Raw genomic sequence first — 72,089 nt, forward strand, 5'->3', positions numbered from 1 at the left:
AGTGGAGGAGAGTAATGACTTGCTCCCCAAGTCAGATTGAGCAGGGACGGTAATACTTTGTGTCCCGAATAGGTTGTGAGAACCGGACCGGTCATTGAATCGGTTAAATAATCGGTTCAATGGTTTAATCGGAATTCAATCGGTTTAATTAAATATATAATAAATTTTTTAAAAAATTAACTTTCCCATATGTGAATCTCTGTAAGTCACTCAAGTCACTCTCCATAACATCCAAAACATGTACCCAACTTAAGAATCATACTCAACCAAATCAAGCCATATAGTAATTTCAATACAGAATTGTGACAATATTTTTATTTTGAAACAATAACAGTAAAACAACAATTCACCAAAACAAATATAACATTTTGGATTTAAAAATCAATCTCAGTAGAATTAATAAATTAATAAATTATACAATTGAATTTATAACTCCATCTCAGCAGAATTAATTCAAGATCAACGGACTGAATTTAAATAAAAATTCAAAACATTAATATCTCAATTCAGCAGAATTATCAATAATACATATGCATATTTAGAATAAAATTCAAATTTCAAAGTTATAGAGTCAAGGAGATAGAATCAGGGAGAGTTAGAGACTGAGACTTGAGACCTGAGAGGGTTGAAGGCTTAAAACAGAGAAGAAGAGACTTGAACAGCATTATCTTGTGGCTGTGGGTTACTTTGTGATTGTTTCATCTGTAACAATCAGAAAATCAAAAACAAAAAAAAAAAACTAAATAGTATTTTTAAGCACTTAAAACTGATCCTTTGGGTAATTTTTAAAGTAATGGCAGTACTTACAAAGTAGAGTGTTACAGCAGATACATAATGGAGATTTTAAGCAATTATTGAACTTGAAAGTAAACAATGTGAGAGATTGCTATATCATTGTTTGTGTCTTTATCTCATTATTTTTGTCTTTTCTAGTTCAGATAAGAAGTTATTTCTCAAATCAAATTCTACTCTAGTAACGGTCTTGGTATCAGACTCTTGAGTGTTATCATTATACTAACAAAGTGCCTTAGCTTAATTGGATGCAATATCTATAGTGAAAAAATAGCCTCAAAAAACCATGAACAAATAAATAACTCGGCAACCAAAATCATGAAGCAGCAAACAAATAAATCATGAACAAATAACCTCAGAAAATAAAAAATCAAAACCATGAAGTAGCAAACAAATAAATCATGAACAGAAAATCAGAAGGCAGCGAGGAGGAATAAGTGAATAACAGAGTATTACTTATCGGCGGCGAGTAACGGCGACGAAGGAGAAAGCGAGCTCGGCGACGAAGGAGGAGGCAAGCTCAGCAACAAAAGAGGATGCAGTGGTGGTGGCTATGCGACTGCGAAGAGAGGAGGGATGAGTTGCTGTGGGTACTGATTCGGTGATTCCTCTTCTGGGTGATAAGGTGATTAGGGTTCAACAGTTCAGCTTCGCTTACTTTAGCCCTTTTTTTAAGAGACAAAACGACGCCGTTTAGGGGTTTTACTTTCAAACCAAAAATTCGCTAAAAAATCGGACAGTTCTGTCGGTTCACTGATTAATTGTCGGTTCGACCCATTTTTTACCGATTTTTTATCAAGTAATTTTTAGTCTTATCCAAACCGACTAGGTGACCGATTCTTAGTTAATTCGGTTGAACCGATTGATCCAGTTCGATTTTTAGAACCATATTAAAAATAGAATAGACACACATGTATCTCTTGAATTGATTTGTTATATCAAAGGTCTTAATTATTTGCATCTTTATGAATAATATTAAATTATTTACATTATCATTATTGTCTCTCTTTTAACTTATAATCAAAATTTTAGTCACTATTCAAATGGGCACTCAAAATTTTTTATATAAAATACTATAAATTTTAATTTAAAGACATAAAAAATATATAACTTTCAACAATAATTTAATTTTATTTTCCTTTAAAATTTGGTCTATATAATGTGTTTTCGCCATAAAGGCATAAAGTACCGTTATCACAATTTAAATATTTACGTGACAGACTAAAACATATTAGGTCGAACAAAAATTGAATAAAACAACAGAATCTCATAAAAAAAAATATTTACTTGATAAAAAAAAGGAAAAAAAAAGGAGCAAATTATAAGAAGAAAACGGAAAAGGAAAACATATAGATAGCGAGTTTTGCGGGGAATGAAAGGGTGGGCGTTTCAAAAGTGGTGTATCGTCCGTTAATTCAGTTATTATTGGGAGTGGTTCCAATGTTAATGTGCGTCTTTTCTTTTCTATCTCTGTCTCTTCTTCCCTGTTCTTCACTCGTCTCCGATCTGCAGGGAAAAATAAAATAACGCTTCCGCAAACTTGGAATCTCTAAGCCATTCCACTTTGGCAATTGTTCTGTTGGCGTAATAATAATAATAGATATTAGATGGCGTACAAAGTGGACCATGAATACGACTACCTCTTCAAGGTTGTGTTGATTGGGGACTCCGGGGTTGGAAAATCCAATATCCTTTCCAGGTTTACGCGCAACGAGTTTTGCTTGGAGTCCAAGTCTACCATTGGTGTTGAATTCGCCACCAGAACATTGCAGGTTTTTTCCTCCTTCTCTTTCTGTTTTCTTTCCTTCTGTTCTTTTCAATCGGTTTTGGTTTAATTTGGTTTGGTTCAATTCGATTCGATGATATGACATGAAAATTCAGTACGATTACATGAATTTATCAATTAGGTAGGGTCCCGTGTATCAATTTATCTGTGTAGAACATTAAATATATATATATATATATATATAGTGCATGCTATGGTATTTATATACATTTGCCTAACTTACTAAAAAAAAATAAAAATAAATATTTAAATTAAAAAATATAAAAATAAATAAATTTTTAATTTTTAAAACTTACCATAAAAGGTAAGTTCGTCAATTTCGGCACCAAAGTTATAGGCACCACAGAATTTGCCTATATATATATATATTCTGAATAAAATATTTTACATAAGGTGTACTGCGTACTGCATACACGTTTCTCGGTTTCTGTACTGGAAAAATGTTACTATGTGATGGTGAGTGGATCGAAAAATGTTTTTGCATTCCTGTTGAATCTTATATTGAAATGTTTTTAATGTAAAATTTTGGAAAACTGACTACGGAAGCAATTTTAAGTGAATAACACAATTCTAAAAATGTAAAAATATTTCACGAAACACGTCCCTTTCTTATTTGAATTTTTGTTAATGTTTTAACTAAATTGTTTGGATCCATACATTATAGAGTTTAGAATAATCAAATGTGTTAATCATTGAAGATTTAATTGCTGATGTTAAAAACAATATAATGCAGGTGGAAGGGAAGACTGTAAAGGCACAAATATGGGACACTGCAGGGCAAGAGAGGTATAGAGCCATCACAAGTGCATACTACAGAGGAGCAGTTGGTGCCCTCTTGGTGTATGACATTACCAAGAGGCAAACATTCGACAATGTCCAGCGATGGCTTCGCGAGCTAAGGGACCACGCCGACTCCAACATTGTTATCATGATGGCCGGAAACAAATCCGACCTTAATCATCTGAGAGCAGTGTCTACTGAAGATGCTGAAAGTTTGGCTGAAAAAGAAGGACTATCTTTTCTTGAGACTTCAGCATTGGAAGCCTATAATGTTGAGAAGGCATTCCAAACCATATTGTTTGATATATATCACATTATAAGTAAAAAGGCGCTCGCGGCGCAGGAAGCCACTTCTGCCGGTGTTCCTCAGGGAACCACCATAAATGTCGCGAACACGGCCAATAATGCAGAGAGTAGATCTTGTTGCTCTAATTAACAGTTTGTAGAAAAAGAGGTGACACAGAAAAAATGTTTGTTGTTTTGTTGGAAATTTGAATACACGTGATGAGTAGTTGCTAGTTGTTGTTGTTACCATTTGCTAGTTGTTGTTACATTCTTTAATTTCTGTAAGATGGGAGAGGCAGATATTCTAGTCTTCAACAATTTACAGCTTTGGCATTAACTGATTCTGAAATGCTTGCAATTCAGAATTTGATGAATCTTAGTTCTCTCTAAGTCAGAGTTTTAGTCACAGATATTGTAACTTTAGTTTTTCAGTGAAATTGTTAATGCAGCTTTCTTCTGTAACTTTCATCATAATAAATTCTTTGCATTTGTTCTTTGTAAAACACTTTCTGTAATTGCTGAAAAGAAGGTGCTTGAAATTGTTTGTACTGATTTCATCAGTGTGGTGTTCATCATGTGGGAAATTTGATTCTCCAATGAATCATATTTTTTCAGCTACTAACTAGAAAATGGTCCAAAAACCAGTGTTTAGTATAGTTCATACTTCAAACCGTAGGTTCAAGGTGGAACTACACGTCTCTTACCATAAAAAGGTTTGGATAAACACAAAAATTGACTCATATAAGTCTTATCACTTAAATGATTTAGAAACTCAGATTTTAATATATAATTATATGTGCAAGTGTAAATAGTTTTTCAGAGACATTTAATCATACTGCATTAATAAAAACATTTTGAGTTAATTTTTTGCTAACTTAAAAGTCCAACAATTTTCAAGTGGGAAATTGTCTACAAATATGTAATGTAAACAACATTGCTTTTTTAAGCTCAGCAGTGCAAGAAATTGGAAAAGTTCAAAACTGTTCAAAGTCCCTTCAACTGTTTCTTCTGCCAAAAACTGTTCATAAATAGTGACTCTACTAATTAACCTCACACCAAAGTTCTCTAAGTTTCATCTCCTTCACCATTCATCACTACTTCACTCACCTTCCTCTTTTATCACCTTCTCCTTCATCTTCACCACAAAGCAAAATTCATTGATGGAGGAAAATTTTGAGTCCTCTCATGTCCCACAACAAAGCAGAAGGAACAAGCTCAGAGAAATGGTCCAAACCCAAAAACAACAACCACCACCACAACCATTTCCTCCTTCATTTCAAACCAGCATAGCTCAACCCTTTGAGACAAATCCAATTTCATCTACATTTATTAGCACCAAACCACCCTATCATAACTCCTTTCTAGCAAAGAGTTCTTCACAACTAGAACATTACCCTGCAAGCTTTCACAATCTTCTTCTTCCACCCTATTTGGTGGATCAAAATCATCATGTGCCCCAAGAACCATGCAGTGATGTTAGAAACATTGGTCCTGTGGTTGTTCCTTTTACAGGGTATGCTTCCATATTGAAGAGATCAAGGTTTCTGAAGCCAGCTCAGCAGATTCTTGAAGACATGTGTGGCAGTGTTTTGGATCCTCCACCAAGATTGAATGAAAGTGGTGATGATCATGAAGAAGATCCTATCATTGGAACTAATGGTAGGGATGGAGTTCAGCATCATTGTAGGGATTCTGTACTTGGTTGCATGTTAGATGAGGTATGTGAAATGTCTTTGCTGCCCCCATTTTTTTCTTCTTTTCTTTTAATTAATGGAAAATCTTAGTCAGACTTTCAACATTTAATTACAAATCTGACTATAAATATCACTATCCCTAATAGTAATCTTATCTAAAGCATGTTTGGAAACAGTACATTTTTCTGTTTTTCAAAAATTGTGATCCTAGCAAACTTCTTTTGTATAAACTAATTTGAACCCAAAATATGTTTCTTTCTAAATTCTAAAGTCTAGTACTTGAGATATCAATTGAAATTCAGTTTTCTATCATTCAAGCATAAAATATATAGCAGACTACACCCAGAAGGTGTAATGTGCGCGACTTAATCTGATAATTAATGGTCACACGGAAATATATCAATCGTTGCTCTAAGGCTCCCTTTCTAATTTGCAAATAAATGGGTTTAAAAAAATTCATAACTTAGCTAAAATTAAAAGGGGACATTCTACTATACAGATTGAAGTTGTATAGAGAGAGAATTAAATTCTTTTTATAGTTATTTTTTATTATTTTATTAATGTTCAAAATGTGGGTTCTAGTATTTTCAATTTCTCTTTTATCACATCAAAAGAAAGATATGTAAACTCACATCTTTACCATATACTTCACCAATTGAAAGATATGTAGTAAATTTGTTTTTTTTTTTAATTCTTTTAAGGTATACAAGAAGTATATACTATACTGCCAACAAATGCAATCAGTGGTGTCATCATTTCAGAAAGTAGCTGGGCTTGGAAATGCCACTCCTTACATATCCTTTGGAATCAAATCCATTTCCAAGCATTTTGGATGTTTGAAACATGCTATCTATGATCAACTTCGGTTCACAATGAAGAACACTACTCCTGCATCTAACAATGTTGTTGAAAAGGGTCTTCAATCAGTGCGAAGCTTACACTCAGTTCAACCTGTTTTGAGATCCCAAAGAGGGCTTCCGGATCATGCTGTAGCTTTGTTGAGGAGATGGCTCTTTGAACACTTCTTACACCCGTCAGTGATTCTAGTTTTGAAGCTTATTTTTGTAGGGTTGTTAATGTTTTCGGCTTTTCGCAGACTCACTCTTGTTTTGTGGCAATTAAGCTAACGCGATCGGACTAAACTCCATTTTGGTACCTGAGATTCATGCGATTACCTATTTTGGTCTTCGAAATTTAAAATTACCAATATTGGTTCTCCAGATTTAAGTCCAGACATTAACGTGGTCCCTTGACTTTTTCCAGCGATAACTAGACAAATGAAATGCTGAGATGGCACTCTCCCTACCACACTGGATGATGAGTAAACGACATGGTTTACCCTTGGCACCCAAACAAATCATAAATGTCATCGCTTTGTATATGAAGGGAGAAGAAACAATAGAGACCCAAAATAAAGTATTATTCTTCTTCTCTACCTCCACTATTCTTCATTTCTGACTTATTTGGACGCTAAGGGTAAACGACGTCGTTTATTCATCATCCAGTGTAGTAGGAAGGGTGTCATCTCAGTATTCTGTTTACCTAATCATCGCCGGAAAGAATTGAAAGACCATTTTAGTGCCCGAACTTAAATCTGGAGGACCAATATAGATAATTTTAAATATAGAGGACCAAAATGGATAATTACGTGAATCTCAGATACCAAAATGGAGATTTAGTCTAACGCGATCCCTTTTTGCTATTAGATGATATGTGAAACTTATTCTATTTGAGTTTTACATCTCATCTAATAATAAAAAAGATGTGTTAGCTCGATGCACGACAAAAAAATGAGTATACAAAACATTTCTCTTTGCTATAAATGATTATTTTGTTTACTTTTATTAGGCTATGGAAACTATTTATTTTGGTTTATGTGCTAATGATGTTTATAATATAATGATTGTTACTTAAACCTGTTCATGCAGTTATCCTACTGATTCTGAAAAGGATACATTGGTTCAACAGACTGGCCTTTCAAGATGTCAGGTGATTCTTCATTCCTTCCAAAATTGTGTTACAACTTATGAGCTTACAATTTGAGATTTATAATTCAATATGAGAACATGCCCTAAACAAACTAAAGCTCTAAAAAGTTGAACGAGTGAATGCATAAGTTGGTAGTAAAAAAAAAATACATGAAACAAGAGTTTAGTCATTTATTTAATTTTTGCATTGATTTGGTTCTTTAGAGTGTAAAATACTAAAATAGCCATCAACTCAATATACATTTAAAAGACTAAATTGATGTCTCTTTTAAATACTAACAGGCAAATTGGTGTGCAAGCTCTTAAGAATATAGAGTAAGATTAACGATCGAAAAAAAAATTATTTTTTAAATTCGTCTCTAAAAGATTTTATCAATTAAATTAATTCTTTAAAATTACAAATTAATTATTTTTGATCTTTTATCACTCCATTAATTTTTATCAACAATTGATGATGTAAAATGTTAATTAATAACATACATGATTTCTAACATGTCCAATTAAATACTAACCTAATATGTTTATGAAATTTTATCAGTCTATTTTTTCAATTACATAAACCCTAATCTCAATATAACATAGCGACTAACTTGATATATTTTCATAAACATGTTTATTCAACATCTAATTAAACATATTGAATATCATGTATGCTGTCAATTAATATTTCATTATCAATAGTTGACAGAAACTGTTAACAGAGTGAATGAGTGATAAAAAGACAAAAATAATTAATTTTTAATATTTAAAAGATTAATTTAATTGATAAATTTTTTTAAAAATAAATTTTAAAAATTTTTCATTTTTCAAGAACTAATTTGCCTAATAACCCATGTAACATCTCACATCAGTGTTGCATCACTAAATTGTAATTTTAACAGGTTTCAAATTGGTTCATCAATGCAAGAGTAAGAATCTGGAAGCCCATGGTGGAAGAGATGCACATGAATGGGGAACAGAAGGCTCAAGAATCAGAAGTGATCCATCACGCAAGGAAGCCCACTATTGGCCCTTAAACCACAGTTATTAAGCCCATGTAAAAAGCCTGCTCCAATAACCAAGAAGAAGAAAATATTACTAAATCCCAAACTCCCCAAGCAATGGTTCAAATTCAAAACATATGTGACGTATCAAATGTTGCTTGCATTATATTAGTTCTTGTTAAATCAAATCCAAAAAGACAAAAATTATAACATGTGAATTGGGAAAGCAATGGATTATCTTTATAGCACTAAACTAATCACCTGAAAAATTTGGGCAATTATTTTCATTTGGGTTCCGTTTCAATTCAGAAAAACCATAATGAAACTGTAAATGGATGGTATAACAACATGCGTGCATTCACGTGTGGTATATATGCGTGTGTGTGACAAGTGACAACACTACTTTTGCCAATTGAATTCTTCCAACATTAACAACCTTAGTTTTTATCTAATTAATCCGTAAAGGTTTCTAACTAAATAAAGAGTGATATATTCTTGTTAATTAAACAAACTAGTATATATACCTGTTCATTAAAGTCCAATTAATAAACATTATTCGGATCAACATCTACCTGAGTTCATGAAGGTCGGACATAATAACATTGAACTAGTTATACTTTTTTAAATAAGTAACTAATTCTTACAATCACTCTAATTCATATAAAAAAGGAGATTTTAATAACTAACAACCCACCATTAAAGTGGGACGAATCAAAAAGTAGTTATTAACTCTATATTTATACTTATAAATATCTTTATGTTCTCAGAGATTGTTTGAATTTCAATTTATTAAAAATCTGCCTAAAATCCTTACTAACTTAAGTATCGGAGTTCCTTGCAGGTACTACCCCCACCTTTACTTACAGAGAACACAACTTCACCTTGACGGAGAAGACATCGAATCAATCCCTCTTAGGAGTCTGAACCTCAAGTTCAAGCCCAAATCCATCAGTTTTAGTTAACCCTCATAACATTGGCATCGTTGTTGGTAACCTAGTAATCGACATCGTATGATGGCAGGCGACATTCCAAAAAACAAACACACTGCTTTTGATTCTGAAACCCAGAAAGAAGAGCAGTACAATGACGACCACACACTAGTCATACCTCCCCAACCTAATAAAGGGAAAGGTATCGCTGGGAAGACACATCCCGTAAATCGAAGAGGACGGAGAATAAGTTCAGAAGTCCATCAATAAGGAGAATTAGTTGAAAGAGATCCTACAGAGTTCATGAAACTGATTCATGGACATCAAGGTTGACTAGAGCAGTTCAAGAATGAATTTGAATGACAACGTGATCAGAAAGAACTCTGCGAAGGGAGGTATGACGACGAAGAAAATTGGAAGAAAAAAATCAAGAAGCTAGAATCCGATCTAAAAGATCAGAAATCCCGAGCTGACGGAGCAGAAATGCCTTGGGAGGTGAAGATCCATTTACAGAAGAGATGATGCGACCGAAAGTTTCCAAAAACTTAAGTCCCGACATGGATCTCTATGACAAAACCACTTATCTAAGACACCACTTAAGTAATTTCAAGAGTCGCATGTACTTGGCTAACGCGTCGGACACAACTCGTGCAAAGCTTTTCCGACTACGCTAACCAGGACGGCAATGAAGTGGTTTGATAGCTTGCCACATAGGTCAATCACTTGCTTCAACGACTTAACAATGAGTTTCTTACCTCATTTTCCATTCAGAAAGACAAGACCAAGCATGTCTTGAGTCTCTTGGGAGTAAAACAAGAGGTTGAAAAATCTTTACGAGCCTATATGAAAATGTTCAACAAAGTGTGTTTGGAGATCCAAAACCTATCTACACCTACGAAAGCGGTCATTACGGGGCTAATTAACAGTCTCAAAAAAGGCATGTTCTCTCAATCCATATCAAAGAGACATCCAATATCTTTGTATGAGGTTCAAGAGCAGGTCGAGAAATATATCAACATAGAGGAGACAACAAGATTAATAGAACCCACCTTAGGACAAAAGCAATCAATATCATATTCGAAGCAAGGAAAGAGAGTAAAAAAAAAGGAATACAGCTCAGAAAAAATTCGAAGGTATTACAATTATACCCTATTATAGATTTTTTTTGTCGACATTTACAGAAAGATCAGCCACACAGAAAAGATTTCACCTCTTAGACTAATTAAAAACAAAAAAAGCGAAAGTCGGTCAGAATACTGCAAATATCACAAAATTTATGGCCATTCTACGAATGATTGCTATGATTTAAAGTTAAATAAAAACATATATAGTTATTTTTGTTATACAAATTTTATAAAGTTAATTAAATTTAAAGTTTAATTATTTTAATATTAAAAATAATAAAATCAATGAAATAATTATTTTAAAGTATAATAATTACTTATTAATAGTAATATATAGTTTATGATTAAATTAAAATATTTATATTAGAATTTTATTTTTTTAAAGATTTTTATTTAAATAATATTAGTGGTTGAATTTGTATATATTTTCTCATGATTCATGAATAAAATTTTTAAATCCTCTTACTCTTATATTAAAATCGATTTGAACAAGTACAATCTAACAGAAATAAAATTTGTCTTTAAATTATTTTATTTATATTTTAATATTATATTCATTCTTATAATCAAAGTAATATGATTAACATTGTTATCTCTTAAAATTTATCAACATATTTAATCTATTCTTAAGTTAAAGTAGTTGTATTTGTATTTAGAAACAGTTTTATATTTATACTTAGAAAACATATTTTTTCTTAGATGCGTTATAAATGCTAATGTAGTTGAAGTAATTATTTGTTTTAATTCATCCATCTCCAACTTTAATACTCTTAATAGCTATTCTGTTGGCTAACAAAAAAAAATGAAGTTGCTAATAAAGACATAAGAAGATAATCTTCTAGAATTTTGTTATAAGATTGTAAAATTTCATCTAAATTAAATAAATAGGATTGCTTAATTTAATTATTTCACATGATTAATTTTACACATAATACATATAATATTAAAATTCAATCAACTTAAAATGATCAATAATAAAAAATTATAATAATATTATAGTTAATAAAACTCATCCTTCATGTTTAGTATTATTTTTTGTTGATATAAAATATCATTGAGAACTCATGGCAATAGTTTTTCTATACATATTTTGGTTTTGAGATATTATTAGAAGATAGTCAAATGATAAATAATCTCCTAACATATGATATTGCATTACAACAGACGTGGCGGATGCCAGCACCGAATTTCCTGCGATTTTACAAGACACAGCAAGTAAGGGTGGATTGCTGCGATTCATCTCCAAATTAGCCTTCCGACACGGAATCGATCTGATTTTGGGTCGAATGATAAACCCCAATTTAACGGTTTATCTTGTATTGAATTTAGGGTATTTTGATAACCTTTTCTCGCATTTAACCTATGAATTGGCATAGTTTTGTAATCTCTCCCGTATTTGTGCCTAAGTGTAAAAACATACTTTTTAAGCCTTATTTTGATGAATTCTAGTTCTTCTATGATTCCATAAGATGCCTTGATGTGTTTGCTAGTAATCTCAGGATGAAATAGGTTAGGCATGGATCAAGGGAGCAAGGAAGAAAGCATGCAAGTGGAGAGAAGCACAAAAAAAGCCAAAGAATTGAACTAGGCCATGCACGCGCACGCGCACAAGGCGCTCGCGCGCACATTGCGAAGCAAGCCAGGGACGCGCACGCGTACCGTGCGCGCACGCGTCGATGACGGCACATGACCTCACTAATGCAACACGTGCCTGGCGATTTGAGAGGGTTTCTGAACCCATTTTTTGCGCCAATTGCTAAGGAAAAGGAATAAAAGGATGAAGGATTAAGGGGAAGGCATGAATCAATCACAATTAGTTAGTTACCATTAGTTTAGGATTAGCTTAGAGTTTTAGAGAGAGAAGCTTCACCTCTCTCTAGAATTAGGATTAGGATTAGGTTTAGTTCTTAGATCTAGGTTTTAATCTTTGCTTTCTTCTACTTCTACATCTCAATTCCTTGTAGTTACATTCATTCTTCTTCCATTCTTTTGTTATAATCTCTCTTATGTTGTTCTTGTATTTTGTTATAGATCTAGTATTGTTCCCTCTACTCTCTTTCAATTCAATAAAGGTAATTCATAATAAATGTGTTTCTTTTGATTGTTATTGTTGATTTCTTTCAATAATTGTTGTTAGATTTCATTCTTGTTGTTGATTTACTATGTTTCCCTTTTATGCCTTCCAAGTGTTTGATGAAATGCTTGGTTGGATTTTAGTGTAGATTTTGTTCCTCTTGGCCTAGGTAGAGTAATTAGTGACTCTTGAGTTATCTAATTCTTTTGTTGATTGATAATTAGAAGTTGCTAATTGATTTGAATGCCTCTAAAGCTAGTCATTCCTTTAGGAGTTGATTAGGACTTGAGGAATCAAATTGATTCATCCACTTGACTTACCTCCATGTTTAGAGGTTAACTAAGTGGTAGCAATGAACAATTCTCATCACAATTGAGAAAGGTAACTAGGATAGGATTTCTAGTTCTCACATCTTGCCAAGAGCTTTGTTAGTTGTTAGTTTATTTTCATTACCATTTACTTTTCATGCTTCTTATCCAAAACCCCAAAATAACTCACAACCAATAACAAGACACTTTATTGTAAATCCTAGGGAGAACGACCCGAGGTTTAAATACTTCGGTTTATAAATTTTAGGGGTTTGTACTAGTGACAAACAACTTTTTGTATGAAAGGATTATTGTTTGGTTTAGAAACTATACTTTACAACGAGATTTCATTAGTGAAATTCTAAACCGTCAAAAATCTAATCATCAAAATGGCGCCGTTGCCGGGGATTTGCAATGGTGTTATGTTATTGGTTATTGTACATATGTGAATAGTGTAAATAGCTTGTCTTTTGCTTGTTTACTAGATTTTGTTAGTTTTATTTTTGCTTTTCCACCATGAATTCTCACTTTGGCTATGAGTTTGGTTCCAACTATGTTGTAGGAAATGAGAGCTACAATGAGGATGTGTATCAAGGATGGGACAACCAAAGGTGGGAGGAGCCATATGCATATGATCAATCTTCATGGCAACAACCTCCAACCATGCACTATGAAGAAGAGCCACTCTATGATGCATATCAACCCAATGGCTATGGTGAATCACCTTGTGACTTTCAAGAACCACCACCATATGCCTATGAATCTCATCCTCAACATGAACCTCAACCATTCTCACAAGCCTCTCCATACCAAGCACCTTCCTATGATCCATATCCATTATATGACCATTATGAGCTAGAACCCTTAGAACTACCACAACCCTATCAAGATTACTACCAAGAACCACCTCAATACACACAATCTCCACAATTTCACCAAGAAGAACCACCTTCCTATTATGAACCCTCTCTCCAAAATGATGAACCTTCCTACCCACCACAAGCCCCAATAGACGATCCTCTCACTTTGTTACTTCAAGGACAAGAAGCCATGAAGCGGGATACACTTGAGTTTGTGACCAATTTGACCAAGGTGGTGCATACCCTAGCCCACCAATGTTTGAAGACTCAAGGCAATTCCGTAACCACATGTGAAAGGTCAAAAGAAGAGCAAAGCATGAAGGAGAAATTAGAAAATTCGGTGGAAAAGGAGGAATCAAGTTTTGTGTTGGAACAATTGGAGGAGCCTATGATCGTTGAAGAAAAGGAAGAGATGGTTGAAGATTTAGGAGATGTTGCAAGTCCAAGGGAATGTAGCATCATGGAGCGCTCTTCCAAGAAGCTTGATATCGATGTTGAGGAGGATGCGCAACCTCCAAGGCATACCATCGTTGGAGATTTGGAAGAAGCTTATCAAGAGATGGATTTCATCATGAATGAATTTCTCTCTACAATGGAATCCTCTCCCATTGGACATGTAGCCACAATTATAAAAGAGTGTGCACAACCTCCCAAGGAAGACGGAAATGGCATGGTGTATATTGAAATTGAAGAATATGAAGAGGTTGATCAAGAGATGAATTCACTCATCCGTGAATTTCTGTCCAAACTTGAATCACCTCACATTGGGCAAGATGAAGTTCTTGAAGACAACACCAAGCCAAGTGGAAAAAGGGAAAAGGTTGAAATTGAAGAAGCTTACGAAGAGGTGGAAGCAACTAAAGAAGAGCCTAAAGAAGTAGACCTTGCATTGTCTAAGTGTGGGGAGGTCTCCCTTCCCAAAGCACCATCCATTACAACATTCAAGTGGGTACAACTCTTATCCCTAAGCTTCACCTTCTCATTTGAATATGGTTTAATTGAAAATGATGGTCAACTTAGAGCTCTTTGTGGAGTTAGGAATAAGAGAGAGTTGTGTAGTGGTTGGAAATTCGGTATAAAAATCATAAAGGCCAAGACTCTAAGGTATAGGAATGAGGATGGAACGGAAATCACCGCATATGGGTCTAGAAGGAAGCATTGGTGGAATAAAGAGAATTCTATGTGTCAATCGCCCTTATGTCAACCACCCGTACGGAAATATCATGAAACTCAACTAACGGACGGGTGTGAAGATAAGATATGGGATCTCGGCTCGTTTTGTGAAGACCAACTATGGGAACTCTTATCTTGGGTAGAACTTTGCCCAAGCTTGATAAAGACGATTGGAAATTCTGTCAACCAATTGAGAAGCATGGATCCTTGGAGATTCAGGGATGAGCACAAGCATAAACCACCATGACAACAAGCATCTCAAAATGTCCAACTTAAGGACTTAAACTAAAAGTGCTAGGTGGGAGACACCCCACCATGGTAAACTCTTTTCACTCTCTTTTAAATTTGCTTAATAAGTGATTTGAGTTGCCATTGTAGGTAGATGTTTCATACAAATTTGTTTGTACAACTTAATTGTTAGCTTAGTCACGTGTATGTTGTGTTTAGTAGTAGATGAATAATATCAACTTGCATTTTTGTGAATTGTATGATGGTTGAGTGAATAAAGCGTTGTGAACAGTATGGGGAGCACCCAGCAAAAATTTTTCTGAAAAAAAAAAGAAGAAAAAAAAGGGGGATGGACGCGCGCGCACCATGTACGCGCACGCGTCCCTTAGCTGATACCTCATCGCCCACGTACCCGAGAGTTGGGCCTCTCTTGGGCAAACATCATGCCCTGAGCCCAACGCGACCCACGCAGACGCGCATTACGTGCGTGCGCGCCGATTATGAGAACAAGGACATGTACGCGGACGCGCACCTGTCGCGCCCGCGTCGATCTGCTGCTGCAAATTTTTGAGTCAAGCCACAGAGAGTTGAGCCGGATCTGGGCCATCCTCAAGCCCCTGGCCCAACTCAACTCGCGCGGACGCGCACTTGCCGCGTGCGCACCCCTATGCCCAAGGAGGAACAGACGCGAGCGCACGCATTGCGCTAACGCGCCTTTTCCCGTATTACCAAAGTACGCGGACGCGCGCTTGCCGCGCGCGCGTCCCTTTCATGCTGCCACCATTCTAGGCTCCTGACCCGAGAGTTGGGCGTGCCTCAAGCCCATTCTAAGCCTCAGGCGCAACCTCATGTACGCGTGCGCGCATTGTACGCGCACGCGCCGTTGCATAATCTGCCAACCCACGCTAGAGCGCATTGCACGCTCACGCGTGGATCTCCATTTTCCTCAAAGCACGCGGACGCGCAAGGTGCGCGTGCGCGTCGATTCAAAAAAGGGGTAACCCTAAGACGCGGAGAGCGTTGCGCCGCAGCGCACTCACTCCTCTCCCCCTCACCATTGTCATCTTCTTCCTCTCACCCCCATAACCACCTCCGTTTAGCCATTGCTCCACCGTCAACCACCACCGCGCGGCCAGCTTCTCTTCTCTTCTTTCTCTCTTTCTCTCACCCTCACTTGCCCACTCTGACTCAGTCTCTCCTCCTCTTCCTTCCGCCGCTGACAGCCACCACCGTCGTTGCTCCACCATCACTGCCGGCAACAATACTCGGCGGCCCCCTCCCTCTCTTTCTTTATTACACATTCTCGCCGGCCTTCTTTCACTCAGCCCCTCATTCTTCCGAACGCCACCGCAGCCACCCATCCTCCCGGCCACCGTCTGCGACGGTGCAGACTTCTGCCTCCCCCATCACTTCCGGTCAATCCTAGTCCACCCTCCTATTCCTCCTAGCTCCCAGGTTCCTGCTCCATTTCTGTTTGTTTTTCTGTTTTTCTTCTTTTAATTGTTCATTTCTGTAGTTACTGTAATTGTCTGTTAGTTAGTTTAAATTTAAATTTTGCATGATAGGTTAGATAGAAATATTTGCTGTTAGGTAGCTAGGACTGGATAGAGGATTCTAGGCCTGATAAGTGCTCCGTACGTGCATCTTTGCTGTGTGTTTTCTTGGGTGTGTATGCTACTTTTTAGGGCTACTATTTTGTGTAGTTTGTGTTGCCTGCTTACTATTTTCCTGCTGCTATGTTTATTTGATGTTGCCTTCTTGCTATTTGTGCTCTTTTGCTATCCGGGAATGTCCAGTTTTAAGCCGGAATGCTGCCCAATTTTCAAGAAAATTAGTTTCATTTTGGTCTTTATTTCAATTTTGAGCTAACTTCCGTTTCCTTTCAACTTCCCGGATTTGCATCATTTATTGTGAACATGAACCGCAACTTCTCTTTTCTTTGAGCTTAAATATCATCATAGCACTAATCCACCTTTCTAACTCACTAACTTCTTTAACCATTTAACTTCCACCCACCTTTAACCCTCTTTAACAATTCTTTCAAAAATATGATGATATTATTGCCTTTTGAATATGAGTTGTTGACTTTAATGAAGCATTGCATCCTTGGTTTACTTGTTCACTTTTGCATATTCACTGCAACATCATTATTGGTGTTAGCTAATTGTATCCTGAACATGCCTTCTTTATTCCATGCTAAGTTTTTTATATATTCTATCATATTTTTCAGGATGTCGGATAAAGGAAAGGCCATAGCCACTGCTTCCAAGAAAAGAAAACTCTCTGCACCTTCCATTCCCTCCATCTACAAGCATTATGCTAAGAATCCACTAAATGACGAAGAAAAAGAAAATCAGCAGTTACCTTCTACCGATCCGACTAAGTTTCCCAATCTCTATTGTGAGCTTCGATTTTCCAAATATCGAACAACAAAGCTGAATACTGAGAAGAAATTGCTCCTTCCCAATGATGTGAGACGGTCCATTACTAGTCGCATCCTAGAGTTGGGATTGGATTTTGTTGACCGAGATTTGGGGGATATCAATATATCTTGGGTGAAGGAATTCTACTGCAACTTCTTCCGTCCGACTTTGGATTCGGTTCAGGTGCGGGGTAGAGAAATTATGATCATTGAGACTGCCATTGGGGAGGCACTACAGTGTCGGCACATTCCTGATGACATGTGTGCCCATCAACAGGCAGAGATGGCTATCCATACCATGACCTTTGATTATGAGGCGCTTAGGCGCGCGATTGGGTTACCAGATGCTAGTTGGGTCATGGATGCGACCAACACCAAGCCCAAGGGGATGTTATTCGCTCACTTGACTAGAGAGGCCAAGACTTGGCAGATGATCTTTGCCCACTACGTCTTGCCTACCACTCACTTCTCTGAGATCCCCATGGAGATGCTTCTGCTGATTGGGTGTGTTATGGAGGGGAAGGATGTCTCTTTTCCTCGACTTATCCGACAGTGCATGTGGCGGGCACATATTCGTGGCCTACTTCCATTTCCCACTTTGGTCACGAGTATGACGGCCCTAGCTGAGGTCCCATGGTTAGATGATGATGTGCGACCACCACCCCCTGATGCAGATGACAGGGAGGTTACTATTCCTTGGGGTGGTTGGGTGCACGAGAGGCCCCCTGCTAGACGCCGTTCTAGGGCCAGAGCAGTAGTAGGGACACCTTCACCATCAGCCCCTACAGCAGCCCCCTCCTCTTCTACTACAGCAGCTCCATCTTCATCTACAGTTCCTCCTGCAGCACTTGAGCCTACTTATCTCCTAGTCCAGTGTCTATTCCGGTTCTTAGAGCGAGAGAGACTCCATGTCAGGCGCCGTTTAGATCAGATAGACCAGGCGCTTATTTCTTTGGGTGCTGAGCTACCTCCACTTCCCGATTCTCCAGCCTCTGATGAGCAGGATCATCAGGAGGAGAATGCGGAGGCCCCGATTCAGCAGGATGTCCCTCCAGTAGCTCCGGAGACCACAGAGGCAGATCAGACTCATGCAGAGCCAGTCCCATAGCCGGTCCCACAGCCAGAGCCAGAGCCAGAGCCTATCGTTGTACCTCCCACTGATCCTCTGGTTTAGCATCGAGGACGATGCTTGATCTTAAGTGTGGGGAGGGCACCGGTAGCATTATTTCGGGACATATTTGGGGACCGGTGAACTTTTCGGCTACTCTCCTAGTTATCTTATTCTGCACATCTTTTGTATATATTTTGATGCATTTTTAGTTTACTTTGGATACTTTTATTGCTTACCTTGGATTTTAGATATTTTGATGCTTTTTGATGCTTATGGATATCTTTAGAGGTTTTAGATGATAGCTTTCATACTTTTAGTGTTGGATTTTTCTTTATACATTTTTGCATATCTTTCTTTTTAGTTTGTGGTTGTGAGTAGAAATCATACTTTGAATTGCAAATACTTAGTCACCCTTTTTGCATAAGAAATTGGTTTTAAGTGAAAAAGGAAAGGGTGAACTAAGGAAATTTTTGGATTTTTCAATCACAACAATGCTTAGTCAAACATTGAGATTTTTCAAGAAGTTTAATTGTAGGGCATTAACCCAATTGATTGAAAGAAAATTTTTGGTGAAACTTGCTTAAATTTCATACTTTGTGAACCATGTATTGAATTGAGAACACAAGCTTGTGAGACTTGAGCCTATTGATGTGGTTACATTTTATGACCACTTATTTTCCATTCTTGTGTGAAATTGTTCTCTTTCTATAATTGTGATCCTTGATTTGCTTAATTCTATATATCCACTTATTTCTTGTATTCATGCATTTGTATGATTGAGGCCATCACTTCATTAGCTCACTTACCCAAATGGCCAACCCTTTTATATTCCTTTGTTAGCCAATTTGAACCTACAATTAACCAACTTATTCTCATTTTAGCACATTACAAGCCCAAGGCGAAAAACCAATGAAAGTCCTTGTTTGGATCTTTGATTAGCCTAGGTTAGTGAGAGTGTTTATTATTCAAGGTTGATGAGGCTTGGGAACATTGGATGGGATAAAAAGGGTAGTACACTTTCATGTTTAGAAATTGGGAACATACTCATGTATTGATCAATTGTAAAACCTTATGTATTGATGTTCTTGTGTATAGTTTGAAAAAAAATGAAAAGAAAAAAGAAATAAAAGTAAAAAAGAAAAGAAAAGAATGTATATAGGAAAAGAAAGAAAAAAAAAAAGAAGAGCAATAAAAGGGACAAAATGCCCCAAAGTGAAGCTCAATAAGAATCAATGCATAAGTGTAGTGAAATAAAAAGAAAATGCATGAGTATGTGAAAAAGTGAAGAATGGGTAGTTAGAATAGTTTGAATTTGTATAGGTCATTATATAGTTAAGTGGGAAAGTCTATACTAATCAAAGATTCAAATCATAGCTCACTTAACCATAAATGATCCTACCTTGACCCTAACCCCATTACAACCTAAATGAAAGACCTCATGATGAATGTATGCATGCATTGAATAAGTGTTGATCGTTAGAAGAAAATCAAATTTTGAAAAACATGACTAGAAGAGAATTGAGTGGATTAACCCTTAAACACTTAAGTGAATAGAGCGGATACACATCCGGTGAGGGTTCAAAAATTCAATCACACGTGCTCACCCATATTATCTATATTCTTGCAAGTTTGAACTCTTTATGATAATTCAATACAATTGTGGTTTGGACTTAATTCCTATTGCCTAGCTCTTGTGCTTACACATGCTCTCTTGGGAATTGATTTGTTTGAACTAAGCATTTCCATTTGCTTAGAGAATTGCATTTAGATAGGATTCATATAGTTTAGTTGCATTCAATAAATGTCATAACCCTTAGTTCCTTCTTATTTTAGCATGAGGACATGCTAAGGTTTAAGTGTGGGGAAGTTGATAAACCCCAATTTGACGGTTTATCTTGTATTGAATTTAGGGTATTTTGATAACCTTTTCTCGCATTTAACCTATGAATTGGCATAGTTTTGTAATCTCTCCCGTATTTGTGCCTAAGTGTAAAAACATGCTTTTTAAGCCTTATTTTGATGAATTCTAGTTCTTCTTTGATTCCATAAGATGCCTTGATGTGTTTGCTAGTAATCTCAGGATGAAATAGGTTAGGCATGGATCAAGGGAGCAGGGAAGAAAGCATGCAAGTGGAGAGAAGCACAAAAAAAAGCCAAAGAATTGATCTAGGCCATGCACGCGCACGCGCACAAGGCGCTCGCGCGCACATTGCGAAGCAAGCCAGGGACGCGCACGCGTACCGTGCGCGCACGCGTCGATGACGGCACATGACCTCACTAATGCAACACGTGCCTGGCGATTTGAGAGGGTTTCTGAACCCATTTTTGGCGCCAATTGCTAAGGAAAAGGAATAAAAGGATGAAGAATTAAGGGGAAGGCATGAATCAATCACAATTAGTTAGTTACCATTAGTTTAGGATTAGCTTAGAGTTTTAGAGAGAGAAGCTCTCACCTCTCTCTAGAATTAGGATTAGGATTAAGTTTAGTTCTTAGATCTAGGTTTTAATCTTTGCTTTCTTCTACTTCTACATCTCAATTCCTTGTAGTTACATTCATTCTTCTTCCATTCTTTTGTTATAATCTCTCTTATGTTGTTCTTGTATTTTGTTATAGATCTAGTATTGTTCCCTCTACTCTCTTTCAATTCAATAAAGGTAATTCATAATAAATGTGTTTCTTTTGATTGTTATTGTTGATTTCTTTCAATAATTGTTGTTAGATTTCATTCTTGTTGTTGATTTACTATGTTTCCCTTTTATGCCTTCCAAGTGTTTGATGAAATGCTTGGTTGGATTTTAGTGTAGATTTTGTTCCTCTTGGCCTAGGTAGAGTAATTAGTGACTCTTGAGTTATCTAATTCTTTTGTTGATTGATAATTAGAAGTTGCTAATTGATTTGAATGCCTCTAAAGCTAGTCATTCCTTTAGGAGTTGATTAGGACTTGAGGAATCAAATTGATTCATCCACTTGACTTACCTCCATGGTTAGAGGTTAACTAAGTGGTAGCAATGAACAATTCTCATCACAATTGAGAAAGGTAACTAGGATAGGATTTCTAGTTCTCACATCTTGCCAAGAGCTTTGTTAGTTGTTAGTTTATTTTCATTACCATTTACTTTTCATGCTTCTTATCCAAAACCCCAAAATAACTCACAACCAATAACAAGACACTTTATTGTAAATCCTAGGGAGAACGACCCGAGGTTTAAATACTTCGGTTTATAAATTTTAGGGGTTTGTACTAGTGACAAACAACTTTTTGTATGAAAGAATTATTGTTTGGTTTAGAAACTATACTTTACAACGAGATTTCATTAGTGAAATTCTAAACCGTCAAAAATCTAATCATCATCGAACCCACCAAGCCTGCCGCTAATTCGAAAACATCAACCAATATTATAACCCAACTTCGCCTCAGAATACCCTAAATCAATTATCTAAGCAACCCGCCAAAGGAGAGTGCAGAGCGCGCGAATCTCTTCCCTGCTTTACCGTTTCCCAATCTGTGACCGTGGAGACTCGTCGCTGTCGATCAATCCTTCTCCCTCCTGCCGTCGACCCTTTCCAGAATCAGATCCGTAGTTCAGAGTCTTCATCGCATGAACCATAAGGGGAAGAGGCACGAAACACATCTCCCCGCGTGCATCCTTGCCGCCGTTCTCCTCCGGGCACCACTAACAGCTGCCCAGCGCTTCCCGTTGCAGGTGGTTCCATCGTCGACCAGATTCGTGGGTTACAATAAAGGTATGTACAAAACCCCTCTTTTTAAGTAAGGTTCTAGCTTGTTCTTCGTATGTTAGCTCTGTCTCACATATGAATTTTTTCTTTTATTTTTTCACTAAATTTAACTGGTATCTGAAAGGGTAAATCAAAGGTTTGTGGCGTAGTTTTTCAACAATGTCGCCCGAAACGAGAAGCCATAGAAATAAATTGGGAGTGATAACTCTTTTTTTCATATAGCAGAACCTACCATCCAAAATTTGAAGTGTGTAAGTTAATGAATTTGATGAGTCCTCAAACTAGAAACAGATAATTCGTATCAATTATATCTAAAATTATAGTCTAAAATAATGAATCCTATTATCAAATATCAATGAAACAAAAGACTTGTTTGAATTTGAATACTATATTTATCCGAAGCTCTCGGTTTTTTCAATACACTCATAAGAGATGTGATAAGAACTTAGATTATTGATGAATAACAAACCAGTACAAAGTTGAGATGTAAGGGTTGGTCTCATGGTGGTGGTGGCTAATACTGGCGAGGTTAGATTTCATGAACGTTGAGACTGGAATGGCTGGATGAGCATCAGCTGCATATGTAAAGTTTGAGTTCCAAAGTTGATATGTGTAAAAATGTTATCTTTGCAAAGAATTCAAGTATTCTATCATCTATAGCATAGTACACTCTTTAGATTATTACTCTTGTTTTTCAGTTCCTGTTATTTCATTACTACTTATTTCTCATCCAAATACACTTACCAATTACTCATATATCTACAAACAACACAGCTCCTGCTACTATTCACAATCGAAAGGCCTAAGCTACCAAATGAAGTCAATGTTAAGAGTAAAGAAAAATGTTGAAAGGACTAAGTTGCAACATTGGCCTAGTTAAAAATATTTCCTTTATCCCCTTGCCCTTTATCCCTTAAATATTTCATGCTATCCCCTAACTTTGTATAAATATTGTCATGCTAAGAAATAATGTTATAACCCCCATATTTTTTGTTTTAGAATTCTTAGTTACTAAGGTTAGCTTTTGTATTTTGTTAATCATATTTTTGTTTCCTCTTGCTCTGTTTAAGACTTTAGCACAAAAATCAGTGCTCTGTTCAAGACCTTGCTGAGTTTCTCTTTTCTGTTATTTTATTGACCGAGTTTGTTCCCTAAGATTGTGTTGGGGTTCTAGCACTTATTATATTTTAAATTGGTTCATGATTACTTTGATTTGTACTATTTTGTTCGCTTTAGTATTAATCTTTGATTTGGTAATATAATATGACTAGTGGAGCTATTTATGTAGCCTTATATTAAGTTGAAAGTGAGGAACTTTTGTCTAGTTGGTCTAAACATAACAGAGCGAGGTGTATATAATATGACTAGTGGAGCTATTTTGGGGTATACTAATCAAATTGTGTTCACTTTTTATGACCAAGTATTGTCGGTTTTCCAATGGTTTAGTTGAGGATAGTTTAGCGGTATGCTACTTACAAATGAAATATTTTACATCAACTTTGGTTGATATTAATATATGAACGATGATATAATAAAATCGTCGATTAGACTTGTAACTAGTTTTTTCTTCACCTGATATGCTTCTTTATATTGTGATAGGACCTGAATTAATTCTTGTTGAACTGCATTTTGAGTTGTGTATTTACATCTTAGTTCTTAGCCAGTTATCATGGTCATTGATTTTCTTTATTCAGCTGATAAATGATAAATTTAAGGTGGAGTATTAGTTATACTCTTTTGGTAATAATATCAATAGTTAAGTGTTGAAAAGACAATCTTCATTTTAGTGGACAATGTACTTCTTCCTATAGGAGCAATTATGTCTACCATATATGAAGAGAAGGATGAAGATGGCTTTCTTTATGTAACATATAGTGGCTACAACATCTTTGGGGATCTCACTTCCCACATGCATTAGCCATTTCCTTATATTTTTTACTATGATTATTGATTTGTATGATGAAATCGTTACAGTTCTAATATCAGGAACCTTGATTTATCTCAATGACATGTACAGTTAGTATATATATAAATGATCATAAATGATAGATATAAATTTCTGAAAACCAAATTAAGCTTCAAAATCCTCTTATTCAGTTTTTCGACCCTCCTCTTGATTGTTCTTCATGATTATCTGTGGATTCTGAATGAGATTTTATCTTTTTGACGAGGGTAAATAGTAATTTCATTATTTGTTACATGATTTATAATATTTGCATACAAGCACATGCACCAAATATGTACACCAACCGATACCAGCTGATGTGAACAAATCTTATAAGCAATGTAAAGAGAGTATTTTAGTTTCTTCTTTCCACCCTTAGACTATAGGAAACAACATAAAAAGCACATAATTTTAGGTTGTCATAACTGCTTTTATTCGAATGATTCCGTAACATACAGCTAGCTTAGTGGTTTATATTTAGATTTAGTTAGTTATAATCAAGTCCTGTTAGTTGAGTTCAGGAGAGATCCATGATAAACCAGAATATGTTGTGAACTTAATTAACTATATATTAGTTAATATTCCGTAATAGAGAAGTTTGATTAGCTAGGGTGTATCACTGAAAATCTAATAAATAAGGATACCGCAAAATGAAAAAGCAATTTGGAAGACGGGAAATAAGGGCTGGAGGTGTTGGAAAAGATGCTCACCAAAACATTTTTCGATTTATTCCACTCACGACATGAATAGATTCAGAGGCTTTGTTGTTTTTTGTGCTATGTGATCTATTATTCATATTTTTGTGTTTTATATTTTTACACGCTAACTTCTGTTCCTTCCCTTTTTTTTAAAGGAAGCTCTTTTTTTCCATTTCACTTTTTGGCTTCGGAACCAGAAATTCTTTCTTCCAGTAATTTTTTAAAAGTGCAGAATTAGACCATGAGTAAGCAACCTTCCTAATACCATCTATATTATATCTATTATCCTGAATGCAAGTACCTTTATCTCTGTTTCATTTCCGGTTTATTCTCCCGTTATCTCTTTGAGATTACTTATTGAATTAATATAGAATATTACTCTCCCGCTACATAATTGTGATAAATTTAATATATCCCGTTGGACAGTTTGTCCGATTTTTTTTAATATTTTCTATTTCTACTTCCTTATTAAAGTTTTATTCATTCGTTTATATGAAATCATAAAAGTAGATATAGATAAGAGTTGGATCTCAAGGCCACGAGGTAGTATCGAATACAAGGCCGACTTGAACAAATTTTTGGACTTCGCATTTGCGAATGCATCATCCGATGGGATGATACATTGTCCATGTCCTTCGTGTGGGTTCCGGCTATTTCAAACTAGAGAGGATGCTTACGATCATTTGCTGTTAAAACCGTTTCCTGCTAAGTATACTTTTTGGTTACATTACAGGGAGAGACGCGTAGGAGAGAGTTCTACTGAGACACAAGAAGCTGACTCTGGTAGCGTCTACCGATATCCAATGCGCAACATGGTTCATGAGGCATTCAACTTTCCAGGTTTTGTTGCCGATGAAGATGACTCGAGCAACAAAGATTTTGAGGGGGATGTCGAAGAGTTGCCATATTTGTACAGCGAACCTAGTCACGCGGCCCGTAATTTTGAGGAGCTGCTTGAGGATGGAGAGCAGAAATTGCATCCGGGATGCGCAAAATTCTCGAAACTAACTTTCTTGGTGAGGCTATACCATATAAAATGCATGTGCGACGTAAGCGACAAGGCCTTTGGAATGATACTAGAGCTATTGTGTGATGCTTGAGCATGCAAAGATTCTGGCTTCACTGCACGATGCCAAGAGGATCATACGAAAGCTCGGAGTGAAACATGCATCCGTATAAGTAGCATGGAGCACTTCTCTTATAAATATATTATGTAAAAATTATAACACTTTTAAAATTATTAATCAAAATACACGAGACAACAAAATTAATACAAATTAAAACAAAATCAATTCATTTATTCCAATCAAATCAAATAATTAATATGATGGATTAGTTTTTGTTAATGTAATAAAAAATATTAAATAATTTGATATTTATTTCAATTAAATTAAATAAATAATTAATTATAAATTTTTTAAAATTATTAATTAAAATATATAAGAAAAAAATAATGTAAATTAAAATAAAATCATTTTTTGTTTCCAATCAAATTGAATAATTAATGTAATTGATTAATAATAATTAATTAATATATTTAAATGAATCAAATAAAATAAATCAAAAATATTTTTAATAATATATTACGTCAAGTATGTTATTAATTGGAATAATTTGATTTTCATAATATATATAATAGATAATAGATTTTAATTATCTATTTGTTATATTTTGTATGTTTAAGTTTAAAAAAATAATTTTTTAAATCAGATTAATTTGTTTTTAATAATATTACAAAATAATAATAATAATTGTAAACATGCTAATTTATTGTTATATATTATTTTTAAGAATGATACACACTATAACTTTTTCAAAAAAAAAATGTAAATAGCATAGAAAAGTGCAACTATACTTTCTCTCTTTTTCATAAATAAAAGGAATTAAAATGAATTGACTGAACATATCTTGGCTAAAAACTTAGTCACCAACGCTTTTTTCTTTTCCTATTTTATATAACAACTTGATTTTTTGTTTTTTCTTTCAACTTGGAAATGAATATGAAATTCTTCTTGGGGCACAAATGGTCAATAAAAGCTGCTTACCAGTTAGCTTGATAAGAGTGCAAAGACAACGAAATGCATAATATATTAGAATATTCAAGCTAAATGCATTGGGTACATTTTTGTATATAATATAAATAATAACCGTATGATTGGGTTTTAAGTTGAGTTTAATGAATCTGTGAGTGTCACATTGTCCCCGTCTCAATGAAAATAAGAATCTGTTTAACAGTTCAAGCCTTCACGTTCATGTGTTACGCTATACGCGTGGTAGATGACCCAATTAAGTTGAATCCCCCTTCAATTCTCTAAGAACAATAACTTACATATTTCAGGAGTGTTCAAATGTTAGTTTTGAATCTTTGATCGAGTCAGAACCAAAGTGAAAAGTGAAAATACATTCGCAGAATCATATTTGTCATTATTACAATGAATTAATAAATTAAATAATTAATAAAAAATTATTGTTATATAGAGGTGACAAATGGACTAGTCCGTCTTATTCCACTAAAAATCTGTTCTGTCTAGTGAGACAATCCTAAAATTTTATCCCGTCTCACTTAGCAGGTTGGCGGACTTCTTTTTTTTTTATTATTAAATCATTAAATATTAAATAATATATATATTTATAATTATTTCAATCAATTTATAATTTTTTTTAAAAAATATAATTTTAAAATTCACAAACATTAAAGTATTTATAATTCTAAATATCGAATAAACATAATTATCAACTAAGTTTTTTAAAACAAAATAATAAAATCAATATTATTCGAAATATATAATTAAACATCTTCAAGTCTTCTTTAATTAATTAAAGGTTAAATTACATAAATGATCCCTATACTTTCAGTGAAATTGTAAATTAGTTTCTACACTTTAAAAGTTTGTAATTAGGTCTATAAAGAGAATTAAAATTTGCAATTTAGTCCCCATCGTTCAAAAAGTGTTTAATTTAACAAAATATTCTTAGCATATTCTCTATTTTAACAGAATATCCTCAGTATATTTTGAGAATATTCTGTTAAATCAACACTTTTTGACCGATAAAGATTAAATTGCAAATTTTAATTCTCTTTAAAGACTTAATTGCAAAATTTTAAAGTGTAGGGACCAATTTATAATTTCACTGAAAATGTAGGGACCAAGTGTGTAATTTAACCTTAATTAAACATAAAACATAATCTAAATTATAACTTAAATAAAAAAATAATGGGCCTGTTAGGCATGCTCGCCCCGTCCTGCCGAAACTTGCCAAAATCCACAAATTAGACGAACTTTTTTATTATAGCGGTCTCACAACTTTAGCCCGATCTATCTTTTTTTGGCAAGTTACGCGAGTCAGAGCTATCCCTATTATTGTACAAACTACTTAATTTAGAATAGCAGTCTCACATATGACATCTCTATGACCAGCATCCCAAATAAGAACAAAAACTCTCTAAATGACAAATACTTTTTCATAAAAAACACTACTACTAGTTAAAATTCCTATGCAGCCTCGTTGCCAATTACCATTCCAATCTCTACTTACACAAATAAAGTCAATTTTGTCTCTACTACTACAAATATTGGCATCACAATTAATCTCACACGTATCATGAGAAGACAATATCCAACTATTACTAATAGAAAGAGGCAAAGAAACACGATTTATCTAAAAAAAACAGGGACCTAAGTTCCTACGTTGAAACTAGAGCCAAATCTGTGATTTTATTCGGTGACCACGGTTTGGCTGAATTGAAAATATTATTATTCCTTAATCGTCAAATCCACCAAAGACCCACAAAAACTTTAAAAGCTTATCCCTTACTATTTTTCAAAAACCAAAAATACATATTTTAAGGTTGAAAATTAATTTGTAGATTTTGTCAAACAATCTAAACTTTCACACAATTTCTAGCACAATATAAGATAATTTCTAAAAAAATAAGACACCTAATTGATTATAAAATGTAAATATAAATCATTAAATTTTGGATACTATTTAAATTTAATTAATTCGGTCATTGTATTAAATATGAAATTTACATGTTAAAAAGTGCCATAAATTTGAATATTCTAACTACTTAAACTAATTCAACCCAAATTTATTGATTCCGTTTGAATGTTTTTATTGATGTAGTTAAGCTCTTTCGATAAACATTCCTATTTTACATAAATTTAAAATTTATATTTTAAAATTGGGTTAATAGTCAAAATCGTCCTTAGAGGATTATCTAATCTTCATTTTGATCCCCAAAAGATAAACAATCAAAGTAATCTCCGAAAGATAACTGCATTGGTCAAGTTCATTCTTCCGTCATCTAAATAGCTGACATGGCTAATATTTACTAACTTGGAACGTTAACTGACAGCGTAGCAATCCCAAAAATGACATAGCTTTGTTTTTTTCCCCACAAGTTGTGATACAACGTCATTTAATCTCCATAATGGATATTCAAACGTTTCTCCCCATCACTACTCCTCGATTTCTTCCTTTAAAAGTGCGATCTAGAACCTCCTCGAGCATTGTACCTCCTTCGCCATTCGCCACTTCCACTCCTTCACTATTCCTGCTCATTGACGTTCCACCCGTAATTGCCGGCACTGTCTGCTTCCTCGGCCTCAGGCTCCACGGCTTCTGCACTGCCTCTTCCGCCCCGGCTACTTTAGCTATCTTGGCGTCATTCTGCTTTTCCTTTTCCTCTTCGTCCTCATGCTCGTTATTGGTGTTGGTGATGCGGTTATGAAGTGAAGGAGTGTGATTTTTGTTTTGGTTGTGGCTGTTGCTGTGGTGGTTGGAAGGGAAAACAGCATAGCGGTTGATTCTCGGTGGTTAAGATCTGACACATGGTAGGCGGTTATCGGAGTGAGAGTCATGCTCGTGATCAAAGACAAGATGGCCGAAGCGGCGGTGGTGGTGGTTGTTGTTGGAGATGGTTATATGGTGGCTCTTGACAATACCGGTACCTCCCTATTTCAAAAACAGTAAAGTGAAGTTGTGAAGAGGCTGAGACTTCAACGGTGCTGTAGCCATTCACACACGTTTTCTCTTCTTTGTTTTGCCAGTGAAGAAGAAGAACAACAATAAAAGTTGGTTGAAACTCGAAACGTTGTCGTATAGAAGGTGAAAAAGTGAAAAATTTTAGCGTAAGGAAATAAAATTGAATGAGGGATGATTTTAGAAGATGGTGATGAATTTAAAATTAGATTTCTAATATTAGAATTGATTTAATTTAACAAACTTATCTACTCAATATCAACGTGACTAAAATTTAGAGTGTGCTACTGAAATTACGGAAGAATGAATTTGACCAATGCAATGATCTTTTAAAAATTATGTTGATTAATTTTATTTTTTGAAAATCAAAATAAAGATTAGATGATTTTTCGGAGACAATTTTTTTTAGTATCTAATTTAATTATATTTTATCTTTGCTTTAAAGCTTAACCTTCTAAACTTTAAAATTTTAAATAAACAATAGCAATGGCTTTTCTTTTACAATTTCGGCCACCAATCCCCAACAGATTCCAAGATGTAAGAAAGAAAAGCACCAGCAAAAGACAAAAGCAAATTAGGTCGATAGTAACATTTACTTTAATTTCTTAATTAGTTATTTAACATTTTTTCTTATAATAAATAAATACTAGTAACTTATGATACATACATTCTCTTTGTTAAACACTAGTATCTCCTTATCAAAATTTTCTAATATAATAAAATTATTAAATTAATTTTATTCATTTGAAATTATAATATTCAACAATTTAAAGGATTAAATCAAAATATTAACTATTTTATCTTTAATATTAAAGTAAATCTTTTAAGAATTTAACTCATTAATCCAACTATATTTTAAAAAATTGTTATTAAAATTTTTGATGATAAACTAAACAAAGAAAAACAAAACAAGAAACTACCATTTAAAATTATTCTTAAACTCTTCTCAAGATAAAAAAAAAAAAGTTGTTATTAAAATGATTAATTAGCAAACTTTTTATCTTTTAAAATTTGATATATGATAAAAATCAAGGACACGTGTCTACTTCTGATAGGACACTGGTTAAACCGACGTTACCCTAACCTTAACCATAAATGGTTAAATACTGATAGCTGGCCACAATTTCTGAGTTTCTCATTTCTCAAAATCACAATTGGCAGCAACTCGCATATTCCCCACAAAAGCCCACATATTCTCCCAAACAGTAACATTCTCCTACACTTGTTACCACGGTAGACTCTTTCCTTCAAACCAAAGTAAAATCAATTCTCACCGTCGATCTTTTATTTCAAAATCTATTCTACCATCTTACTGACGCGGAACACCAAACTACTGTGCAACCCTCGATAGTGAACAACCACCATTTTGCTCTAATTTTCCTCGTGAAACCAACCTAGGCTAATACGGCATCGTTTCACACAAGCCACGTCACAAAAACGACGTCGCAAGTAAGTGAAGGCGAGAGAGGGGAAAAAAGGAAAAAGAAAAAAAAAAGAAAAAGAAAGGGAAAACCTTGTTTTGAAATTTCCCATAGCTAAGTCGACGAAGTAAAGAAGAGAACAAATAGAGTGTGGAATGGGGGAAAGGAAATGCTTGATACTCAGTTTTGGTTCAATCTTCTGATAGTTGAAGTTTGATTCTTTTTAAAGCGATACGTTGCGTTTTGGAGTTTTGGTGTTAGTGTGGATTCGGTTTAGTGAGGGAAGGGTTTGTGAAATTTTTTGAGCGATAAGGAAAAAAAAATACAAAATTGGAGATGCAAACGGAGGCTAGGGTTGGCGTGGCGGTGGAGGGAGGTGTGAGGAAGCTGGTTCAGCCGCCGCAGCAGAAGCCACAGCAGCTTGGGACGGTGTCGCAGCTTCTTGCAGGAGGAGTCGCCGGCGCCCTCGCCAAGACCTGTACGGCGCCGCTTGCGAGACTCACCATCCTCTTTCAGGTTCCAAATTTACGGTCAAGTGTTTTTTTTTTCATTAATTACTACTTTTTAAGAAAAAAAAAATGAACTTTTTGGTGCTTATACTGAAATTTTGCCACAATTTTTCTGAATGTTTTTTTCTGTATTATTATTGTCATGAAATAAATTTTCAGTTGGGAACTAGCGAACTAGTTGTGGTCCAAAATTCAGTGTTTTTTTTTTTATTAAATTGGAAGAAAAAGGGAATGGTGGATTAATGATAAGCTGGGAAGCGAAAAGAATGAACTTCGAACTTCTTTTGAGTATAGTTTGAGTTATGTTTTGTTTAGCTTCACATTGATTTTGGGGGGTTGGGTGTTTGAATATAATTCCCTTCCTTATTTAGTTTTATTCTTTTGCCAGAAATTTTGCCACGTTACATTGCGGCACCCGTTTTAGAGGATGCATATATTTTCAATGACTTCAATCTTGTTCATTTTCTATTGTATTATCTGATCTATGTCTAGCGTACCATACTTTTCTAATTTTTGCCATCTTTTAGGTTCAAGGCATGCATTCTAATGTTGCAACTTTGAGAAAACTCAGCATATGGAGTGAGGCATCAAGAATTATTCATGAAGAGGGATTTCGAGCTTTCTGGAAAGGAAATTTGGTTACAATTGCTCACCGCCTACCCTATTCGTCTGTTAACTTTTATGCATATGAGCACTACAAGAAGGTTATTCCTATTCTGATGCATATATTTATTTTCATTGGACTATCTTACAGAGAAATTTTTTATTTATAAGTTTTTATTGTTCTAAGATTGGTTATTTGTGCAGTTATTGAAGACAATTCCTGTATTGCAAAGTCATACAGATAATGTCAGCGCAGATCTTTGCATACAGTTTGTAGGTGGTGGTCTGGCAGGAATAACTGCTTCTGCATCTACTTATCCGTTGGATCTTGTAAGAACACGGCTTGCTGCTCAGGTGAGATTTAAATATTTAGCGTTTTTGTCTTATTTAACATTCACTCCTTTAGTCTGCCTGGCCTTATGAATTTTGCCAATATGTATGGTTTAAGTTCTAGATTTTCATCCAACATTTTGTGCCTGAGTTGTCATCCCAGTCAATTTAATTTTGTCCCTTATAATCAGAATCAATTGCATAAGTAGTCTGTGTTGCACCTTAGTCACTTGTATGCAACAAGCTTTGTGCAAATCTGAGCGCCTATTGCCTTATCTTGAAGTCAGATTATATACCTTTGATGTTAATTTAGTCTTGGTGAATTTTGATGTGTAATGTGCTTAATATCAATTGCTGATACTAAAATAATGCAGACAAACACCTCATACTATAGTGGTATATTTAATGCTTTACAAACTATTAGCAAGGAAGAGGGAATATTTGGCCTTTACAAGGGACTTGGAACTACACTCTTGGTATGCCGTTATTAACAACTTAGCACTTTAATATATTACTTGTAAAAGTGTGTTTCTTTCTGTTAGTAAGATGCATCTCCTGGTGTTAATGCAGACTGTAGGACCAAGTATAGCAATAAGCTTCACTGTATATGAAAGCATGAGATCTTATTGGCAATCAAATAGGTAATCAGTCCAAAAATTAATATAGTGTTAACATGACCTCTACCTCTGCCTTATTTGATATATTCTATAGCCAGCATGATATTGATGTTCATTATCTATCTGTCCCACATCAGACCCAATGATTCAGCTGCTGTTGTCAGTCTGGCTTGTGGCAGTCTTTCAGGCATTGCATCATCAACAGGTGAGTTATCTAAAGGCAAATTGACTAGTTGAACTAAGGTGATCCTTGTCACAAATATTCTTGATATCTTGAACCTTTGTTGTGCCTTGTTACACTAATATTTTGACAATTTGCAGTTTTGATTTTCTTGCAACTTGGTATTTTACCTTTTTCCTATGTCTAGTAGTATGCCATTGGAGCATTTAATATAGTTCTGTTTTATCTCATTATTAGATTTGCAATTACAGTTAAGAATCCTTCACTCAAACTATTGAATTGCTAAACCCTAGAATATTAAAGGAGTTAATGTCTGTAGTACTTTACTATGCTTTTGATGCAGACAAAGAGAGTTTGGTGCAGGAAGTGCACCAAGTATCTAACCAGATTGACCCCTAGAACCAGAGACCAGGTTGGAATTGTTATTTTATCTCTGGCATATGAGAAGTTAGTAAGGAAGACAACAAACCAAACCTTTTCCTGTCTCTCTATTAACTTTATTATTATATAAGCTCAAGTAATCATCTTTCCAAGTTTTATTACTTGACATGTCTCCCCAAGCTAACCTATGCAGTGAATTCTATCATGGGGTGGCATTACTGATGAAAATTTCCTGAGTTATCAAATGTGAGAGGCGTCCTCTTTGAGGTATGCTTCTCACTTAGGCTTACCTATCACCTGATGCTTGGTTTGGTATCAGAATCCTTCAAGCATTGTTGATATGTTTCTGAGGAATCTGTTCTTGCTGCTTTTATAGTGTTCCTTTCAGCATAGTCCAAAATGAAGGAGATTTTGGTCAAAGGAAACATAGTATAATCGAGTTCCTTCTGATGAAAGTAAATGAATTAAAGGAAATCTCACTACAGTTCTTTGTGGGGGAGTAATCTAAATCTTATATATTTCTTGTCTTTGTATAACTAAGGCTGTGTTTTGTTTTGCATCTTTTATGTTCTGGATTTGTTGAATGCATATTTTCTTTACAATTGTTTTATGATTTTATCAAATTTGATGACTAATATGAACAAGTTATGATCTCATCTACAATACAATCCTGTGCTAAATTGAATTTCTTACAAGAATGGATATGGTTCAATTCATCTGTTATGTGATATGCAGCAACATTTCCCTTGGATCTTGTGAGGCGCCGGAAGCAACTGGAAGGGGCTGGTGGGCGAGCCCGTGTGTATACAATGGGCCTCTTTGGTATGTTCAGACACATTATTCGGACTGAAGGTCTGCGAGGTCTATACAGAGGAATTTTGCCTGAATACTACAAGGTGGTGCCTGGTGTAGGCATTTGCTTTATGACCTACGATACACTGAAGAAGCTTTTAGCCGACATTTCTGCATAATCGCACAATTATGCTTTGGAGTTCTGAGATACAATTAAGTCGATAAAGTTATATGCCGACATTTCTGCATAATCGCACAATTCTGCTTTGGAGTTCCGAGATACAATTAAGTCGATAAAGTTATATACTGATTTAAGTTCGTAAGTTATACTGATTTAAGTTCATTATATTTCATGGGTTCGCATGGTGGCAATTTTGTGATGCTGCTGTGGGGATTGCATTTTTTCCCTGTACAGATCATCAAGAACATTTAATATTTACCCGTTAGCAGTCTTGTATTCTCATGTGGTCTTCTCTGTCTTGCGCTTGCGCTCTCTGGAAGACAGAGTACTGGAATGAACTATAATATCAGCAACTGAATGCCTTAAGGAGACAGTTTTTGCACATGGAATCTATATACTGTCTTTGTTCACCAGATGAAGTTGAAGATATCCATGTGATTGTAGGCTTTCAGTGTTGTGCAGCATTGCTGTTTTTCCCCTCAAGAAGGATCGTTATTTCAGAAGTGACCTATTCTTACTAATAGAGTAGTTATAGTTAGTAGTTACATGTCATTTTAGTTAGAGTACATTGTCTTACATTCATATTATGAGTAGTTTCAAGAGTTGTCATTTAGAGGAAATCTTTTTCTTACAAATAACAATTAATCTCAAGTGGAATCTTAGTTGGGAACAAATTTGTTGTGAATTAGAAATTTTATGCAGAATATATTTATAAGAGAAATGTTGATCAACATTGTCAACATAGATGAAGAAACATTTTTGTTTCTCTTTTGCTCAATGGAAGTAAAACTTGTTGAATACAAGCCTACAAGGTTGTGTCTTGAGTTTTAAACCATACAAGACCAATCACTTGTTAAATCAAAATAAAAAAGAAAGTTCTCCAACCCATAATAAGTGATGAACTTGTGTTCTCACTTTTCAGTTTGACTTTTAACTACTCTGGTAGAAGACCAGTGTAACGAATATGGTCAAGAATGGCACGTAAACCATATTTATTAACAGCTTCATTTGCAGCTCTAAAGCCACCACCATAAGCAGGGGAAGAATCATTTGCAATCTGATTCAAGAAAAACTCTCCCAACTTGTTTTCAACATGAGACTTTGCTCCTTTCTTTGAGGAAGAGGAGGATGAAGAAGGATAAGATGATGATGCTGCTGCTGCAGATGTTGATGGCATTACTTCTGACTCAAGCCACATGTATGAGAGAACCTGACATATACCTTCCTCTACTTCAGGATTAAGGTTGCGGTAACCTGCTTTGTTCAACATAAATATGATGTTATTACCGATACTACGAGTATAATACAAAGATAATGATGAAAATGTCTGTCACCTTTAAGTCTTAACCATGCATGCATTAACTCATGTGCAAGGATGGCACCTGTGAGTAGCCTGCATCAGATACAAATATCAAATACTCCTAGCATGTACATGATAAAAACATGGTTTCGAGAATCGGACCAAACTGACCGGTTCGACTTAGTTAACTGGAAAAATCGACTATCAAATCGGTTAGGTTTAAGGTAAATAGTTTCACAAAAAATTGATAAAAAAATCGATTAAAAAATTGGTTAATTAGTTAAATCGGTACTGTTTTTCAAAATCAATTTTATTTAAAATCACTTTTTTAATTATATATGGTATTTGTATTTGAGTGAGAATGAGCATTTACTCTTTTAAGTTACCTTGGAAGACCATATAGGACAAGAATTGCTGTAACTTCACATCTTCTAACCAGCATTTGATTTTGAGTTCTGGTCATTCGTCGATGGCCTCCATGTCTTGGCTTTCTATGTATCTGACACATGAAATCGCAAGATACTGTAATTCCCAGACAAATGTTCAATGTATTTTTAAAGAAAAATGTTTCTAATTTCATACACTGGTGATAGTCTGCTCTTCTGAAAGGCATATGCCCCTTGTTTCTGGCATGTGATGAACAGCCTGCAAGAAGCCATACATAGTAAATGATGACATCATTGACCGAATTATTTCACGTCAAATTTTGGTAAAAAGTTAGACAAATTAGTCCTGTCGTTATTTAATAGATATAACAGCAATAAGAATTTTTAAAATTCTCAAACTAGTCCTTTCATGTATACGAAGTTACCAACAATCTAATGTGAGGACTAAATTGTCTAACAAAATAAAAGTTTGGAGATTAATTTAGGAATTAAATTTGTTGAGAATCAAAATGTCTGACTAAATTTTTTAGGGACTGATTTGGTGCATCATATGCAGTGAGACTTGGAAAGGTATATATAAAAAAACATTGGATGGAATTTCTCTTACATTTTTCTCCCCAACAATAGCTTCATTGAGTGCTTCTCTGGCCACAAGAAGCATGGGAATTTGTTGACCTATTTTCATATTCATCCCTTCATAGTAATCTCTGATAGAATGATAAAGAGGCTGGCAATCACCAGTGTCTATTATAGCAGATTCCATGCACTCCATGCACAAACTTCTTCCATCTTCAAGCCTATAGTATTTTACATTCCGAGGCTTCAAAGAAAACACAGATTCAGAAAAAAGAAATTATTGAACATATAAAGAATAATATAGTTATAGCTGTGTTGTACCTCCAATCTTTCGCAACTGCAGCAGCGAGATGTATGATCATATTCATGAGATGGACAGTATTTTTGGGACCAAAAGGGGTGGCACCTATACTCAATCAATCCAGCAGCATTTATAGGAATCTGAAATCATAAAACATGAATGCATATTTTCAATAATTTTAAGAGTCCTGTTTCATGAAGATTACTAGGAGGTATATGAATGCATAGAAATTGACTACCATACTCAGGAATATAACAATGATAAGGTAGAGATATCTGAACTAGTAATGGCTCAATGATCTTACAAATTGGAAGCAAACTTCACATTTTGGGTGAGTCAACTCTTTAAAACAGGACTTGTGATATGGATGCTTCCCTGACAAAGAAAACTTGCATCAAAAGAAAAAAGAGACAGTAAGAGAATGATGAAAGACAAGTATGAAAACTAATATTTCTGCAGCACTATACAACTTTGGTGACAGTCCAAAACAACATTCATTTGTGGGAAATATCTCAAGTATTTTACACAAGCTGTGTCTGAAAAATGTGTAGAAAACTATAAACAAACAAAACCAAACATCCAACAAGTATCAGAGGATCAAGATCAAACTACCTCGCGCTCGGTAATGGGATACTGACAAGCGTGACAACGGAAGCAATCTGGATGAAAATAAGTATCCAAGCATCCCAAACAATTTCCATAGAGTATCTCCTGGTTACACCCTCCACATATTTTTCTATTCAAAAGCAAAATACTCATTACAAAGTTATAAATGGTAGTAATATGAGTTTCATTTTGATTATATATTTAGATAGATGGAAGTGGTAGGCTTTAGTCCCTCTCTTACCCCTTGTATTTTTCATTTCAGAGAAAACTAGATTATTAGAATAGATTCCTTATATTTATTCTATCTGATTCTTGAATCAAATAATAATACATAGATATTTTCCTGAGATAAGTATATGCCGTTTTGTTAGTTATTTCAAAACAGACTTTCACATGTCACAATATGATTTGTGAACGAGATGGAGTTAGATGTAAGAAACTTGATGCAAGTTTATGCTTTTCAAAATTCCTCTTGAGGCCTTCTTTAGAGGTTGAGGAGTTGAAGCAAGGTGGTGACTGTATGCCAGCAAATGCATCTAGTTTCTTTTCAACTTTTCTTAATTTGTTTGGAAAGGGTACTGAGAGAACAGATTCTTATTCCTTTTGCAACTTGGTTCATTCGAAAAAACAAGAAATGATGCACCAGGACCATCAATCCATCATTTATTGATATAAAGTCGTTTATCTTCATCCAAATTTTCTTAAACATTGAAAGTATTTGATCAACTAAAGTAATTACATTTACATCTGGTTAGATGCTTCCATGTAGATAAAGTGATTTTATATATAATGCCTGAAAAATCTTGAGGATGTGGAAAAAGCATAAAAAGTTATTTCAATTAGTTCTATATGACCAATATCAATAACCCTTGATATTGACTAAAGTGAAATAAAACAATTGAACTATGGCATCCATATTTCAGTAAAAGATTCAGTTTTACCTATAATCTCTGGGGTAATATGGAGCAGCATTATATGGAGGGTATGCAGCTTGAAGTGCTTTTCCATAATCATCATTGTCTGTCCCCCAATTATATCCTTCATGTGCTAACAAATAAAATCAAAGTTTAAAAAGCTATGGTCAGAAGGATCATGATAGCATGGAACTAAACATTTCTTTGAAAATTAAGTACCTACCATTTGGTCGCTTTAAATCTTCTGCTGAAGATCGTGACATCGCATGGCCGAGATCATCATTCTCCCTGTTATGAGCTCTAGAACCATCATCCTAGTTACATCAGCAGTATTATTCAAGATATTCTCTTGTCCTTAATCAAGCATGTAATGGTAAATAAATTCAATAAAGTTCTTCATCAAAGCAATTGATAGTTGGAAGTGAATAATAATTTTCGGTTTCACAAAGCTGAATAATCAATCTAGAGGGGGCATAATTATATGGCATATGCTTAAAACAATTGTTCAGAAAGAGCTGACATGACTTATCAATAAAGGATGCACATGATTCATAAATCATAAGAAATCCATAAATTTCTGGTGCACAAGATACAAAGTAGGATTTATGACATTGAATGAAATGTCATCACTTGGATTTGGATATGAAATCTATTAGTACAGTTGTAGGGAAGCATGATTATGACATTCAAATTTTCCCACCTAAGAGTTAAATTTTCCCTTTTTTTTCATTGAAATCCAATGAAACTGTTCTGTTGTTAAAACACAGTGAGAATTCAAATTGACATTAGTACAAAACAAGTTATGCATTGATAAAAAGAGAAGAAGTCACTCAGATGTTCTAACTTTTAAGGAACTACTAAGCATCAGGAGAATGCAACATGAGTGTATAATTCGAATCATAGAAAGGAGAAATATGTCTGTAAAATTCAATTTTGCTAATAGCTATAACTTTTGACTTAGTGGTAAGTGCTTGATTCTACTAAGAACTTGCATTCTTTGCTTTGAGGAAAGCAACAATAGACATCATTGAAGAGAATAGGTAATTTAGAGTTTACAAATGGTCTAGGGGGTGCGCGCCAAGCGATGTTTTCCTCGTCCGGTTCTTGCAGGCGACGGCCACCTCTTCCTCTATTGGACCCTCCTTTGAAAAGCCTACTTAACCATTTCATGAAACTAGGCCTTCTCTCTGAGCGTGAAGAACTATAATCCCCTGCTTACAACCAAAATGTTTCAATCAGAATTAGAACCACCATATGAAAAGTGTAACTAAATTGAAAGACTTTGAGAATACCCATCAATTAAATCAACAGAAAGTAGTTGAAAGTTCAATTAATAGCTTCATACCATATATACATGGATGAGAAAAGTGATTGATATCTGAAGGAGGAGCCATATATGAGATAGAGACTTTGAGAGAAGAAAAAGTGAAGAAAGAGGAAGGAAAAGGACAGGAGGTAGGGAGAGAAAGAAGAAAGAGGTTGGAGAATGAGAGGTAGGAAACAAGTTCCATGGAATGAAAGAAAGAAGGAAGGTTGGTTAATAGTAGTAGTAGTTGAAGGGTGGTGATGAGGGAGAGGAATCTGTGAGATTCTTGGCTTGGAAAGCAATGAAGAGAAAGTTAGAGGATGGAAGAAAGATGGGGTTGTAGAGGAGGGGGAATCTGATGTGGATTGTAGAGAATCAAAGTGGATTTAGAGAGAGAAAGAAAATGTGGGAAAAAAAAAGAAAAAGGGTAGGAAAAGAAAAAGAAGTGCTGTGTTTGCACGCATGCATGAAGCAGAAACAGAAACAGGAACAGAAGAAGCAGAAGCAGAAGTTGAAACTTGAAAGTAGTTGTAGTGTTTATAACTAACTGTACTTTAATTTCTTTTCTCTTTGTTGCTTTTTCACATGCCTCTTCTTGGGTTTCCAAGAACTTTTGCCGGGTAACAAAGAGTATAGAGACAGTTTTCAGTTTCAGTTTTTCCTTCTTTTGTAACTGTCAACTTCAACCATTTTTGTGATTATTCATAGAATAATACCATGTCTTTTATGTGCCCAATTTTATTTGGAACACAACAATGTTAAGTTGTTTTTAGAATGACTTATAACATTGTTCATTTTTTTAGGACAAAAGTGGATGCCAATTTATACACATGAATAACAGATATAATCATTTATCCAAAAGACAAAGTACTCTAATCATTCTAAAATATTATATTGATCTTCATTTATTAAACTTATTAGTTAAATTATTTTTTTTAACTAATTGTAAAATGATAATCTTCTATATCAAATACGATAATGTATAAATATTAAGTAGAAATCATATAGGGTATAAAATTTACTGAAATAAAGACAAATAAATTTTAAATATAAAAACTAATTTATCCCTCCAAAAGAATTAAAAATCTCTGTCTCCTCGTTGTCTCACTCCTCTTCCTTTTTCATGAATCCTTTCATTTTACTATCCATCACTCAACAATGTTTTTTTAACCAAAATTCAGAATCATTACACTAACTAGGGGTGGCCATAGATAAGATAGGATAGGGTTTGGATTCAATTCTAATCCTATACGCGGGTTGAGAATATCTCAACCCTAATTCTACTTGTTCTTAATTCGTGGGTACCCAATCCTACTTGCAAGTTATTAAAAAAATGTGACATTATTATATAACTTGATGATAATTTAAAATAAAATTGATTTTTATGTAAAAAAAAATATTAAATTATGAATTAGTGATCTTCTTTTAGTGGCTAAGTATCTTTTGCATTTAATGAGATGCTCTTAGTTCAATATATATATATATATAGTGCGGATTGATCGAGTAGAATTGAAACTCAACATGTACCCTACCTGACCCGCACCAGAACTCTACCTGCATTTTATCCTACCGTTGCGGATCAGATTGATAATTCTACCCAATTAGTATCCAACTCGCATAAAAACTCTACCCACACCCTATCCTATCTGTTGCGAATCAAGTTGACAACCCTACTCAATCAATTAGATTAGATCGAATTAAATACCCGCAGATAAAATACATGTTACCACCTCTAGCATTGACAAAAACTCACAACACAAAAATACAACCATATCCTGAACTCTATGTTCGCAACCCAAAAACAAAAAATTAATTATATGTATCTGCCATTATTGTATTGATTCAATGTTTTTTATTTTTTATTCTGATTTTATTTTATTTATTTGTTAAATGGTTATTCTCTCTTGTCCTTTCCACCAAAGCAAACCCTTTTGTGCTGTTTGTCTCCCCTTTGACGTGACACAACCATTATATATATATATATATATATATATATTATATATATAATATATATATATAATGTGAATTTAGTATAATTATATATAAATATTATTAAAATTAGAATCATATTTTTTATATTTTGATAAATTTTTTTAAGTAATACTTTTTTAAATACCGTAATTACAATAGTCACTAAAATATAGTTATACTAAAATGACTCATATATATATATATATATATATATATATATATATATATATATATATATATATATATATAAAATTGGAAAGGATACGTTTTAATCTCTTCATAGTATACGCAGTTTACAACACAGGGAATCATCCTTTCTGTTGCTTGGATTTATACTTTTTTTTCTAAATATTAATTAAAAAGAAAAAACAAACGCTGCCTTACTTGACAAATTGAATTAAAAAGGGGAAAATTCTCAAGATAAATTCAAAATTTTTAGTGATGTATATTGTATTTGTAACGTGTTGATTTATACCATCAAAATCTGATGCATAAGCATCATGGTTACTTTAGTAGGGTTTAATCAAAGAAGAAAAAAAAATGTCTAATAATGTTAGGCCAGTGAAAAATAAGATCAGATTATTCTAAAGCTTGGACGGCTAAATATATATTATAAATGATTTTATACTCTTCGTATAGCACTATAGCTGACTTTAAACCTTTAAAGCTTTCAATTTTAAGTATATTAATAATCCCAACCAAATAATGCTCAGATGCATAGTAGTGTTATTCCAAATTATAGAAAAGAATCTTGACATGCTATACTCACTTATATAAAATGAAAACTACTTTGTGTTTATATATCTTATATCACATACCACGTTAACTCACACTGTTTATTAGTATTCGATAAAATGTGAAAACAAATAATAAAAAATGTATAATATTATATACAATAATATATGTTGAATAACATAACTGATATATAACATATAACATATACTAAAGACAAATAAGTTATTTTAGAGTATTTAAAAGAAAGTAAAACAACAACAAGAATACAGGTTTGTCGAATTAAATGGGCAATTATATAGAAAAAATGATTGTATTGTGTTTTATTATATAATCCTTTTATTTTTTGTTATTTGTCTATCTTTTATTTATCTATTTTTCAATTAAATATTTTTTATTTTCTCCACATACATCAAAACCATTTAAAATAAAACTCTACCATCTTTTTAATAAAATGCATTACTCTAACTTTTTTTTTCTTATATCATTATTTTTTATTCTATTCATATGTGTTTGACCACTCATTTATTTAGATATCCTCATTTTTATTACACTAAACTATGTTTATGTTATTTTTTGATCATCCGATACTCATTTCATATAACATAATTGGTCTAATAATAATATAATAAAATTTATTTTTAAATTTTAAAAATAATTTTTTTATATATAACCAGACATTTTATCATTTTAATCTATCCATTTGAATTCTATAATTTAATACCCTAAAAAAGAAAAGAAAAAGAAAAAAGTAAAGGGAGGAAAAAGTATTATTATGAATCTACTCTCTGCCATTAGAAAATGTGATAACCATTTTTATATTTGTAGAAGAGACGCTGAAAGCTGGGAAGCTGAAAAGCCAATTGAGTAGTAAAGAAGAAGCATTTTACAACCAATCCATCTTCCTTTACTTGTTGTTTTATATACGTATGAGCTGCTAGATTCGTTAACCAGCTAATTCAATTCATTGGGCACTCATAACAATGCAAGACATATATAGGACATGTTCTTAATTAAGCCAGCTACGTAGAGACATACCCATAAAGTTTGGACCCAGCCAAATTATATTGTGCCTAATACAAATACAAAAAATTGCTTTCCAACAAAAGGAAGGATTGGGAATCAAATTTGAATGCACTATATAACCTATACACTAAAATCAGCTATCAAAATTAGTTATTAGTATAAAATATATGTTAAAATATAAATATACATTAAAAATAAATTAAATCATACATGTATTTATATACAGATACATTAGTGACTGATTTTAGTAACTGATTTTGGTATACGAATAGTATTTTTGAATTTAAATTGTTAATGATACATACTTCAAATATTCGTGATATAAAGAGATTAAGTATTATTTAGAAATTATTAAATTATATTTTTAGAATGTTCAATTTAGTTTGATATATTTTGATTTTGTTTGGCAATTCCGCTAGGTAAACAACGGAAATTGTGAACAATGTAAACAACGGGTTGCACCGCAAGACCAATAACACCTTTACCTACTCTAAACCCTAATTTCACCATAACCATTCCACCACCACAGGTTCCTGTGATGACGCTCATCGTCGCTTCCCTGTGACGCTGCTCACCGTCGCCGACATAAAGCTTCTCAGCGCCGCATTTGTCCGTCGTCGCCGCAATGAAGCCACCTTCTCCTTTTCTGTTCTGTCGAATGCCACACCTCTACCCCTGCCACCACACTGCGGATGCGAGTTCTAAGCGACGTCTCTGCCCAGCGTAATCGCTGCTGCAGCCTCAAACTAACGCCGATCGTCCTCTTTGTTGCGCGACTTCAATAGCCAAGTTCGACCCGGTCTGTCACTGCGCCGCTACCCTCCCCATTAGTAAATTTCCTGTGCCCTGTTTTTATCGTGTTTGTATATGTTTCTTTTACCAGACTATATATTGAAAAGAGAAAAAATTGGAGATTTTCTTTAAGTGGTGTTTAATAATGATTAAAGGGATGTTTCTTTTAATTTGATAGATGTTTCTTTGTTATTGGTGTATGTTTTTTCTGAGTTATACTTATATGGATGTTTCTTTGCTTTGGGTAGATGTTTTTTTTTCCACAAGAATTACGGTACATCAATAGTGGTGCCACGGGAATCACAGTACAACAGCAGCAGTGTCACGAGAATTAGTAACGATGCTGTCACTCCCTTGGCTTGTTCATGCACTAGCAACGTGGATGACAAGAAGGAAAGGACGCACACCTCACATCAGAGCTCTCATCAGCAGCGACGGCGTGCTGCATTAGTGGATATCCAGCGGCGGAAGATTGAGTCGGAATGGAGACGTGCTATGAGGGAGTGTGTAGTGGAGGTTACATTGTATGTAATCTTAATAATTTAAAATCAAATCCTAATTGTTATTAATTAATGTAAATATGATTTTTACATTTAATTTAAAATTAATTTTTTGTTTTGTTGTTTACGTTATTCAGTATGAATGTTGTCCTTCTATACTTTTTCTTTGTCTATTTAGTTACTAAATTTGGCTTTATATTATGGATTTAGAATTTTTCTTTATTTTAACATAATAAGAGATTATAAATACTTCATAAATTATGGTAGTTGTCATTCAGTGATTAGAGGTGTGAAACCTCTTTTTTGGTTTTGTGAGAAAACTATGATGTGGACAAGTGAGATTAAGTGAGTCCCTCTCTTATTGTATCGGAAAAATGGGTAGAAGGTTAAATAGTCTCTTTGATTCAATTCCCAAATTATGGCGTGGACAAGTTAGGTTAAGGAGTCCCTTTTTTGTTGCATCAAGAGATTGGGTAAAAAGTAGAGTGATTTTCTTTGTATTCAATTTCAATCTATCCTTTTTGTTTCTATCTCAATTTTAATATATCTTTTTATTCCGTTAGAATTCTTGTCTTTTTATTTATCTTCTTTTTGGCTATAAGTTAATATTAGTAAATCTTTTGATGTTATTTTTTTTATTTTTAACTTTTCTTTGGAAGATTTAAGCTTTAGGATTAGAAATTTAGAATTTAAAATTTAATATTTAAAATTAGAAAATAAATTATGTTTGCCGAAAAAATTGACTCTTTAGTTAAGTTCTTAACAAAAATACACATAAATGAAGTTCTCAAAATTTGAATATACTAGATTTGTTACCCATTATTTAAAACAGATGAAAATTATTAGAACTTAATTAGATATAAAATTGTTTTAAACTCTCATAAATTATTTTATCTTTTTTTTCCTAAGTTTTTTTGTTAGTAACAAAGTTAGATTCATTCTTGGTTTAAAAAAAAAGAGCGCAACTCGAATTTGTTGTTCAAAAATAGTTTGATGATTACATGTGGAAAGCTATTGTATAGAAATGAAAAAAAGGACAATGGCTATATCATTTGGAATTTACCTATAGTAAAATATAAAGGGTATTTTTATACATGAATAGTTAAGTTTGACACTAGGCAAGGTTCCTGATTTTTCTTTAATTTTCAATCTTCTTTAGTTGAAGTTTTCAACTAATATGCAAATAAATAGATAAACCATAGGTATCAAAAAACATAGAAGCTAAGGTGCAAAAACATGGAGAAAGTAGAAAGATGTGTGACTGAAAGATTGAAGGCTTGTCAAACAGAAATGGATTAGGTAACAATTTATTGGCAATTTGATCTTATCTTTAATCCGAAGAATTTGTTTCATAAGGATAAAATGGATATGTATGTGGCACATGCTTATGTTTTGTGCTTAATGTGGGGAGGATATATCATATATTCATATATTCATGTGTCTATCTTTAATTTGATCTCAAAAGTGGGATATGTCTCTCATCTTCAAACTATGTTTCTTTGGCCCATAGAATGGTTCCATGACCGAAAGTTTTGAAGCATTTTTTCCTATGTGTCTAACTAGAATAAAAAGTGCTAATAAATATCAAAAATGGAAACAAAAGGTGCAACAATAATGCTATTTAATCCACAAGTCTTCTTCTTTTGATTTTATATACTAGAAAAGACATCATATCTGACTCAGACCACATGTTTAGAGAGCACCTTAGCTTCATGCTAAGATACCCCTTTAATTTCCACTTTTTTTTTTTTGTCTTTTGTTTTTACTTAAATTAGTAGCAGCATCTTGAAACTTCAATTAAGGGTAGTAATTAATTAGGTCATAAAAGTTAATCAAACTATGTCTACATGGCTCATGTGCAAGATAGAAAAAATTGAGATTTTATGTTAAATTAAAAAAGTAAATTAAATACGTAAAACGTAAAATTTTAATAAAATTTAAATCGTAAAATCATTAAATTTAGTGTAAATTTCATAAAATTGATTGATATATTTAAAATTGTAATATCAAAAAAAATTTAAAATTAAATCGAGATTCTAACTATTATGCTCATGTGTCATTTTTGGTGATTCATGATCCATTTTTAAAAATTTTACATTGTTAACTAACAAAATTAATTTATTTTGCTCATTTTTTAAATGATATACATAAAAATATGATAATATGTAGTTAAATATTTGTATAAACATTTTATAACAAACAATACATGGAAAAAAATATATTATAAAACCTACAAATATTATTGTTTTCAAGGAAGAATATAATGCTTTTAACTTTGCAGCCAAAGTTTTAGGATCCTTTTATTAACATTGTTTGATAGTAGTATGTAAAGTCTATTTGATTTGCCTTTTTATTTTAAATTTTTTTAATATTTTTTTCTTTTAAATTTTGTGAAAAAAAGATATAATTCTATTTTTTGTTTTTTTTTTCACAAAATCTTAAAAAAATATTTGTCAATAAAATAACAGATAATAAAAACGTGAACTGAAACACAATAAAGATGCTCTTCACTCTTCTTTAATTTTTACCAATTAATAACTTTCACATTAATTATTAGAATTGGACAATTTGCAGACGGTCTTTTACTATTTCTGAACAGAGGTTCGATGACTACTTCACTATTAATTTATATAATATTTATGATATTTGTGAGTAAATTATAAGAATGATATGCTTAGCAGGATTAGAAATAGGGGTTGAGTTTTATCTTTGAGAGTCAAATGGAAAAAAGTAATTAAAGCAGTGTAGTAGTGTTATGCCATCGCCCTCAACTTTTAGCTTTTGGTCCACTGCTTGTGGTTCGATTTTCATCCTAACATATATAATAATATATATAGATGCAAATTTTATGTTCCTTCACTCATAAGTATTTTAATTTCAAATTAATTTAACATAAACTTATTTATCACTGACTCTTGTTTTTACATTGGAGGTAGTGGACTAGTGGTGTGTTTATTTAATACATAGACTAAAAATACATAGACTAACGTTAGGGACTCTTATTTATGTCCCTAACATTTAAATCGTCCTATTTGTGTTCCTAACGTTTGTAAAAGTGATTCAATGTTATCCTGCCGTCAATTACACATCATGAACGCTTTAGTTTGAGTTTTGAAAATCTCTTCTTGAAATTAGAATACAAATGTCTGGGATAGAATCGATGATTCACTCCGAAAAATAACTCATCAAAAGTTGAAACTAATTCCTACAACATTTACATAATTCACTTTTCTAGGGATATAATTGAATCTAAACACAAATAGTGAATATAATATTAAAATCAAACACATCTAAATGAGACCTAATTGAAAATAAATACATCTAAATGAGAATAATTGAAAAATATAATCTGATTTGTTAGTATAATTGATAGTAGGATAACATTGAATCACTTTTATAAACGTTAGGGATACAAATAAGACGATTTAAACGTTAGGGACATAAATAGGACTTACCGCAAACGTTGGGGATAAAAACGATACTTTACTCAATACAAATTTAACGGTTTAGTTGGTAAAGAATATAATAGGATGAATTAGTATTCATTCGAATTATTTAATATATCTGAATATTTATTATAAAATATTATATTTTTATTATTATAATTCTCTTTAACACTTATAAATATATTTTTTTATATTATATTATTTTAGACAATTTGAATACACTCAATAATACACAAATTATTTCTCCAGTTTAGTCTCTTATTTCTAACATGGTAACCTCTTTGAAGAGGATATGTTGTTTTTTTGGTGAAATCACCATATTTTTCACACTTTTTCTCTATTCCATTTTTCTTGTCTTTTGTCACTTCTTTCATGCTTTTTCACCTCATCGACTAGCATATTCTTTTCGTCTTGTGTCTTTTCGAGTCGAATGATCAAACACCATTGTTATCTGCTGTTTACCTATTCTCATGGAGAAATCATATAGTTTTCGTTCCCTTCTAACAGTTACGTTTGCGTTCTCTTGTGGCAGTTCCGTCTGCGCTTTTTCTGTGGCAATTTCGTCTGCGCTTTCTTCAGACAGCAGCAGTTTCATCTGCGCTTCCTTCAGATAGCGGCAGTTTCGTCTGCGCTTTTTTCAGACAGCGGCAGTTCCGTCTCTGCTTCTTTCAGACAACGGCAGTTCCATCTGCGCTTCCTTCCGGCAGTTTTGTCTGCACTTCCTTCAGACAGTGGCAGTTTTGTCTGCGCTTCCTTCCATCTGTGCTTCTTTCTGACAGTTTCGTCTGCACCCGTTCTATCAGTTTATGCATTTTTTTTATTTTCTTATTTTAAATAAGTTTCAAACTCAAATGACGGGATGTTAGAATATATTAGGATCAATTAACATTCATTAGAATTATTTAATATATCTTAATATTTATTATAGAATATTACATTTTTATTATTACGATTTTTTTAACACCTATAAATATTTTTTTATATTATATCATTTTAGACAATTTAAATATACTCAATAATACACAAATTTTTTCTTCATATTAGTCTCTTGTTTTTAAGATAAACTTTTAAAGAAATCTATATTCATATATAGAAAATTGAGTGAGTTCATGATAACTATTTGGTCTCTCAAAGGATTTACTATTTATTTAATTTCTTCATATTTCTTTTCTATAGGAAAAAGAAAAAAATAAAAAACCAAAGAACTTCGATTTAGAAAATGAAAGAATAACAATAAAAAAGGAAGACTACGGTTTATTACAAAAGAAGAAAAAAAAGGTGAAAGAGAAATACAAAGATATGACTGAAGCTTCTTTAGTTCTTTCATTTTTTTTTTCTCTTTACTTTCGAGGGATGGGAAGAGGAGGATGTGCAAAAATGAAAACTAAGAAAGGCAGAACATCCTACAATAAATGGAGAGATGGATTAAGTTAAAAAGATAAAAGGATAAATGGATAAAGAGACTGACAAATTAGGTAATTTAAATTGGTGTGTCACTCTAAATTTTAGAGTGTTCTTTTTAATGGTATTTGTATAAAATCTAGATAAATTTTAAGATGTTTGAGATTATTTTAGATAATTTTAAAAAATTTTAGAATATATATTTTAAAAAGTCTTAAAAAATTCTAGGAGTTCATAAAATATTTTAAAAGAATATAGATATTTGTAAAAATATGAAAAGTGATGTAGAATAAGTTAAAAATATTTAAAAAATATAGTATATTAAATATTTATAATAAAAATTTGAAACATTTGATTTAAATCATTAATTAGATTTAATTCTAGTCATTTATTTAAGAGGTGGATGGCTATATATAGAAAGTGGATTTTCTCAATTTTTTTTAATTATTTAGTAAAGTGTAATATTTAACCATTCAATACCTTCTCTTACATATTTTTTCTCTTGTGTTCTTAACTTTTTTCTTAAGTATTGAGAGTTAGGCTGAATTGGTTTTAACTTAAGAGATTGGGTAAGTTTAAGTGTCGACACAATAGCATTGAAGTGTGTGTAAAACCGTGATAATTTGACATCAAAACAAAATTCGAGATGGAACACAAGTGTTTAATGAGTATGCCCATGGAGAATGGTGAGACCCAAAAAGAAAGGAATGTTATTCCTCCTCAATAAACAAACAAAAAGGTTCATTCTTTAGGTGAGACAAGAAGTAAATACTCTAACTTCTTAGACGAGAGAATTTTTTTGGTTGGAGAATGTTCTACCCACTATAGATGTGTATTTCCAAAGGATAGAGCATGACAATGAGACCCTAAAAACTCATGTGTTGGGGAACTAAATGCTTTCAAGAAAAATATGATCCAAATAGAAAACAAGCTTGAAACTGCCTTAAAGCTATTTAAGGATGCTCGAGTTTAATTTGAAGAGGCGAGATCTCAACCACCAATTATAAGAGACATGACCAGGATTGATCTCTCAAAGTCAAAGGAGTTCAAGAACATAAGAAATGTTTGAGAGATAGAGAATTTTCCATAGCAAATGAAGAGATACTTCGAAAGTCAAAGAGTAAACAATCAATAAAGGCATACATTACAACTCTCTATATTTCTGATAATACTACTTTATGGTAGAAAAAAAGTGTATCAATATAAAAAAATGTTATTTATAATATAACTACATGAGAAGATTTTAAAAATGAGTTGAAAATATATCTTTTTTGGGAATATGATCCATAAAGTAAGAAAGAAATTAAGAGAATTGAAGTACATGAGCACACTTAGTAATTACGTAAAGGAGCTCGCAATTTTTATGGTTCAAATTCTTAACCTAGAATCAGATGATGTATTGTTCTTTTCTATTGATAGACTTTAACATTAGACAAAGTAAGAATTGCAAAATAAAATGTTAAAAATTTTGATGAGGCTATCATGATGGCCAATCACTCACGATGTATCGTTGGAGAGATTCTAAATCTAAGTATTCCTCCGAATCTAATTTTATTAAAGGTGGGAGAGACAAGGACAAAAATCACTCATCTAAAAAAGAAACAAAAATACTCATCAAAGTAGTATGAGAAAATGTAGAAGATTTTCATGCTCAAAGAAAAATGTTTTATGTGTAAGAGATCACAGTAAATAAAAGATTGTCCCAAACTAAAGATTCTGACATGTATAGTTGAAAAGCGAGAGGCTCACGTAGGCATTCTTTTGAAATAAAATAAAAAAATCTTTAATACCAAGAAAAAATCAAACCATTTTTTATTTTTAGAATTTTTTTTTTGGGCATTGGAGATAAGTTTATCATACCCCTCGGCGAACCTCAACATATTGGCCAAGGTTCGGCGAACTTCACAAAAAATGTAAAGTCCGTAGTATCTCTCGGCAAACTTCGAGGCATCTGTATCTCCAATTTGGGAAGAATATGATCAAAACTCTTAATTATGAAAAAACCTAGTTTGGTTTGGGTGAGAAAGAAAGCTACAGAGTTGAATACTAGACGGTACAAATTGGACAATGCAAATAACAAGCATGACTTCTTAAACTCCGCCGACAGCAACTTACCATTATTATTGTCTTCGTCTGAAGTATACAGAAATAAGTCATATTTAGAAATGGTATTACATTTTTACACTTTTACATTAGTTTTTTTTTTAAAATACGTACTTTTAAAAATCCATAGAAAAAAAGATGAAATTACATTTTCAAATTTTTTACTTATTCAATTGTGTATGACACATGCATGCTGAGAGTAATAATATAGTAGGGATGGCAAAATGGTTGTAAAGCTTAAACAAGGTGACATAATTGGATTTGGTATTTGAAGTTTATCGAAGGTATTACGAATTTCACGTTTTTTGTAAAATGCGTCGAAGAGTACGACAAATCTTGTAAACTTTACAAGATTCGACAAGGGGACGACAAACTTGCTCTAGGTGTAAAAAGAAAAAATTGGATCCTTACCATTAAAGTGAGAATTATTTTTCTTTAGAAACAATTTTTTTTATTATAGAAAAAAACTATTTATAGGTGATTGAATATTTTAAATTCTCTCATTCATGAATATTGTGAAAGACAAGGAGATAGGTTATGCAAAAAGAAAGTTATGCTTAATGATGTGAATTTGTGTTTATTCTTTTCAATGTTGTTATGTTTAATAATGTAATATTTCAAAGTCTATTATCATTAATGTATATTATCTTTTAAATATGGTATACAATTATTAATGGTGTAATTTTATATTTTTAATTTTAGTTAAATTTTTATAATTTAATTGAAATTGTTTGGAATAATTAAGAATAATATAAAGTTCAAATTGAACTGATATCAAACATTGAGAGATAATTTTCACCTTTAGTCTTAAATCACTATTTATGATATATGGTTTTACAAATGTTTCTATGAAAGTTTTTGAGACCCAAAATGAAATCATATGTCATAAATATTCATTAAAAACCTATGATGCACGGACATTGATATAGATTAAGGACACGACATGACGCACGAACACATTGATTTTAAAATTTTATGGCTGGGTTTAGTTAGTGTCTTTGAGATAAATACACAAAAATATAGAGACATAAAGATATACAAATTTTGTAATGTGTTTGGTAATAATGTATAAGACACACATGTATAAATTAAATGTCAATTTTATTCTCTTTAATATACTTCATCGTTGCCACAACTAGTCAGGGGTAAAAATTAGTAATTTCAAAAAAAATTAGAAATAAAAAGTCAAATTTTGTGTCTTTATGCATTGTGTCTTTGTGTCTCAACTTTAAGGAAGAACACTAAATACATTTATTTTTTGTGTATCTGAGCACCACCGTGTCCATCCAAATCTGTCTCAACAAACAAACGATGGACGTGTACCACCGTGTCTAACAATTAGTATCTATGTCTCAACAAACAAACACAACCTATAAAACACAGGGACACGACATATATATAAAATATTTTTTAAACAAATTATAATAATATTTTAATATTTTATTGATATTAAATTATGAAATAATTTTTTAACTATTTTTAATGTCTTTTTTTAATTATATAAATTATTTAAAATATTTTTTGTTTTAATAAATATAATATATTATTTTTTAACTCATTTTAAAAATACATGTTAAGAATAAGATTGGATACGCTAATACGTGATGGTATTTAGGGTGTCCAAATATGTGTGGAGAATAATTTTTTATTTTTTATTAAGATACAGTTGGACACAATAGACACGTGTATCGGACGAGTGTTAATGAATATCGTGTCCAAAAATAAATACGACAATTCAATAAAGTGTCCGTACTTTATAATTAAAAATTAAATATAAAATTTGTCATCCTAATATTTGGTTTCAATTTAATTTAGTTTAATCGTGCTTGAATACGAGTTGTTTGTCATTTGAAAGGACTTTTTATTAGTTTGAGTGATTGATTTCAGATATGTGTGTTATTAATCATCTTTAATGTAAAACAAAATTTAAAAATAATTTATTTTTTATAAATGTCTAATTTAAAATCATAAAAATATTCAATTATATTATGTGTACATTAAAATTAGTTACTAAAATTAATTATTAATATAAAATATATATTAAAATATAAATATACATTGAAAATAAATTAAACTATATATATTATATATAAATATATTAATAATTAATATTAATAACTAATTTTAATGTATAAATAATATTTTTAAAAAATACATTAAAAAATTATTTTGAATCAAAATTGGCACCATGATGTCATCCAAAAGTAAAAAACTACAATAAGTAGCACTAATTTTTATCTACATTAAAATTGATAACGAGTCTTGATTTTATTTGTAAGAGGGATGATTAAGACATTTAAAGCGGTTAGTAGTGAGTTGGTATAATTTATGAGGTTATAAATTTAAAATAAAATTTTACATCTAATTATCTAAGCAAAATATTTAACTAAATCTAACTAAATTATTATAACAATTTTTTAAAGTCGCGCCTTCTTCTCCTTCTCTTTTTTCGTTCTCTATTTTTTTCTCTTTTTCCTTCTCTGTTTCTTTCTCTTTCTTCTCCTCCTTATCTTTCTTCTTTTTTTTCTTCCAAATTCGTGCAGGTTCTTCTTTTTCCCTCCTCCTTTTTTTTCTTCTTCTTCTTTTTCCAAATTCGCACACGCAGCTTCTTCTTCTTCCCTCCTCCTCCTCTTCCAATACTGCGTCTTCTTCTTTTTCTTTTTCTTTTTTTTTTTGTTATCATCATCACCAATAACAACAATATTTTGCTAATACTTTTATTAATTTTGATTTTCTCTTATGCAATCGTTAAATAATTTCGGTTCATTTCTTAATTTATTTCGGTTCATTTGTGTGTTAATTGAGATTCACTTGATACTGCTGATAAGTATTGACCAAATTTTTTTGTTCTTTAAGTAATTTTTTAACTATTTGTTCAAATCTGTATCGAATTCGGTTCATTTGTGAATTGAGTTAACTTCACTTGATACTACTTTTAAGTATTCACCAAATTTATTATTTCTTAAGAAATTCGGTTTAATTCTTAGTTTAATTAAGTACATTTGCATACAGAAATGAAATAAAATGTGTTTTTTTGCTGATTGAATGTTTATCATATTCTGTTCAAATCTTAATTGAATTTGGTTCATTTGGAAATTGAGTTAGGTTCACTTGACTCTACTATTAAGTGTTCACTAAATCTGTTATTCCTTAAGAAATTTGGTTCATCTTTTAGTTTAATTGAGTTCATTTGCATGTAGAAATAAATTAAAATGTGTTTTTCTTGCTGATTGAATGTTTATCACCTTTTGTTCAAATTTGAATCGAATTCGGTTCATTAAGAAATTGAGTTAGGTTCACTTGATTCTACTATTAAGTATTCACCAAATCTAAACCAAATTTGGTTCATTTCTGCATTCAAATGAACCTCAATTAAAAGAAGAAAAAGAAAAAACGCAGTAACAACAGCAACAGTAAAAGAATGACGATTGAGAGAAAACACGCAAAGAAGAAAAATGAACGCAAAAAAGAAGAAGGAGGAAGGCGAAGAAGAAGAAGGAAGAATGGGAAGAAGAAGAAGAAGAAGAAGGAATGCGAAGACAAAGAAGGAGAAAAGCGAAGAAGAAGAAGGAAGAACTTGAAGACAAAATGAAAAAGCGTTATTGAAACGCGCGTGTGTATACGCGGGTGTAATGAAAGTGATTTTTATTGAGTTTAGGCCTACTTGATTCGACTTTGATACAAAAATGTTTAGATGTGTAGTTGGACTCATAAATTTAAGGCGAAACTAAAAAAAATACAATCGAATTATCTTGGCGCTAACAAAAATATTATCAAATTTTGTTATTAATAAAAATATTTTTAAATAAGTTAAAAAAATATAAAAATATCCAGTTATATTTAGAGATATACTCTATTAACAAAAATTATGTCGTGATGATTCACCTGTTAATGTCAAAATCTTACTTGTCACATAAAAATTCTTTTTATCACATAATTTTTTTATTTTTATTATGTTTTTAAATAATTTGAAGATATTTTGTTAATAATAAAATTTAAAATATTTTTATCAACAATAAAATAATTTAAATATATTTTTTGTAATTTATCCTAAATTTAAACTTACTCGGACACGTTACAGTTATTAATTTAAAATTTTTATAAAAAGTAATAAAATTTAAAATATTAATATATTTATTGGACATCAATTAAAATAAAAGTTTTAAATAAAAGACTCATAGTGACTAAATCTTTTTATTAATTATTTTAATTATTTTTCACATACAAGCGTTTTTTTCATATAAGCTATATAAGTCATTTATATTCACGTGTGTATTTTTTTTTTGTGCTGTTATTGCACGTTCTTCTTCTTCTTCGTTATTTTTCTCTTTCGTTATCGTCGTCACTAATACCACTTCCTCCTCCTCCTCCTCCTCTTTCTCCTTGTTTTTTTATTGGAATTTATTCTCCTCCTTCCTTTTCCTCTTCCTCCTCTATCATCAGTTATCTCGTTGTTGAAGATAATGAATAATTCAAGTTCGATTTGTCAATTGAACCAAAACAAAATTAATTATTGTTTTAAATTCAATCAAGTAGCTGACGTGTGGTTCGATTCTAGTTAATTTTTTCATTAGTAGTTAATGATTTTGTAGGTGAATAATGTTTCATTGTTGATGGTTTGAATTGAATGTAATGTAAAAGTTATGCATTAAAGAAAATATTTTTCTGTATTTACAGCAAATTTGGGTGTAACTAAAGATATTTGAGTGTATTCTTTAAGAATTTTCGGTGTATGTATGTTGATAAATTCTGTATAATTCAAAACTCTTATTCTCCCTCCTCCTCATCTTCTGCTGCTTCTTCTTTTTTTTTCATCATCATCATCTTCTTTTTTTTTATTCATCTTTTTTTCTTGTTTTATCTTCTTAAGTTTCTTCTTATTTTACTCTTTTAATAAGAATAAAAACAAAAAAAATCAAACAAAGAAGAAAAAGAAACACATAATGGTACAAAATTACTTGAAAGAGGATGAACTTACATTCATTCAACTAAAAGAAAAAAAAAGAAATAAGGAAAAAAATACAGTGTTAGAGGAAATATTTTTCTGTATTTGCAGCAAATTTGGGTGTAACACAAAGATATTTGGATGTAACACGAAGGTATTTGAGTGTATTGTTTAAGAATTTTCGGTGTATATGTGCTGATAAGTTCTGCATAATTCAAAACTTTTCCTCTTCTTCCTCCTCATCTTTTACAATTCTACTGCTTCTTCTTCTTATTTTTCATCATCGTCAACATCTTCTTTTTTTCTTATTCATCTTTTCCTTTCTATTTTACCTTCTCATGTTTCTTCTTGTTTTACTCTCTCACCAACACCACCTCCTCCTCCTCCTCTTCCTCCTTCTTTTTTCATTGGAATTTCTTCTACTCATTTCTTTTCCTCTTTCTCCTCCATCATCAGTTATCTTGTTGTTGAAAATAATGAATAATTCAGGTTCAGATTATCAATTGAATCAGAACAAAATTGATTATTTTGAATCCAAAATCAAGTGGTTGAGATGTGGTTCGATTCTAGTTAATGTTTTCGTTAATAGTTTATGATTCTGTAGGTGAATAAAGATATTTTTGTTTGTGAAAATTATTATTCATCGTTGATGGTTTGAATTGAATGTAATGTAAAAGTTCTACATTAAAGAAAATATTTTTCTGTATTTGGGTATAACACGAAGATATTTGAGTGTATTGTTTAAGAATTTTTGGTGTATGCGTGCTAATAAGTTCTGTATAATTCAAAACTCTTCTTCTCGGTCCTCCTCATCTTCTACCGCTTCTTCTTCTTCTTTTTCATCATCATCATCATCTTTTTTTCTTATTCATTTTTTTCGTGTTTTATCTTCTTAAGTTTTTTCTCGTTTTATTCTTTTAACAAGAATAAAAAAATAAATAAAGAAGAAGAAGAAACACATAATGGTACAAAATTACTTGGAATAGGATGAACTTACATTCGTTCAACTAAAAGAAAGAAAGAAATAATATAAAAAAAGAACAAAAAAATGTAGCATTAGAGAAAATATTTTTCTGTATTTACATCAAATTTAGGTGTAACACGAAGATATTTAGGTGTATTATTTAAGAATTTTCGGTGCATGGGTGCTGATAAGTTCTGCATAATTCAAAACCCTTCCTCTTCCTCCTCCTCATCTTCTACTGCTTCTTCTTCTTCATCTTCTTATTTCATATTCTCGTAATTCTTCTTAGGAGGAAAAAATTAAACAAAGAAGAAAAAAATACATAATGTTGCAAAATCAATAGAAAGAGAAGGAGGAAAAAAAGCAGCAACAATAGTAATAAAAAATGACGATGAAGATGAAACACGCGAAAAAAAAGGAGGAGAAACGCACACAACTAGAAAATTGCTTAATACAGAGATTTACAGATAAATTTAGTCTTTATTACAGACGGATATTTGGTTACTGACGAAATTACCAACGAATTTTGTCCCTCTGTAAAAGCCTCATCGAAAATTATTTACCGACAGATTCTTACCAGTTACCGACAGATTTTCCCTCGGTAAATTCTCACCTCTATTTCCCTGGAACGTCGAACTTTTCGACGGATTTTCTGTCGGTAATTAGAGACAGATTTTCCGACGATAATTAGAGACAGATTTTCTGACAAATTTTTCTCAGTAATTACAGATAGATTTTCTGACAGATTTTCTGTTTATAATTGGAACCTTGGAAAATCATCCCAAACTCTGAATACAGACAGAAAATCTGTCTATAAATTCGTCAGTAAGGTAAAATAGATTTTTTTTAGATTCTTCCATTGCAAAATAAATTTATTTTCATACAAAATAAATATAAATTTAATACAAATTTTTATCTAATTTGTAGCCGAATATTGATAATATTTTAAAAAATAAATAAATTTATCGTATTATCAAACTAAATGAAAAGTACTATAAACAAGCAAGACAATATAATTCAAAACATAAATATTGATCATCAACTATAATTCTCTCCGATTATAGCTCCTAAATATAAGATTCCGGAATCCAGCTGCACTTAAGGCCCTGTGGATTTCTCTCCGAGTTCATATGCAACCACATCATCCCCTGCGAAAAAGAATTCGATATAGTTTTAGTGATATCATCAGGTATGAAAATCAACCCTTTTTTAGACAAAACTTGATGAATACGTAATCAAGTAATGAACACTTGTTTTAGATGTTCAACCAAAATGAAAATGTTAAAATGGTTGATTTAAAAAATTCAGTCAAATTCAGCCCAAAAGAAGTTCAACCAAACTAGTATCTCAACTTTCATATACATCAATTTAGATGAACAAAATAATAAACTCTTCTATATCCTAAATTAGAAGAAAGGGAAAAAGTAACAATAGCAGGTATGAATACCTCTGCCATGGCAGAGAAACAAAGGCAGCGACGCTGCACGCCTCATGCCATCGCGTGATCCTTCAATGCAATTTCTCAAGGCACTGTGTCAGTTAAAGAGGGGAAAAACAAACTTCAGAACAGTTCATATCAGCATAAAGAAAAGGAAATTATAAGTGGCATAGAAACCAAACCTTGAGCAAGGAAGCCAACCACTTAATGAAACAATTGCACTTAAGTTGATAAGGTAAATGTTTCCATTCGTGTAGCGCCCCGAAACATGGCAGACAGCTGAATGAAGTGCAGTTGCAGCACCCGGCCCATACTGAAGCCCCTGATACCGAGCTTGACTGTACATTCAACCAACAGTAGCATTTTTAAGTAAAATTACAAGCAACTTGGATTTGTTAACATTTAACAACAGTCCCATGTTTAGAATTCTAAATGTAGCATTTGACTTTGCTCTAAACAATATCTTGTAGACTTTGGTAGCATAAAATTAAAGATGAATAAGCAAAGACACATTGATTATTATGATTACTTTCATAATCTCAAAATCTTGTTGATAATTTCACTTAATAGTCTTCTAATAACAGCAAATTACAGACAGATTTTTTGTCTGTAATAATTTAATAAAATGCAGCATTTTTGTCCATTTAATTACAGACAGATTTTTTATCGGTAATCATTTCCTATGAAAAAAAATTAATTTTTCCGATAGAATTATCGATGGATTTTTTTTTCCGTCTGTAATTTATGTTAATTCATTTTTTTGTTTCCAACAAAAAATTCCTCACAAATTCTATCTGTATATTTGTGGGATAAAATCTGTTAAAAATATCTGCCTGTAATAACTAATTTTTTAGTACTGGCAAAGAAAAAAAAAAAAAGGAATAGAAGAAAGAGGAAGAACGCGAAAAAAAATGACGATTGTGGTTTTGATTAAAAAAGAAGAAGAAGCATTTTTTATAATGGTAAGTAGTGCGTGCTAATACATTAATATAAGTTAGTGTCTTTTTTATTGAGTTTGGTCTAATTTATATGATTTATAAGTCAAAAATATTTGTATATGTAGTAGGTTTATAATTATTTATGCCTTTAGTCTTTACGCCTAGATTTGCGGTAAACATTTAATTAGTGTATCAAATATCAAGAATAAAAATCTAGATAGAAATAATCTAACATCGCCACGGTATATGCCTTGACATTTCATATTATAATTTAGTGGACATACATAAATTCAACCATACAAATACAAATAAATTAAGGGGCGATACTAATCGTTTAAGGTATTATTATGGATACTTGGACAACCATATACTTGGCCATTGTGAACTTAAAAAGCCAATACCGTAGACTATCTATAATGCTAGAGGCACCTTAACAATTAGGATGCTGCATCAACCTTCAGTTCTTAATAACCATGGATTATTATTATTAGGTAAAAAATTTATATGCCGTTGTTTATATGTAAATTTGATAATTAAAAATTATTAAATAATTTAATAAATTTGACTAAATTATTATCTAATAATTTTTAATTATTAACTTTATGTGAAAAGATAATTATACGTAAAGACAAAGTCAGATATATATAAAAAGGACAATGATCTCACCTAAATTTTAATTTTTTTTATAAGTTATGTATAAATTTTGGTTTAATTCCTTCTTAAAATTTTAATTTTAATTTTTTTATACTAAAAAATTAAACTTTGGTCCTTCCCTAAATTGTATCCTAGCTCCACCCCGGTTATACATGAATTTTTATCCTATTATTATTGCTATTATTCTAATTTCTAAACTTTTAAAAGAAAGCGTTGACGTTTCTCGTTGAAGACAAAAGATGGCTATGCCAGCATGACGCTGATTTAGTTGTTTTAATTTTAAGCTTTGTTTCTCTTCATTCCGAAGCTAAGGAGTGTGCTATGTCTAAGATTCCGAAAACAAAATCGGTTATTATAATTAAGGAGACCAATAAAATCAAAAGCTTAAAAATTTAAAGATTCAACTCAAATTTAACCCAAATTAAAATAAATATAATAAAATAATATATTCATGTATAATATATATATATATATATATATATATATATATATATATATTAAAAATGATTTTTTTTTTGTATTTTTATTATTATAAAGCAATTTATCGATAAAATCATAAAATATTGAACGGTTCATTCGATTAATTATTTTTTGATCAAATTTTTTATTTTTTAACTAATTTGTTATTAACTGATTTTTTATTTTAACTGAATCAGTTTAGTGACTAAGATTCAGTCTGGTTCTTAAAACCGTGTTATGTTCTCAATTCCGTCAATATTAGTCTTTCTTACTTACGGTATTAGTTCTGCAGTTAATAATAATAATAATGTAATGCAATGTATCGGGAATATTTCTTAACATCTTTCATTCTCAACTCTTTGATGACAAAGATTTTTAGAGAACTACGTATTATTAGGAAATAATAAGTAATAATCATGCGATAGATGATTAGGTTAGGTCGTTAGTTAGTGGAGAACTTTGGCTTAATGATGTGGCATAGAATGGAATCCTTAATATAAGGTAATGCATATTTGTCACGCGAATATGTTTTGTGAAGAGTGAAGTGGATGAAGAATGAATATTGTAACAATCTTGTTAAGTAACTAACAAAAATTTTACCAATTTTTGTTAATTTTTGTTTATGACGGTGTTTGATAAAAATATTTTTATGAATGTGTCTAATAAATTTTTTTTTATAATTATGTTTAAAGATGATAAGAGTACTTGAACCTGCGAGTATCCATTCTAAATATAAAGACAGATTTTTATCAGGACGGATTCACTAACGGAACGGGACGAAGACGGGGTTAGGGTAAATCGTCTCGAAGTATATATTATATATTATAATACAAAATAAAACATATAATATAAATATATAAAAATTTATAAATATTATTAAATAAAAAAATATATAAACAACTTTTGTGTGGAGTGAGGGTGTGCCTCAACTCACTCAGTCACTCTCAGATGTAACATTAAAACCCTAAAATTCTTCTTTTTTCCAGATTTCAGAAAACAGTGAGAGGCTGAGGTTGAAAGCAATAGAGTATCGAACTTCTTGTCTTCTTCTTCTCCAACACCTACTCGCCGGCTATTGTCGTTCTTGCCTCCGTCTTCCGTCCGGGAGTAGCTAAGTAGCGCTTTGCCGCCAATGTCCTCTGTCCGAGCGCAGAACTTAGCTTTTGTCTTCCGTCCTTTGTCACCGTGAGTCTAGCGCCGTCGCTGTGAGTCCGTCGCAGTACCCTCCGTTTGAGAGCAGCTGAGCAGAGTTTCGCCGCCGTCATCCTCCATCCGAGCGCAGAACTTAGCTGACGTCTTCTATCCTCCGTCCTTCGTCCCCGTGAGTCTGTCGCCGTCGCGTGAATCCGTCGCCGTACCCTGTGAGTCCGCTGCGAATCACTACTTTTTTTTGGAAATTTTTATTTAGGGTTTGCAATGTTCCCTAATTTTAATTTGAGTAACAGTTTTGTCCTAATTTTTATTTGAGCATAGATTTATTGTTGCATGCAATTCTATTTGTGTTTAATGGAAGCTAAGTGTCTTTGTGGAAGTGTCTTTGTGAATATGTTTTTTGAATATATTTTTTTATAGAGTGAATACTCTGACAATTACCTCGAAAGGACAACGAGGCCCTTAACAAAAAAAATATCCTTCCCGGCTCCCTGATATTTACTTTTGTGGGACTGATTAGCCTTTGTGCAAAAAAAAAAACATTGACTTCTTTTGGTACAGGGGCTAATCAGTCCCATAAAAGTAAAGATCAGGGAGGCCGGGAAGGGTATTTTTTTTATAAATACACGTATCTCGTTTACATTATATACACGTGTCGCGTCCACCTGTTTTATCTCGTTTACACTGTAAAGGAGATACGTGTAAAATTATCTCGTTTAAAATGTAAATGAGATAAGACAGAAGAACAAATTTCAGTAATAATTTTTTAAATTATTTATTTCGATAATTATCATATTTATTTAATTTATTAAAATAAAAAATCCTATATATGATATCTCTAATTTCTTTTATTTTTTATTATAAAAAATATAATAATATTTTCTCTTCACCTAATTTTATTTTTTACTGTAGCATTATCTTATTTTTCATATGATTTTTTATTCACACTCGTTATCTTAATTTTAAACCATTGTTTGGGATGAATTATTACAACTTACGTAATGTATATAGTATTTAATTGATCTTTGAATTTGGTTTTGTTTTGGACAAAATCCATGTCTTGCTTAATGGGTAATTTTAGAGATGTATATTGTTCCAGACTTAATTTCTGAGTCTTCTAAACGGCCGAATAACGGCTGAATAACGACTTGGTCTTTCGGGTTCAGGTTTTTACTACAGTTTAAATTAGTCAAAAAATCACAAAATTTTAACTAATATTTAAATTTAAATATTTTTTATTTTAACTAATAAGATAAAATAAAATAACAACAAAAATTGTATAAAGAGAATCAAAAAATTTTTCAAATACATTACACAATTTTAATCTTTATCAATATCTTTTAGATTCATTTTAATTTGAATGTTGCAGTGTCTTTGCTAATATCATCTCTTATCGCTCTAAAAGTCTGCTCTCATTATCACTAAGGCTTTGTTTGGATATAGAAAAGAAAATAGAAGGAAAGAAAATGAGAGAAAAGAAAATGAGTGGAAAGAAAATAGAAGGAAAAGTAGAGTTATTTGGATGTTGTTTGGATTAGAAGAAAATGGATAAAAAGAAAATAGAGAGAAATTTTTTTTTGTTTGGATGAAAAGAAAAGTGAGAAGAAAGAAAATCATAATAATATAAAATTACATTAATACCTTTATATATATTATATGTAAATTATAATTTATTAATGATAAGGGATAAATATGTAATTTTATTCATATTGTCCCAATTTTTTTTTATTTTCTTTTCATTTGTGGAGAGAAAATAATTTAATGAATCTCACATTATTTTTTTTATTTTCTTTTCTCATTTAAACAATAAAAAACTTGCTTTTTTATTTATTTTTTTTCCTCTCATTTTTTTTCTCTTCGAAATCCTTCGATCCATACAATGTGTAAGGTCAGCGAATTTCTGAGAGATAAGTCTCAATGTAGTCCTTGAAGTTGCACTCGAGCCTCATAGTAGTCCCTGAACTTAAAAGTTTCTCAGAATCATCCCCGAACTTGCACTCCGAGACTCAAAGTGGTCCTTCCGGCAATTTCAGCACACGTGGCGCAACCGGAAAGCTTAGTTGGCAGCGTTGGTGACACGTGGGACTCACAACGGCTAGCTGATGTGGCAGAGTAAACTCTTCCGACTCAATTTGGTCCCTCAGGTGAAGTTAAAACCCTAATCCCCTTTTTTGAAGGCCACATTGTTCACTCTGCTGTCTCCTCGTCGGTGCTATGTTCTTCTATTCTCCCTCTCTGAAGCCCGAAGGTTATGGCTAGCACGAGCAATGCAATTGGGAGCTCGAACAACCCACGATTGTTTGAAAGCATCATGAGGAGAATGAACAGAAACAGAGAAGCTCGTTTGCCAGAATGGTGTGCCTGCGGGTCGAGACCGGTGCTGCGGTGGTCAGGGACGGATTCTAATCCAGGGAGACCATTCCTGGGTTGTCCGAACTATAATGTAAGTATTATTGTTGTTGATTGCTGTATTTATGGATATAAATTTTTCTTATTGAATTTTTTTTATGTGCAGACTGTGGGTAAGAAATGGTGTGGATTATTTATGTGGGTTGATAAAGTTTTGGAAGATGTCATGCCATGTGATGATAGAACAAAACATTCAGATGATGATGAAGAATGGAAGATGAAGATGGCTTGAAAATTTGGTAAATTAGAAGCTGAAATTAGGGTTCTAAAAATGGAGGGAATTTTGATGTTTGTGTTCATGCTGCTGATTGTAATTGGTGTTCTTGTATTAAAGCTGGATAGACAGCAGGGTCAACTGTATCTAGCAAAAAATAAATGACATGCACGTTATATGTATTCCTTGTTCATGTTCTTGTTCCTATCCTTTTGTTTGAAAGAAATGGAAATTAAAGTGTTTGATTATATGCATACTTTTGTTCCTGGACTTCTTTTCAATGAAATAGAAATAGACAGGATTTGAACTACTCTTAAGTCTGTAACAGATGTTAAGATATAAACAAAAGGCTGAGAAAACTCAATTCAATAAAGTCATAATTCATAATTCATATTGGTAATGTTTGATTCAAAAAAGACATTATAGAGCCAAAGCACCAAGTATATCAAAGTTGTTGACATATTGACCTGATAAAATTCAAATACTAAAATTCCCAAAATTGGGACAATGTTTTAGGCATTGTAAACAACATCAGCAAAATAGATACAAAAAAATAGCCTGCTTTTCCTAAACATAATCATCCTAATCTTCATTTTTTGTGTCTGGGTGCCTTGAACCCAGGGTTGGGCACAAACTTCATGAAATTTGCAAACCTTGTAGCAGTTTTCTGTGTTGCACCTTGCATAGGGCCACTTGTTCAAATACTCCCAAACTTCCTTATTAACCCTTTCAATATTTTTGATGATATCAAGAAAGCCATCTTGGCTAGTACACCTTGTACAATCCCAAAGTAGCCCTCTAAGCTGGAGATCCTTCCATTGCTTATTGAAGTTCTTCCACAGATGCCAAACATAGAATCTGTGATGGACATCTGGAAAAATCTCCTTAACTGTATTTATAAGGCCCTGTTTCAGATACCAAAGAAGGGGTCAGATAGTTGTTTTCGGGCAGCAAAATTGTCCCTACAGTTATATAAGTGATATCAAAATAGTCCCTAGACTTGTTCAAGTGACATCAAACTAGTCCCTAGACTTATGTAAGTGACATCAAACTAATCCCTACACAGCACTGTTACAGAACATTATGCTAACAGGATAAATGAGTAACAATAGATTGACAGAACATTATGCAACATATAATCAGTCCAGGATTAATTCTACATATATAAACAACAGCCCAGTGTATTAACATCATATAATCAGTCCAGGATTAATTCAGCATATATAATCAGTAATATGTGCCTTAAATCAAACTGGCAAATAAATCACAAGGACAGGCACCAAACTTCACTCTCCGTGTAGTTCCCCACAAAACCCAACACCAATACCCTTTTTTTTTCTTTTGCAACTGAGGGATATATATATATATATATATATATATATATATACAACTACAACTTACTACCAACAAAAACAGGCACACATAAATAAAGAAAATCTGCCAAATTTGGAGCTAACGTAATCACTAACTAGAGATGTTAAAAAACAATAAAATAATATACAACACTGAAGGTGGAGATGAAACAAGAAAAACCATGTAGAAATAGTAATGGTAAATAGTAGTTAATGAAAGCTCATTAAATGGCATCTGTTATCTTTTTTATATCATAGCATTGATTCAGTCCTAATCTTCTTCTACCATTTTCATCATCACTCTCACTCTCTCCTTTTCATTACTTGACAGTTGGCAACAAAAGCACCACTCTCTTGCTTTTCTACTTCTCCTTCCCTCTCTAATATTTTACTGTGCTATATTATCACTATATTCAAATTAACAATATAAGTTAAGTCTTCTATTATTTTGTGGTTTTCTTTTTCAAAATTTTTATTAGAAAAGGTTATTGTGGATCGGGGTATTGAATAGAGTGCCTAACTTTGTTAGTTGTTAACTGTTAAATTATATGATATTTCACCTTTATTTTGATCATGTTGCTAATGATTTGTGTCATGTGAACATAAGAAAGTGTGAAATCAAGAACATTATTTTAGTGTAACTAAGGATAGCAGTTCTCTAGACACTAACTTCAATCTTGGTGGATCAAACCATTCAAAATTACATACCCTTTCCCACAACTAATCCACTAGTCCAGACCAAATTCATCAAACAATTTGACTATTCCAATAGCTAAGTTAACTTTATTAGCAATTGCAAAACTTACTTTATTTTACTCTAACTTATGTATGCAAGAATCCTTTATGATCACACACTCAGTTTAACTAAACAGCATTACATATTACATTCAGTTTAACTAAACCAACCCAATACAAAGAAAGGCAATTAGGTAAATCAGTCAAATTCAGAATCCATTATCAGAGTTACAAAAAATTTCAACTCCCAAAAGATCTTTACTTCTACTGTGATCATGCAAACTCTATTTAACAAATTCATTGATCAGAGTCATTGTCCTGAAACACATTAACAATTTGGAAACTCCTCCACTAAAAGCAGTAAACCCTAACACATAAAGAACACATTTTCATATCATCAAAACACAAGAAACACTCCTACTCTACAATTTTCTTGGCCAAACCACTACAAAAGCCAGTAGTGATCAAACCCTAGCACAGAGAACAGAACAGAGGCTTTCATACCCACCAATTACAATAAAAAAAAAAAAACGGCCTGAACTTTTGTGAAATATTAGATTAACAACAATATCAAAAAACAGAGGAACCACATTTTTTTCATTTTTGGCTTACCTCTTTCAGAGAAACCAGACTTTCCATGATTTTTTTTTCATTTTTGGCAAACGAGCTTCTCCGTTTCTGTTCATTCTCCTCATGATGCTTCCAAACGATTGTGGGTTGTTCGAGCTCCTAATTGCATTGCTCGTGTTAGCCATAACCTTCGGGCTTCAGAGAGGGAGAATAGAAGAACACAGCACCGACGAGGAGACAGCAGAGTGAACAATGTGGCCTTCAAAAAAGGGGATTAGGGTTTTAACTTCACATGAGGGACCAGATTGAGTCGGAAGAGTTTACTCTGCCACATCAGCTAGCCGTTGTGAGTCCCACGTGTCACCAACGCTGCCAGCTAAGCTTTCCGGTTGTGCCACGTGTGCTGAAATTGCCGGAAGGACCACTTTAAGTCCCGGAGTGCAAGTTTGGGGATAACTCTGAGAAATTTTTAAGTTCAGGGACTACTATGAGGCTCGAGTGTAACTTCAGGGACTACATTGAAGCTTATCTCAATTTCTGATCCTTCTCTCTATCTATCCGTATCGACGAAGTCTTCTACATATGTGAATATATGGGAAGAGATGAAAGAATAGTACTTACCAGTTACCACTAACAAAAAGGTTGAGGCTAGAGATTTTTTATTTTTTTAAAAAAATGATATAATTTTATTATTGTATTAACATGCATGAAAGTGTTTATAAAAAAATAAAAAATATCTATAAAAGCTAATTTTGATAATAAATATAACAGTTTTATGTTCATGTAAGTTGGTTAAAACTACAATCAAAGCAACTAAGTTGGCCCACCTAGGAGGATTAAAATTTCTATCAAAACCAAAATGCTAACTTAATGATAGAATCTTAGATTACAAGATTGGTTATCACATCTTTATTCAATAAATGTAGAAAAACATAAGGTTTTGTGGCTTACAATCTTCTCAAGTCGTGAAAAGCATTGCGAGCCTATAAGATTTTGAAAACTAACAGTTATTGACACTTGACACTTAACAATGGATTTAAGGTGCGCTTCATTTTAAATATCATCTTTATCAATAGAAAATACTTGTGTACTGTGATCCTCTTATGGAAGAACAAATAATAATGCCACCAGTGGTGGGAATTTGTTTTTTTATATGATGTTGAGATTGATGATTGGCACCCAAATAGTACGTAAAATGGCTAATTATATTTATATAATATATAATTTGAATTATAATTAAAATATTTCTAATTATAGTTATTGTTATATTTTAATATTTTATACAATATTAATATTGTACAAATAATTATGCATTATTTCTGATTATTCTGGATTTTTATTTTATATTTAGAATTTTTTAGAGTCAGAAATAATGTATGTAACGACCCAAAAAATTCATTATTTCTGATTCTAAAAAATTCTAAATATAAAATAAAAATCCAGAATAATCAGAAATAATGCATAATTATTTGTACATACTTAATAAAAATTTCCTTATTTAGTCTTTACACGTTAATTTGTCGAAATAATTAACACATATTCACATACTTAATGTTAATAATACATTATAGTATTACATACAAAACTAATTACAAAATTTACTCTTCGAATAAAATTTCAATTAACAAGACGATGGGAAAATAAATTTTAACAACAATTCAACTTGCAAATAAATTCTTCTATATTTTCGCAGTTTCATAATAAACGTTACACTTGTAGCTAAAAAGGGTGAAAATATAGGGTAAGAACTGGAGAGTCCTTAGCAGGACTGGGATGGATAGTTATGTTCATTTTATTCTTGTTTTAACAGCAGACAAACAACATAGTATATATGAACTTAAATATACAAAAGTAAAACGAAGCAAATAATCAGAAAGCACACACATATTCACAGAGATACACATACAGAGATATGCGCAAACAAGTATAATGCATGTCTATTCCTAGTGCAGGTAATGAGCTCATTTATAGGTTACACACCCGCTCTTGACAATATCCGATAATCATATCCGAATACGGCTTTCCAGTTGGCATATCTTCTGTCAATACAGGGTAGTTTTTCCTCGCCAACGTATGTCTGATATACCTCTGTGAACACCCCTGTCGTTACAGGTTGCGGTTCCAGTAACAAAATCTCTGTGAACACCCCCTATCGTCATAGGCTGCGGCCCTAGGCTGAAGGTTTTCTAGAAAGCAAATCTCGGTGGTTGCACTACCATCTATCTGATTGCCCTTTTGCAGTAGATTCTCACATAATATTTTTCATTATTCACCATCAATTACTCTTTTTATCTTTACCTTCTGTTCTCCTGTGGCAGATATCTCTTTAGTTAATACATTCTTTTTTTTCTGTGCTCTACTCTGATCTCCTGTGACAGAGATTCGTTAGATTTTTTTTAGTCTTTGCTCTATGCTCTCTTGTGGTAGAGATCCCTTTATTTAATACATGCTTTTCTTTCTTCATTTTTTTACTTACTTTCTTTCAATATCTCAAATTATTTTCACACTCTTCTCTCGCATTTTCCTAAATCTCTTATGAAAGGAAAATCATAAAATTCTTAACTTAAGTTTATCTTTCTAAAATTTTTAGCGATTATAACTATTTTACCTCTTTTCTTATTTAATAAAATCATATCTTTACTAAAATGAATAATAATAAAATTAGTATGAGTATAATAATAATAATAATAATAATAATAATAATAATAATAATAAAAAGAGTAGAAATATTAATATTTTTATTTTAATATAAAAAACTAGTTTGTAGCACTTTGTTCTTAATTTTTAGAAATTCTGCTTTAAATCTCAAGCTTTTAAATATTTTTTTTAATACAACATTTTATAAAATTACTAATTTAACTTTAAATTTCTAAAAATAATCCTAATCTTTTATAAAATATTTGGTTTATCCCAAAACTTTTACCTTCTACTCAAAATATCCCAAAATTTATATGATTATTACTATTTTTAACTCTGATCTTTTATCAAATTATATTTCTATACTCAAAATAATTTTTGTATTGGTAATAACATCTCTTTTTAAAGCCGAAATCTTCTTTTGTGATCTTTCAAAATATATACTTAATTTTAAATTTATTTTCGAACTTTTCAGTTACCGATTTTTCACGACTTTTAATTTAATCTCGCGGCTATCAAACCTCATCAATTTTCTCAATATTCAAGTTTAACATTCCTCAAATTAGGCCTAACAAACAGGCTGGTTTGGCAGCCTCATCAAAACCGAAACATAAAACACTAAATAACAATATTTTATCAAAATTCAAACACAAAATCATTCATTTTAAGCCACAAACATCCAATCAACAATCATATATCAAGAACACAATTAATTCGTAATTAGTTTATCTAACCCTACTTTTATATGACAGCCATCAAATCGAAACATCAAAAAAGCTTTCTAAACAAAAATTCGAAGAAGAAAACGCCAAAATCGATTATTCCATCTTTAGGGCTCTCACTTGACCGAACCAAGCCTAGAAGATCAGTAGCGTCACCGTTAATTTCTCCCAAACAAAAATGACGTCAACATAAAGAAGTGGAATATACAAACACATTAATCGAATTATATTTTTTATTGGAATTATATATCTTAAGAAATTAAACTTGAAAGCTTAGAGGTTTCATAGTTTCTCTCTTCTCTCTCGACTTCTTTCTTTCTATTTTTTTTCTAATTGCTTCAATGATGATGATGATGATTTGTAATAGATGATGATGATAACGAGTGATTAAGTGACACGTAAGAGATTAGATGTCAAACTTAAGCCACATGTCAAGTTATAATTCTGTTGAGTCAATGATTCAAGTTATAAATATTTTAAATGGATAATTATAAAAGATAGATATATTAAAATATAAGTAATAATATGTATATGATTAAATATATGAATTACTAATATAAATGACATTAGTAACATAATGATAAAGGATATACGATGAAATATTAGTATTGCCAAATTCA

General features: G+C 32.3%; 4 protein-coding genes and 1 pseudogene across 9 annotated transcripts; 3 read left to right on the forward strand and 2 right to left on the reverse strand.

Annotated features, from left to right (window-relative positions):
* Positions 1-2,158: 2,158 nt before the first annotated feature.
* LOC130941459 (ras-related protein Rab2BV-like) lies at positions 2,159-4,046 on the forward strand. Its single transcript, XM_057869968.1, has 2 exons — positions 2,159-2,564; positions 3,312-4,046. Exons 1-2 carry the CDS (start codon positions 2,400-2,402, stop codon positions 3,792-3,794), a joined length of 648 nt encoding a protein of 215 aa, XP_057725951.1. The 5' UTR covers positions 2,159-2,399; the 3' UTR covers positions 3,795-4,046.
* Positions 4,047-4,814: 768 nt separating this feature from the next.
* On the forward strand, positions 4,815-8,420 carry LOC130939129 (BEL1-like homeodomain protein 9). Of its 2 annotated transcripts, none has more exons than XM_057867225.1 (4): positions 4,815-5,361; positions 6,039-6,370; positions 7,266-7,326; positions 8,207-8,420. In XM_057867225.1, the coding sequence occupies exons 1-4, from the start codon at positions 4,867-4,869 to the stop codon at positions 8,339-8,341; spliced, it is 1,023 nt and encodes a 340-aa protein (XP_057723208.1). In that variant the 5' UTR covers positions 4,815-4,866; the 3' UTR covers positions 8,342-8,420. The 2 variants fall into 2 exon arrangements, with proteins under 2 accessions (XP_057723208.1, XP_057723206.1); XM_057867223.1 differs by having other exon boundaries at positions 7,266-7,321.
* A 22,653-nt stretch (positions 8,421-31,073) lies between these two features.
* Positions 31,074-35,674, forward strand: LOC130940585 (uncharacterized). 5 transcript variants are annotated; one of them, XR_009070344.1, is made up of 9 exons: positions 31,074-31,842; positions 32,363-32,539; positions 32,643-32,792; positions 33,143-33,244; positions 33,339-33,409; positions 33,523-33,590; positions 33,910-33,978; positions 34,141-34,214; positions 34,324-34,925. XR_009070344.1 is itself a non-coding variant. In XM_057868773.1 (7 exons), exons 1-7 carry the CDS (start codon positions 31,663-31,665, stop codon positions 34,916-34,918), a joined length of 984 nt encoding a protein of 327 aa, XP_057724756.1. In that variant the 5' UTR covers positions 31,076-31,662; the 3' UTR covers positions 34,919-35,674. The 5 variants fall into 5 exon arrangements, 1 of the variants encoding a protein (XP_057724756.1); XR_009070345.1 differs by having other exon boundaries at positions 34,683-34,921; XR_009070343.1 differs by having other exon boundaries at positions 31,078-31,842; positions 33,910-34,214.
* LOC130940584 (protein DA1-related 2-like) lies at positions 35,673-40,685 on the reverse strand. The gene is made up of 12 exons (XM_057868772.1): positions 40,349-40,685; positions 40,060-40,214; positions 39,227-39,317; positions 39,031-39,136; positions 38,096-38,219; positions 37,788-37,871; positions 37,504-37,623; positions 37,214-37,426; positions 36,803-36,865; positions 36,607-36,719; positions 36,255-36,313; positions 35,673-36,174 (listed from the first exon to the last, which is right to left on the reverse strand). The coding sequence occupies exons 1-12, from the start codon at positions 40,512-40,514 to the stop codon at positions 35,855-35,857; spliced, it is 1,614 nt and encodes a 537-aa protein (XP_057724755.1). The 5' UTR covers positions 40,515-40,685; the 3' UTR covers positions 35,673-35,854.
* An 18,436-nt stretch (positions 40,686-59,121) lies between these two features.
* On the reverse strand, positions 59,122-60,031 carry LOC130939180 (uncharacterized; annotated as a pseudogene).
* Positions 60,032-72,089: the final 12,058 nt, after the last annotated feature.

This window comes from Arachis stenosperma, chromosome 7, assembly GCF_014773155.1.
Source record: "Arachis stenosperma cultivar V10309 chromosome 7, arast.V10309.gnm1.PFL2, whole genome shotgun sequence".
NCBI lineage: Eukaryota > Viridiplantae > Streptophyta > Magnoliopsida > Fabales > Fabaceae > Arachis > Arachis stenosperma.

Excerpts from the sequence above, each read along its gene's own strand:
- LOC130941459 (XM_057869968.1), top strand. The coding sequence starts at position 2,400 with ATGGCGTACAAAGTGGACCATGAATACGACTACCTCTTCAAGGTTGTG. Across the intron at positions 2,565-3,311 it reads TCGCCACCAGAACATTGCAG|GTGGAAGGGAAGACTGTAAA; the intron begins GTTTTTTCCTCC and ends AATATAATGCAG.
- LOC130939129 (XM_057867223.1), top strand. The coding sequence starts at position 4,867 with ATGGTCCAAACCCAAAAACAACAACCACCACCACAACCATTTCCTCCT. Across the intron at positions 5,362-6,038 it reads TTGGTTGCATGTTAGATGAG|GTATACAAGAAGTATATACT; the intron begins GTATGTGAAATG and ends AATTCTTTTAAG. Across the intron at positions 6,371-7,265 it reads TTTGAACACTTCTTACACCC|TTATCCTACTGATTCTGAAA; the intron begins GTCAGTGATTCT and ends CTGTTCATGCAG.
- LOC130940585 (XM_057868773.1), top strand. The coding sequence starts at position 31,663 with ATGCAAACGGAGGCTAGGGTTGGCGTGGCGGTGGAGGGAGGTGTGAGG. Across the intron at positions 32,540-32,642 it reads CATATGAGCACTACAAGAAG|TTATTGAAGACAATTCCTGT; the intron begins GTTATTCCTATT and ends TTATTTGTGCAG. Across the intron at positions 33,591-34,682 it reads AGGCATTGCATCATCAACAG|CAACATTTCCCTTGGATCTT; the intron begins GTGAGTTATCTA and ends TGTGATATGCAG.
- LOC130940584 (XM_057868772.1), bottom strand. The coding sequence starts at position 40,514 with ATGGAACTTGTTTCCTACCTCTCATTCTCCAACCTCTTTCTTCTTTCT. Across the intron at positions 36,866-37,213 it reads CTATTGTTGGGGAGAAAAAT|GCTGTTCATCACATGCCAGA; the intron begins GTAAGAGAAATT and ends GGCTTCTTGCAG. Across the intron at positions 36,314-36,606 it reads GTCCTATATGGTCTTCCAAG|GCTACTCACAGGTGCCATCC; the intron begins GTAACTTAAAAG and ends TATCTGATGCAG.